The sequence below is a fragment of the Tachysurus fulvidraco genome, chromosome 7 (genome assembly GCF_022655615.1).
Source record: "Tachysurus fulvidraco isolate hzauxx_2018 chromosome 7, HZAU_PFXX_2.0, whole genome shotgun sequence".
Taxonomy (NCBI): Eukaryota; Metazoa; Chordata; class Actinopteri; order Siluriformes; family Bagridae; genus Tachysurus; species Tachysurus fulvidraco.
The window spans coordinates 15,832,799-15,904,887 of record NC_062524.1 but is presented as its reverse complement, the minus strand read 5'-3'; the positions used below and the strand labels follow the sequence as shown (position 1 = coordinate 15,904,887).

General features: G+C 40.5%; 2 long non-coding RNA genes across 2 annotated transcripts in view; both read left to right on the top strand.

Annotated features, from left to right (window-relative positions):
- Positions 1 to 4,626, top strand: part of LOC113635502 — a 30,230-nt gene extending 25,604 nt beyond the window's left edge. Inside the window, exon 3 of the long non-coding RNA XR_003438837.2 lies at positions 4,535 to 4,626. This is a non-coding gene — a long non-coding RNA (uncharacterized LOC113635502). The remainder of the gene's footprint in view (positions 1 to 4,534) is intronic.
- Positions 4,627 to 13,657: 9,031 nt separating this feature from the next.
- On the top strand, positions 13,658 to 42,594 carry LOC125138427. Its single transcript, XR_007143405.1, has 3 exons — positions 13,658 to 13,813; positions 30,627 to 30,713; positions 41,651 to 42,594. It is a non-coding gene; the product is annotated as an uncharacterized LOC125138427 (long non-coding RNA).
- Positions 42,595 to 72,089: the final 29,495 nt, after the last annotated feature.

The following is a 72,089-nucleotide window of genomic DNA, read 5'->3' as shown; positions in this document are numbered from 1 at the left end:
CTGAGGAGCGAGACGACACGACGTCACTACATCACGCTCGCTACGTCCTGACCGAGAAACCTCATGAAAAAAATCACTTCATCTTCAGCGTGAAGTGGCCTTCTCAGGGGATTCAATTTCTCTGTAAAGCTTGAAGACATGAACATTTTATCATTTTATTTAGTATAGTATACAAAAAGGTTCAATCTTTAGCCATGAAAGGCTTTTGGGTTCGTTCCTGAAATTATTAAACAAACAAATAAATAATGGGATTGAGTCATTTGGGAATTAATCATATTGGTGAGTTGATTCTTCAAGTGATTCATAAATAACAAAGCAGAATGCGAATAAGGAATTTGTTACGAGTATACTGTAAGTTTTTATGGAGATTATAAAAGAGTAAATGGCTAATGAGCCGCTTGTCTCGTTATCATCTACATGTAATATTGTCTTCTTTGGCCAGAAGCCGCTGTTTCGTTACGAAACCCGGGATCTCTTCGTCTTCATCTACGTCTTCGTCTCCATCTCGTCTGACTCCATCCCTCCATCTGAACGGCTGGATGAATACCGCGACTCTAATCGAAGAAATCAATTCTTATTTAATCACGCTGTGGACAATCTGCAAGGTCAGGCCGTCCCTCAGGACAAGACGGAAAAAGAGCGCTGATCGGAATGACAGATTACAGAAAGACATAAACATCTTTCTGTGCTTTTTCCATTAAGTCAACCTTTTTGTGCAGTAAAAAAGGGAGATGATCTAGACACACCTGGGATTCATTTCCATTTTCCAACACTATTGATTAGCCAGGGGAACGCTCGTGATTAAAAATCTGCATTTGTGATTCATCGACGTCCAGACGGAGCCCGAATCGACGTCTTTAATAAGCAAACGGTTGCGTAAGGAGTAAAAAAAGAGGTTATGGTAATGTATGAGGAGACATCTGGACCTGAGAAATGACCCACAAGCATAAAATATTAGATTTGGAACTGTTTGGTTGAGCTGTTAGAAAGAGTAATGAACAGGGTCCTGTTGTAGATCACTGGTTCAAGTTGGGACCCAAAGAGGAACCCAGGAACTTACTGGACTTTATATATGAAGTCTATCAGATACATCATTAATCACCAACTCTGAAATTTCTTCACCAGAGCTAAACTTTGACCCTGTACCATAATGTTCTTGCTGTTTCAAGTCTGCATGGTACAGATCAGAGGTAACTCATTATTTCTATAATATTTTCTATAATAATATATGCTACCTATCTTTAAAAAAAAAACAAACAAAAAAAAAACCTAAACTTCGGTTATAAATATAAACCATCTGAACAACAAAACCAGGAAGAAGTTTCACAACCCGAGGTTATACACATTTTTAATGCAGAAGATATAAAGTGTGCACCTGGTGGTCATTAGTCCTGGAATCAGATCAGTCATCCACACCAACGCTTTCCCGGGATGCGGCACAAACACACACACACACACAGTAATGAGTTTGTGAGCCGAGCCAAGACATTTAGAAATCCAAGCGTGTGGTGGACCACAACTTCACGACTAAGCAAGTTCTAGATGCTATTTTAATGAACATTAAGCAGTTAGCACTGTGAGTTAAAAAGGTCACAGCTGAGTATTAGCTTTGATCTGGATACTTGATGAAATAAAGGTAGTGGCGGAATCCATGAATATCTTGCAGGAAGCGGGTGGAGTAACAGTTATGTACACAGGGTCCTGTTTACATAGAATAGAATAGAACGGGGCATACAGTAGAAGCCTTTATTATCACCACATGTACATTACAGCACAGTGGAATACTTTTCTTCACATACCACAACTGAGGAGGTTGGAGTCAGAGTGCAGGGGCAGCTATGATACAGCGCCACAACTTGGCTGTGCTGGGCCTTGAACCCCCGATCCTCCGAGCAACAACCACTTAACCACTTGAGCCACCACTGCCACTAGAGGGCGTTCATATATCCCAGGCTATTATGAGCCTGGGGTCAGTGCACAGGGTCAGCCATCGTGCGGCGCCCCTGGAGCAGGTGAGGTTTAAGGGTCTTGCTCTAGGACCCAACATAGATGTCTCAGCAGCTTGGGGGCTTGAACCCCGACCTTCTGATTAGGAACCCAGCGCCTGGACCCCTGGACCATCACGTCCTTACATTGTAGCCTACATGTCCTATATAATGTATCCATGCATCTACCTACACAGGCCACTACATTCCCATGACCCTGTAGCCGTTACATGACATTTTAGGACTAAACACTATACATTGGACCCTATGTTTTAAGGGCCCTTAAATACCCAAGATAATATTTTCCCTGAAACCTTCATTCCAAGGGCCCAGTGTTTCCTTTGGTGTATTACCAGGACCAGATTAGGTCTGTGAATTTTTAAGGCTATAGTAGTATACATCCGTATGTTTTAAGAACCTTTCATTTACAGAGACCTCTGTTCCCTCAAACTTACTTTAAAAGGATCCAAAGATGTTTTCTTTGGTGTTTCCTTAAACATTATAGATGTTTCCTTAAACATTATACACAAGGTTCTACAGAGCCAAGTCACTACTTTATATCACCAAATTTCTTAGATCCAGGATCTTATGCTAGTGAAGTGAAGTGACGTGACATACAGCTATGTACTCAGAATTTGTTCTCTGCATTTAATCCATCCAAAGTGCACACACAGCAGTGAACACACACACCGTGAACACACACCCGGAGCAGTGGGCAGCCATTTTATGCTGCGGAGCCCGGGGAGCATATGGGGGCTTTCGGTGCCTTGCTCAAGGGCACCTCAGTCGTGGTATTGCCGGCCTGAGACTCGAACCCACAACCTTAGGGTTAGGAGTCAAACTCTCTAACCATTAGGCCATGATTTCCCCACGTTTCCCCATACTTTTATTCTAAGGGCTCAAAGTTTCCAGGTTTTTATATTTACACAAAGTTTTTTCCCATGTTCATTCTGTGATTTAGTAACATACAAGACAATATCTTTATTGTTCCCTGAGACCATCATTTCAAGGGTCCTATGTTTCCAGGTCCATACATACACAATGTCTGACAGTTCTAAGTCAACATATTCCCAAAATCCTCAGTGTCCAGGGTCGTATGTTCTCTCAGACCTTCATTTCTATGGTCCTATAGTTCCAGATCAGTTCTACTGTATAGTGGTAGAATAATAATCCTCATAATAATCATAATATTCCAAAAGTCCTATGATTCCATGATCCTATGTCCCCATGCTACTACTTCATTCCTAGAGCCCATTGTTAACTTGTTAAAATTTTCCAGGAAACAAACTTATCTTACTAGATCATTATGTTCTTTCACTGGCAGCTCTTAGAGTTTAACATTCCCAGGCCACCAAAGACTTCCTTTATTCTTATTCAAATTTTCTAGGAGGCACCTCTATTAGTTAACTTTTACAGTATATTCCCTCAAACATAAAAAGAAGATAAATGTCCAAACCTCCACAAACATATATATTCACCGATTATCCTTCCAGAAAACATCAGAAATTAGCCTCGTTAAATTAGTCGTAAACCTAAACGTGTTTAGAGACTTGACCTTCCTGAAGGAATCAGAGAAGGTCCAGGAAGATCTGCTCATGTTTGCGAGCTCTAAGCATAGTAAAAGCAATAACTTTTTTATTCATATAACACCCAGCATGCTTTGCAGTCAGCTATAAACTCAACCAATATACCGCCGTCTTCACCCTGTGCAAGCATCTAGCACACAAACAGCGATATTAAAGGCAGCATTAAAGGCACAGTGATAACGGCAAGATGGAGATGGAAAAGGAAAAGTGAATAATGAATGAGAAAAGCTGGATCAGGTCTGGAGTAATGAGCAGAGTTCACACTATTAGTGCTCTAATTCGCCCACTGATAGCTAAATGACACATTTTCATTTTCATCTCGCTCTAATGAATGGCCCCGAACGGAGCACTTGTTTTTCCTGTTTTTTTATTCATGGAGTGATGTAAGAGCGCTAATATACATTAAAATGAGATCGTGATCTTGAAGTGTGTTCTGGTATAATGTCTGACATCAGGCCGCGGTCTGCTACGTGCTAACACTTCATCACGATGGAAACCTGATGCATTTGCAATCGATGGTTATAACTCATCTGAGAGGTCGGTTTTATTCCAGCAGCTTACAGGTGATGCTCATTAACGCTAATATAATACTTGCTTTTGATTGGACAGAATGAGTAGACTCTTTTCCTCTAACTGCACAGCTTCACAACATGTTCTCCAGTAACAGAGACAAACACTGATGTGAAGTTTTTTCTACGGAGATGCTGATGGAAGGAATATCCAGTGTCACTCAATGTTAAAGCTCCTCTTCCCTCTCCTCTTCCTCTTCTTCCTTCTCTTCCTCCTCCTCTCTCTATCTATCTCTCTTTCTCTTCTTCCTCATCCTCTTTTCTCTTCTCTCTCCTCCTCTTCCTCACTTTCCTGCTCTTCTTCCTCATCTTTCTCATTCTCTCTCCTCCTCTGTCTTATCCCCTCTTCTTCCTCCTCTCTCCTCCTCCTCCTCCGCCTCCTCCTCCTCCTCAGTGCTAGGTACCGAGCCACTGATCTGACAGGTCGTGTGTTAAACTGCTATCAGCTACCTGGCGAGCTTACAAAGATGACCTTCAAAAACATAGGTAACACACACACACACACACACACACACACACACACACACACACACACACACACACACACACACACACACACACACACATGGAGCACCAAAGGCAACAGAGCAGATAAGCGTTTGACTGGAGGAAAATATAGAAGGTTAAAAGTGTAAGGTCAATAAGTTAGACACACACACACACACACACACACACACACACACACACACACACACACACACACACACACACACACACACACACACACACACACTATACTCAGACACAGTGGGACACCAGTAAAAAAGCAGAATGTTTATATATTAATATATTATAAATATTTGCTATATATTATAAATGTGTGTGTGAGTGTGTGTATCAGTGAGTGTGTGTGTGTGAGTGTGTATGTGTGTGTTGGTGTGTGAGAGAGAGAGTTTGAGTGTGTGTGAGTGAGTGAGTGAATGTCTGTGTGTAAGAGTGTGTGTTACTTTTTTCTTTCTTTCTTTCTTTCTTTCTTTCTTTCTTTCTTTCTTTCTTTCTTTCTTTCTTTCTTTCTTTCTTTCTTTCTTTCTTTTTCTTACTCCTGTTATATGCTTTTGTTTTATCCTCCTCTTACTAACATTCCTTTCCTGCACTAGCTGATGCTTCCTTATGATGTTTCTCTAATCACATACAGTAACTGTAACTTAACACCACTGTTTTTTATCTCCATCTCCCTTCCTGTCTCACTTTGACACTCTGAATCTTCATCTTTGATTAAATTTAGGTGATTAAACCAAATTTGAATACAATGAGGAAATGTTGGTGCAAACATACAGAAAACACACACACACACACACACACACACACACACACACACACACACACACACACACACACACACACACACACACACACACACACACTAACATACTATGCTGTGCTCTGTCCCTATTGACTTTGTTTATTTAATTCTAAAGTTCTGCTGCTCAAGTTGCTGAAACAATTCCTAAGATCCAGAAAAAATTCAGAGCAACATGAAGAGTTAGGTTCCTGAAATGCAGTAGAAACAGACTGTAACTGGATCCAACAAAGGTTCCTGTAAAGGTTCCTTCCTTTAAAAAAAACGTTATTTATCATGTTTGGTGTGAATAAGAGCTGAATAATGCTGTGTTTATGTCCTTAAGTTTTATATTGTCATTAATGCACCATTAATGTCATCTCTCTCTCTCTCTCTCTCTCTCTCTCTCTCTCTCTCTCTCTCTCTCTCTCTCTCTCTCTCTCTCTCTCATCTTTAATCTAAATCTGTAAAGTGACTTGTCCTTCTGTGCTTGCTGAACCAACGAGGTCATCCTCATGGACCATTACAGTCTCCCTCTCTCTAACTCTTTCTCCTTTGTCCTTCCCTTTCTTCTGCCTTATTTCTATCTTTTCATCACCCATAACTCTCTCTTTCGTCCTTTACCATTCTCTATTTCCTCGTCCTCACGCTGTCTCTCCTTATCACACTCCTCGTTTCCTTCTGAGCCACACTGTCCGGAAGACGTGTGAATGTAAACGTAAACGTCCTCACAGCCAATTTTAGATACGTTTCATAATTCCTGCACGGTGAGATAACGGCCACGAGCGACAGACGGGAGGAAGCGAACGCATTCGCAATAAAACAGATAGCACGTAGCTAGAACACGCTCATGTTTAATATCAGTGCCAATGGTCCATCTTTCTCTGTTCGTCCCACACAGCGTGAAAAAGACACGAATAAACATTTCGCTTTTCCTCTAAATATGTTATTATTTAGATATTATATATAAAATATATTATAGATATTAACAAAATAATTTACGTGACCAGTTCTATATCAAATCTGTAAGAACCATTTATTAATAAAATAGAGGTTTCTATATGTAGCTTAGGTTAGCTGTAACAGTTTGTTATTATGTGTCGAAAACTCAATCGGATTGGTCAAAAGACCTGGAAAACAAAAATAAGGTTTATGTGGACACAAAGGACACATTTTAAGGAAACATTTATAACATTTAACGAAGGAGTCTCCAGTGTCAGCCACTTGTTTGCGCAGTTCACGTGAGACATTTTGTGAGCGTTAGATATAGAACTATAAACTATAAACTATGATTATTGCCCTTGTTTCATCGTTCATCGTTCATCAAAAGTTTAAACGTTTTAACATAAAGCTTAAAAGTGTCAAAGTTCATACCAAAATGAATTCCAATCGCTTCTGCTTCTAGTTCTGTGTCAGATCATGTTTAATTAAACTTAGACTTCCTGCTCTGGCGTTCTCATTTTCACGCAATATATCGTTCCTTATTGTTTCTGTCCTGCCTCATTTGCATACTAACGATCTGAAGATATGCAATGTGTTGCTGTATTTAAATGAGGCGGCGTGTTTATTCATGAGATCCCGAGCAGAAGCAGAGCCGTAACCAAACGCCATCTGATCTCGCACGAGATGTACGGATTAGCTGCGGGGAAGGCGCCTTATTTAATAACGACGAACCCACTTGTCAGATTTAATTATGTTTCTAAGACTGATGATGAGGTTGAGCTTTTTACTTTTGCATAATAATAATAAAAAAAAAAATTTAATCCGGGTATAAACGTGTGAATTTGTTTCCGCTCAACGGCTTTTTATTGATTTCTGAAGTAAAATGAAGTAAAAACAAATTGAAATAATTTTTTTTTTACATTTCTACAAACATTAATGCATCAACTAAACACAGATTTGAAAATGAGGCTAATGGATTCCTACGAAGCATGCTAGGAAAGAAGGAAAAAGATCGAAAAAAGATCGAAAAAACTCTGAGAAACGCAACGCAAAATACTGAGGACCTGCATGAAAGTACCACATCATCATATTTACATTTACAGCATTTAGCAGACACTCTTATCCAGTGTGACTTACATTTTCATATCAGTTTATACACCTGAGCAATTGAGGGTTAAGGGCCTTGGTCAGAGGCCCTGTAGTGGAACTTGGTGGAACAGGGATTCAAACCAATGACTTTCCAATCAGTAGTCGAACACCTTAACCACTGAGCTACCACATCCCTCAGCCCCCGTCATCACCTAATTAAATGTGATCTGTCATCAGAGAGTCATCAGAAATGAACGTCACCTGTGACCTCATCAGCTAAGTCAAGACTAGCTGGATTAGCTAGAAGTGTTTTGTAAGCAAAATTGTCAGCGTTTGAGTTTAGCATAGTCATGTTTGTCGAGCTTGTCGAGCAGAACGGCTTTCATTTAAGATTTGAGTATGTTTGTGTAGAGATTACATAAACCACATCTGTGCTCGCTGACTGAGTTCAGGATGTCTGTCGTGTATACGCTCACGGTTTCAAGGGTGCGAGCCCACCTGCTGCTGTCTTTTCTTCTCCACCATAATTACACACCACACACCTGCAAAACAACACACTTTAACACACCACACCCTGACATTTTCTCCCACTGGAGATATCAAAAAAAAAAAAAGATGACAGCTTATACGACTCGTCTTTTCTGCTTTTTTTGGTTTTAACTTCGCCGCTGTTTCATGAGAAGAACGATAACAGTGCTGGGTGTTTCATTTACTGCTAATCTAGATCACTGTAGAAAAGAATAACGACACAAATTTTTTTGTTATTTTTTAGGTTATCTGGAACTTTACACATCTGGAAACATCTGACTGTGAAGTCCCTGTGAATAGGCCGTTACCATAGAAACGATGATACATTAATAGAAGCCTCCAGTTGCGCCTCTTCAGCATTTGAGAATGTGATATTTAATAACGCCTAAATTCTGAGCGGGAGTCCGTCTTGTCTTTACTGCTATGAAGCCGACATTAAAATGTCATTTCTGTTTATCTTTTTGGTGACCGAATCCTTTATAGTTTAATGTTTCTCCTTCAATAAACCTTATCACACGACTTGCCCGCAGCTTCCTCCAGACCATAATACTGCCTTTAAACAGGTTAAGCATTAAAACACACTGATCTGTCAACATTATCTCTGTCTCCCTCTCAGAGACAGGATTATCAGATTTAAAGGTGTGGACGGGCCAGTCATATAAGGAGAAATAAAGCTTCATCATCATCATCATCATCATCATCATCATCATCATCATCATCATCACTGTCACTGTGCTCCGTTCCCCTGCAATCCTTCTTCTGCTTTTCTTTCTTTTTTTCTTCATTGATTCGCACATATTTTTTGTTATCGCTCCATTTTTTTCTATCCATATCTGGAATTTGCCCTGAAGTGGGCATGGCCTAATGCTGAACTTGTACTTGGAACACAATGGAGCTATTATTCAACTCCAGACTCACAGCATTGTGCAACAGCACACAATAAAGACAGATTACAAAGTCAACGCACAGTCAACACACAGTTAACTCACAGTCAACACACAGTCAGCACAGAGTCAACACACAGTTAACTCACAGTCAACACACAGTCAACACAGAGTCAACACACAGTTAACTCACAGTCAACACACAGTCAGCAGAGTCAACTCACAGTCAGCACAGAGGCAACACACAGTCAACACACCGTCAGCTTTGAGTCAACACACAGTCAGTGCAGAGTCAACACACAGTTAACTCACAGTCAACTCACAGTCAGCACAGAGTCAACACACAGTCAGCACAGAGTCAACACACAGTCAACACAGAGTCAACACACAGTCAACACACAGTAAAGACAAAGTCAGCATAGAGTCAACCCAGACAACTCACAGTCAACACAGTGTCAGCACAGTCAACTCACTGTCAACACACAGTCAGCTCACAGTCAACACAATGTCAGCACAGTCAGCTCACAGTAAACACACAGTTAACACACAGTCAACACACAGTCAACACACAGTTAACACACAGTTAACACACGTTCAACACAGTCATTTTATATCATATATAATCATTTTAAAAAAAATATGGTGAATTTTTTTATTGACAGCTGATGGAAAGAAAACACTTCTTTCTATTGGACTCAAACTCGGATTTAGATCCTCTGCTTCTTTTCCATCTTTTTTAAGTGCCCTTTTCTTTGTCTCTTTTCTTTCCACTCGTTCCTGAAACGAGTCTCCCGTCTCACGAGTGCCGCCTCACATCCTCTTGGAACAAACCTTCAGAGACATGATCAAGCCGAGAGCTTTTATTTATTTATTTATTTATTTATTTATTTATTTATTTATTTATTTATTTATTTATTCTTTAATTCTCTCTATTGCATTCATGAAAAGCTTGAAGTTTGTTTGGAAGAACAAAAGAAAAGTAAAGGATTTCAGTGTCTCCATGGAGATTAGTGATGTAACACCGAACACTCGGTGCTCTCCTCTGAGCGTGTTGAGTCCAAACCACACAAATATCCAATCCAAACACACACAGATTTATTCCTGCTGTGTGATTAATGCTGTCGAAAAAGAGGGATTTAGGGGGGAAACACGTGTGACAGAAAAGAATAATAAAAAATAACATTTATTTTCATAATATTTGAATATTTTATTTATTTAAAATCCAATATGAATGTTACGCACATACAAGTATCAGAAATCTTTATCTAGTTTGGCTGAAGAGAGAAAGAGTCTTTCTAAAGAAAACTTTATGTTTCAAATACAGATTTTTAATCAAGAAAAGGAGACTGTGTGTGTGTGTGTGTGTGTGTGTGTGTGTGTGTGTGACAGAAAGAGAAAGGGAGATGGATGAAGGGAGACAGATGGAAGAATGGAGCAGAAGGAGTGAGAGAGTCGAGAGATAGATGGATGGAGAGAAAAATAAAAAGACAATGCAAAATTTTAATACACAGATATATTCTCTCACACTCTCTTTCTCTCTCTCTCTCTCTCTCTCTCTCTCTCTCTCTCTCTCTCTCAATCAATTACAGATCAAATCCTTAGAGGTCAGAGGTTAAAATGAAGAAAGGGGAAGTAGAACAGGGAGCATTAAGGACAATACTGGAACATATACTGGAATACTGTTTTTTTTTTTTTTTGGTTTTTTAAACTGGGAATAAATTAAAGACTTGTTGATAATCAGAGATCTATTAATAATGTAGCTGGGTTGTGTTAACACAGTCGGAGGGTTCGGGGAAAGCAGCCAAGTTTGTTTGAAAGCTATTAAAGCAGCGTTTGAGTGAGAGGCTTAGTGAAGCAGAGAGAGAGAGAGAGAGAGAGAGAGAGAGAGAGAGAGAGAGAGAGAGAGAGAGAATGATGGATGAATGTGTAGGGAACGAATAAGGTGCTGTGGTCGTCCATCTTGCTAAATGTGACATGCTGGCACAATGGGGTATAACTCACTTGCTCTACACACACACACACACACACACACACACACACACACACACACACACACACACACACACACACACACACACACACACACACACATACATACACACACACACACACAGCTTATCGACCAGGTGGAAAGGGACGGTTAGGGAATGATAGAAAGAGAAAAGAGCTCTGTGTGTGTGTGTGTGTGTGTGTGTGTGTGTGTGTTTTTCAGGAGTTTCAGTACTGTAGTCCTTCACACCGTACCGTCTCACACATATCCATTTTTTTTGTTCCATACTTTTTTCCTCCTGTCAGCCCGAGGACATTTCAACGTCTGTACAGTAAGGAATAGAAAATAGAGGTGTGAATTTCCAGCTTATTCCTACAAAAAAAAAAAAGACGTCACCTCAGACACTGCTTTGTGGAGCTTTGCAGTGAGAAAACGTATAGCTTACGTCTCAGTCTCAGGCAGGAGGTGCGGCTTTCCAAACTCAGATCAGAGCTCTAACAATGTGTACAAGTTAGACCCAAAAATACCATAAGGAACTATGAGGAACCTTCAACATGTTAAATAAAGCTGGATGATCCAGATTGTTCTTCTTGTGGTCACTGGGAGTTGAAAAAACCCAGCTGAACCTTAGATTGAGAATGTTGGTAATTTGCTGTCTTATATTAGCTCAGGAAAAAAACTAATTCTGTCTGAAAAAGGTCTTGAGCTAATGCTGAACTGAAGAGGTTTCTTCTGAGAAACATTTTATTGCCCTTAATCATCCAGTGAACCCTTAAAGACCAGCAAATTGGAAAAAGAGTGTGTATGAACTGGGTAACTGTGTAGATCTCAAATTATTGGTTGATTGTGAGCTGATAATGATTGTGATTGTAAATGAGTTCTCCAGGACCATTGGGATCCTGTGAACCAGAGAGAGAAGCTTCTCTCTCTTAGCTTTTGCAAGTTCTCCATGTTCTTAGACAGAACACTGTAGTAAACATTCTTCTTATTTTTCAGCACTAGACTTGCAAGTGAATGTGAAGAACCATCTCTGGAGGTTCAGCTCATCCACTTAAGATATCTAGACATCTCTACACGTTCCCACAGCAGCTTTAGACCTGATGATGACTCCAGTGTGTGTTATCGTATTATCCTTGTATCTCTTGTGAGAATCTCATGTAGCGTCTGGGGTTTTCCAACCTATCACAAGACATTGGATAAATGTTGCAAGCCTTGGTGCTAAAACAGACAGTTTTGTGAGACCCTGAGAAACTTTCATTATCCAATAAATAATTTATCTTATCCTTGAGGAACCCTTTTTTCCCCAGATGTATATGTATTAACTTTAAGAATCTGTAATTAATTCATCAGTCATGAATATGTAAATGAGTTTAATAATGTTTATCAGGTGGTGTTGAAGCAATGTGAAGCATATGTAAGCAATGTTATACCTATTCAAAGAAACACACACAAACGCGCGCACACACACACAAACACAGACCTACAGTACACATACTACAAGCTAACAACTTTAGCTTTTTTTTAATACAGTGCACAGCAGTTTAAACATTCCAGAAAATACATAATTTACATTATTTATTCTGTTTTAATTTATCTGCTGGTGTGTGTGTGTGTGTGTGTGTGTGTGTGTGTGTGTGTGTGTTGCCGAGGTTAGAGCTGCGGATGACAGACTGTACAATCAGCAGTAGCTCCACCATTAAGCAACATTAAAAAGGCATTGAAGCTTTGGGCAGAAAGTCTGCATGCAATAAATAGTGAGCTTTTATAATGAAGCTGGAAAATTCCAACATTCAAATGTTTCATTCTTTTCATTATAAACGTGTGAACGATGGAAATGAGAAAATTAAAGCCAGTGGGCGTTTCTCTAGTTCTCTCTCTCTCTCTCTCTCTCTCTCTCTCTCTCTCTCTCTCTCTCTTTCTTTCTATTATTGAGCTCAGGTCAGTGCCATAATTCACTGCCGTCACTCTCTTCTGTCCTGTTCAGAAACATGCCACATGCTAATGTTTTTTTTTTATAGACATTATTCTAGATTAGTTTATAGATTATGAGCTACTGCTAACAGCTAGCAAGACATCTGAGGTAAATTTTGAGCGTCCCCACAAATTCTCCCTTATTTCTTGTACTCTGTGCCTTTACTTTGTTTATATGAAAGATGTGCTAGCTATGCGCTAACCTGAAATCCTAATTTCACCGTAATTTTGACATTTCTGAGCTAAAATGTCAATGACATTCATATTTAGCTAGCTAAATCATAATTTGACTCGGAGTCGTTATTTTCGTTTTGTCTCATTTCCTCTGTCACAGAAACTTTGTCTCTCTATGATGTTTGCTTGATATAGGATTAGCCTTAGCCATTAACCTTAGCCATTAGCTACATATTTCATATCCATTTGAAGTGCTTTTGCTACTTTAAACTATTGAAAATCAAGTGTAACATGTTTATGTTTACATCAGCCATTTTCTGTGAAGCATAAACAACCAGATTAGCTTGCTAACCATCCAGATGGCATTATTATAAATATTGTACTGCTGCTATTTACATTTTAAAAGTCTGCGATCGCAATTTATTTTTCTAATGCCAAAAAGAATTTATTTCTTGAGCTAATAATATTAAACAACCCGTAAGACAGGAATATCTCTGTAGATATAAAAATATCGGAGTATTAGAGAAGATTTCTTGCATCTGTCACATAGTATTCTACTTTATCACTGCCACTTTGACTCATTATACATGTGCATACAGGTCATCAGTTTGCTTCATGGCCTAACGAGTTCTAATTGAATGTAATCTCCTGCAGCTAATCACCTCAGATTAATGTCATTAATCACAGAAAACTAGCGACATTTAGCTAAATGAGAGAAAGCTCTTATAATAGAGGATGCATCAGAAGACTTCAGAAAAGAAGATCCTGAAAGTGATCTACAAGAAGAGGACAGAATAATAGCTGCTGTAAACAAAGGTTAGTATGCTAATATGTGAAACAGTTACCATGTTGAAGCAAGCAAAGTGTTTGAAGCTAAAAAAAATAACAGAGAAGCTAAAATAAATATTTAGTTAACATACTGTAACATATATTTGTCAAATGTTTAACTTTAGCAAAACTGATATAGCATTTTACAAAACAGAAATAAAATGATCTGATTAAGGTGAACTAACATGCTATCATGCTTGAAAAATTTAGCCAAATAAATCTCAACACAAGTGTGTACACTTGGATGAGTAAGTTGATATCTATAAACCTGCCATTTCTAACACATAGCTAAGATCTAAAAAACTTAATCATAGAATCTCAAAGCTCATTTTGAAACTCTTTAAATCTGAATATTAGCATGGGGGGATAGAGATAGGGTAATGTGGCTGAATTATTCTGCACAAGGAGAAAGTTAAAAACGGTATCTTTAATTTGATTTGTGTCACATTTTTTAATTGTTTGAACAGGAGCCTTCGATTTGACTTTAGGGTTGTTTTTGGGATTTAAATCTGTTCTAACAGGAAGATAAAAGAAGCACCTGGTGACACGGGTCAATAACTTTCAAGACTGTGTGTGTGTGTGTGTGTGTGTGTGTGTGTGTGTGTGTGTGTGTGTGTGTGCAAAGACATCATAATCCTCCTGTGGCTTCAAAATGACCACTGATGGACCTGCAGTCCTGCTGAATAACTGATGACTTTGTCCCTGAGTGCGTTTCTCTGGTCAAATCGGTCAGCACAATAAACAGATCTCCAGAATTCCCTTTTTCCCCAGCGGCTATTTGGAAAAAGGTCGATCGTTAATCATTCACCATATAAATGTGAAAGCTAAGAGACTTTTACAGATACGGATGGAACATGAATTCTGAAAGCTAAAATAATAACTGAAATTTTTGTCCTTTGCATATTGCAGTTTAAGCCCCAAGACTCATGTTAATCTCTTATATTTGACACATGGCTCATTAAAATCTTTACACATTGTGAGGCTGTGAGTTAACCCTGAGCTGACGTTGCTTGAGCCACCTCTGATAGACTGAACAGAGGTAAACGTTCCTGTTTCCTGACAAAACAATACAAACTTCCCTTTTTTTCCAAACGTTTGAAAACAATGGTTGTTTCCAGTCTTGTTTCCTGTTGAGAAATTTGAGTGTTTTTGTGAAATTTTTAGCTACATTTACAACTTGTGAAATTGCAGGTACAGTAGCTAAATAGTATATACTGTACACTAAAATTGTCTTTTTATGAGTAATTTAGCAAGAATTGAAGTAAACACTGACGTGTAACAGTTTTGCACTGGTACAGATACTTTACTTTGTCTGTATATGTAACGTAACCGCTACATGCTAGCAAGATTAATCATAATTTCTGAGGTTAATGTTTGGTCATATGCACCATCACAGAAGCTTGGTTTGTCTGTACATATTATAGAACCTACATGCTAGTTGGCTAAATTAATAATGGAGTCCTTTATTAAAAATTAACGGTCACATCTGTTGTAAATATTCCTGCTAATTATTTCACTATCACCGTAACTTTTTAGTTATTTATTTTCCATTTCTCACTACCTACCCACTAAAGGAATTATTAAAAAAATAATAATTTGGGGTCGGATGTGCTAATGGAGTTAATATTGAGTGTTAATCAATGAAAAATGTATTTTGAATTGACTTACAAATGAGAAGTCGATTATTTAGGTTACAAAAATGATTACTGCTTCTACACTGTTGTTGTGATTAACCACATGATGAAATTCAGCACATCTGTGTGACCTCCCTGAAGATGTGGAAGGGGTCTTGGGCTATATCTATTCTAAAAGACTGAGATCGACTGAGATTTTGGGATTTTACAAGTCACGATATTCAGGATTTTAGCGCCTGGGTTAACCTTCACTGAGACAAAGTACAAAGTGTGAGAAAAGCTTAGCGTATCTCTAAAAGCTTTACCCGTAAAGATGTTTAGCATGAGAATTAGCCTGGCTCAGATGCTACAAATGACTTATGAGGATAAAAACTGAGAAAAATAAAGAGACATTCAGGCAGATTGAAAGCTGTATACACACACACACACACACACACACACACACACACACACACAGACGGATTTGTTGTTTGTCTGAGCTCGCCCGTTGTGCACTCATTTCCTGATATATAATCCTAGTCATTAAATCGTGTTGGGAAAAAAAAACTCTACTCCTGGTAATTTATCCCAATCAATCAGACATAAAATATTTAAGCAAGTTCAATTTTCATCCTGTGAACTCTTATGAATTTGTGATAGCAGCTTCTGGGAATATAAAATTTTTAATGGTGAATTAGAGCTAATCATGGTTAGCAAAGCTTACATACGTTACTACGTGATTTTGCTTCCAGGTTCTAATTAAACCAGTTTTTGTAATATGCTGAGAGAAGCTGTTTACTTTGTAAATCTTTTCATTAGTAACAGTATTCAGTTCAGCTCAATTCTATATTTTTTGTATTGCGACGTTAACAACGGACGTTTACTTTACATAAAGATAAAAATTCAGCATAAAATAAATTTTTTTCCAGACTCGCTATCTAGGACAACACATCCATATCTGTGCATTTGCAAATTTAAAATCCAAAATTACGTTTATTTGAAATGATCTTACTTGATTGACTAAAATCAAAACACCTGTTCGTATTTTCATCATTCAATAACGTGGAACCATCAATCAAACGCTAAAGGATGGGATTTATGAAAAGAACCTCACGTTTCAGATGAAGGTGTTTGAAGTAAAGAAGAAAAAAAGCAACAAAAAAAATATCATTCACTTTATATATCAAAGTATTCGCACCCATCTTTAAATGATTGTGTTCCTAATTAGCAGCGTAACATCGTTTTAGCGCGGGAATGTTATTTTAAATTGTGCTAGAATGATACTTTAACATTGTTACTTTAACATTGTGTTTTTTTTTCAATGTTTTTGTTTTCCTACACCTGTTTTTCCCACATTTGTATACCTTCTGTCTGAGAGGAAAAGTGGAAACGGGTGGTTTGTTAATTTGAGCAGAAACAAATTAGCGAATGTAAACATGGATAATTTTGGACAACGCGGTCGACAGAAGTGCCGCTGACTGACTTATTTGTTTTTTGGTGTCATCATTATTTTGGGACCAAATATGCACAGATAAGCTTGTGGAAACCATATGACTTAAACCGTGAACAGTAAACCTTTTGTGCAGTGTGCTTGTGTGTGTAAAGCTGAAACTCGGTCCATCTGTCCATCATTTTTTTGCTGACTGGCTGAAAATATCTCCGGGAGAGGAATAAAAGAGTTTGATTTTCCATCGATCTCTGCGGGAGAAGGGGAATGTGTATGTTAGTGTGTGTGTTAATGTGTGTTAGTTACTGTCTGACCTTCTTGTCTCCTCCTCATATGACTAATAGTTCCTATTGCGCTGAAAAGTTTTAAATCTTTAATAAAAAAACAAAGGATTTTTTTTAAATATTATGATGCCACGTTAGTAATAAAGTTGTGTAAAGTTAGTAATTAATTGTGGATAAAGCGGTAGAAAATGAGTGAGTGAGAGAGTGAGTAATTAATTGTTAATTAAATATCAAAGATGTAAAAATAATGGAATAATTAATTGAATGAAACTAACTTCCTTCATGTTTAGCAGTTTTCACAAAATGTTTTTTTTTTTTTTTTTTTTTAATATTAAATTCTTCACAGACTCCTCGTGTGTTTCGCCTCTCAAATTACATTAGTGTCTCTTTTTTTCTTATCCTTACTCTTCCTAACTGAAAGCTTGTACGAACTGGCCAGGATGAAACCACGACGTATTTTCTGTTTTCTGTTCGTCTGCGGTCATGAGATTAACGCCAGCAGCACTTTTCTGTCGCATTCATCTTTCCTTTTTTGCTTCTTTTTTAAAAAAAAAAAATCTCTTTCTTCGTGACAGCTGGAGTTACAGTCAGAAGCGGAAACTGAAATCTTTCATGACTTTTATTGTTACTGAAGTAAATTTTCTACCTGTTTATTGACTTTTTTTTAAAAATCCGTATATAAAATTGTACAGAACATTTGTATGGGAATATTTCATCATAAACACTGTTGACACCAAGAGCATCATGGGATTGAGGGTGAACATGAGAGCAGTGCACTATATTTATAAACTCTTCAGGAACTAGAGAGGAATATATATCTTTTTTTTGGATAAACTGAAATAAAATTCACTCAGATTTCAAAATTAAATTGAATATATTCAGTGGATGGATGAGGAACAAATAGGGGACGGATGGATGGATGGATAGATAGATTTATGGATGACCAAATTGGTGATGGATGAACAGGTGAATAAATAAGTTATAGTTTAATGCAGGGATGGAGGGATTGGTGCATGGATGGAGGGATCGATGGATGAAAGAATGAATAAATTGGAAAACGTTTGATGGATGAAAAAAATGAAATTAATAAGTGATGGATAAAATTAATAAAATTCACTTGTGTGAATGTTTGATACAAATCAATCAGAAATAATTTCACTTATATTCAGAACAATTTGAAGTGTGTGTGTGTGTGTGTGTGTGTGTGTGTGTGTGTGTGAGAGACAGAGGAGAAATTAATTAAGTGTATGAATTTCTGTATTTTTTTAAATAAATGTAGCCCTTGGAGTCTTTGCTTCTAAAATGTGCACTGAGGGAATTAAAAAGTGCTTAAAAACCCTAATTTGTCACCTCGGGGTGCTAAATTTTTGTAATTTTGTGTGTGTGTGTGCGCGCGCTGCTGCATTTATAGCTGCCCAGTGTGGTATTTCTGCCTCAAGTTAAATGCAGTCGACGATTAATTAAAGAATGTGAGAGGATTTCAGACTTCTCCAGTTTCCACACTGTAATCTCGAGAAACCTGAAACCTGTGTGTGTGTGTGTGTGTGTGTGTGTGTGTGTGTGTGTGTGTGTGTGTGTGTGTGTGTAAAATAAATTTTAAACAATGTTTCTTATATAAAAACTTTATTAAACTTCACTCATAATAAAGTGAATATTTCCATTCAGCTGAACATTAAATTGAATATATTCAGTGGATGGCTGAGGAACAAATAGGGGATGGATGGATGGATGGATGGATGGATGGATGGATGACCAAATTGGTGATGGATGAACAGGTGAATAAATAAGTGATAGCTTGATCGATGGATGAAAGGATGAATAAATTGGCAATAGTTTGATGAATGAATAAAATGAAATTAATAAGTGATGAAGGGATGGATGAATAAACAGATGATGGCTGTAAAGAATGGATGCATGGGGGAAAAGGATGAGGAGAAAACAAGGATGGGTAGAAACTTCAGGAGAAGAATGAATAGTGTGTGTTTGTGTGTGTGTTTGTGTGTGTGGTCGCACCTCACTGGTTGGCTCGATTGCTACTGGCACAGGAAAGCGCTTGGTACTGAACATACACTTGTTTTTTTTTCTGCTTTAATTTCCTCGTTTGATACAAAGCATCTGTTTGTGATTGGTTAGAAGGATGGACTCCAACACACGCACACACACACACACACGCACGCATGCACGCACGCACACACACACACACACACACAGGTTTGGGGCAAAGATCCTGGCAGGAGTATAGCTTGTCAGTCTAATAGATGAACGAGAGAGAGAGAGAGAGAGAGAGAGAGAGAGAGTTTCCTCATTAATGAACCGTACAATGCTCCATTTATTAATTTAGATAGGATAGATTCACTTGGTGAAAAACAGTCATCCTGCAATGTAGGTGCTTTCGGGATAAGATAGAGGGCTGAGTAGAAAGATGGATAGATAGAAGGATTGGAGAGTAAATAGGTGCTCCTTAGATGGATGGATGAATAAATAAGTGTTAAAGAGATGGATGGATAGAGTGAGTGGTGAATAAATAAGTAAGGGATGAATTAATGGGTGGAATGCTGGATAAATAAATAGATGTTGGCTACAGAGAGAAATGGATAGATTTGAAAAAATTGCTGAAAGGTAGATAGATGGATGAGTAAATAAATAGGTGATAAATAGAAAAATGTTAATAAATAATGAATGAGTGTTTGTTACATAGTGGAATTGTCAGATGGGTTGATAAATAAATGAAAGGATGGAGGGTATAGTGGATACATGGTTGATGCTAGGTGGGTTGATGGATGGATGGATGGATGGATGAGCAAAACACAGGGATTGTTGGATGAATAAAACGAAATGGATGAATAGACTGATGGATAGATTGATAAAAACTAGTAGACAGATGGATAGAAAAAAAGGACAATGAATTGATGGATATAAAAATTGAGAGATAAACGGATGGATGGTGAAGACACACACACACTTTAAAATTTAATTATCAAATCAATCAGTGAATTCAGCTATATCTGGTGTGTAATGTGATCAGGACACCTATGAAGCGTTTCTAAAGAGAAGACGTGTGTGTGTGTTGTGATGAATTGCTCTTGTACATAGGAGCGACTCATTGTGTACCAGGTCCAACAATAACACACAGAACACAGTCGGAAGCAGGACTTAGGGGAGGTGCCATCTGTTAAGTGTGTGTGTGTGTGTGTGTGTGTGTGTGTGTGTGTGTGTGTGTGTGTGTGACTGTTTATGGTCTCATGTGCTCAAAATTGACAGACTACATTACTGGGGACTGTGTGTGTGCTGAGATTCCATCCCCTGTTTTGGCAGTTGTACAGTTGAGTCCTAAGTATAAAACTCAAACTATAGACATTGTGTTCGTTTTGAACCGTGATGTAAGAACACACTGCCTGAGGACATCTTCAAGGACAAATCTTAAACCCACTCTGAAGACACTGAGTAATTAGCTGCTAATGGAGGACATTCTCCAAGGACACAATGAGTACAAGTGCTTCCTGAGGACATCCTGGAAAAAAAAACACACTCTAAGAAACACTCTCCATTAGAACACACTCTGAGGACTCTTTCCATTAGAACACACTCTGAGGACACTCTCCTTTAAAAGATACTCTGAGGACACTCTCCTTTAATAGATACTCTGAGGACACTCTCCTTTAATAGATACTATGAGGACACTCTCCTTTAAAAGATACTTTGTGGATGTTCTCCATTAGAACACACTATGAGGACACACTAAGGATGACTTATCTGAGGTGAAAATATTTAGGATGTTTGAGTTTTCTGATAAAAATCAAATGTCAAAAACAAAGAAACCGAATGGTTTTTGAATGGACAAGATGCCAGATGTCCAAACAAATAATGACTCATGAGTTCCGTTATAGAGGCAATTTCACGGGGGAAATTGCACAGAATTTCATATCTGTGCATTTGCCCAGTTTAAACCCAGTGTAGTTCTAACCCTAACACTAGGTCGAGTTCCAATAACATTAAACTTTCCCTTCTTGAATTTAATTTTTAAGCCATTAAAAAAATCTGTGTTTAATAATAAATGTATTCATGTATATATTTTTTACTAGTAAATTAGCCCTAGAATATTTATAAAACCATAAAAATACATAATTTAGTGAATTATGTTCATTAACATGCAAATATCACTCCTACCATTTGACCTCAGCAAATCAGTGTAATTTTAAGGATAAGTTTCAAGGTAATTACCGAACAATTACAGCTATTCAAGAAGCTAACCTGTTAGCATTCTAGCCGATTAGCAGGCCGATATGACGCCCACATGGTGTTCAACATGGATAGTGTCAATGCGACGCTCTTGCTGCGACTTCCCGATGAAAAATCTGTTCCCTGCTGTTTCCCTCCAGCACTGTTGTATGACAGTTTACACACACTCTTGAATCAATAGGGGAAGTCCATGAGGGTGTGTTAAAAACAGTACTGGAATGTAGCCCGAGGGTGTAATTTAAGAAATAAAAGACTAGAGACATTACTCACATACTGGACTCAATCGCTGCAGGTCAAATCGATAGCAGAGGTGCAGAAACATGGCCAAACACTGGCTCTCTTATCAGCTAGTGGGAAAAGTATTAATGGGTAAACGCTGAACTCTTAAAAGCCTCTGCATCTAACCCATTGCCATCCTGAACCTCCTAGGTCAAAAAGTCACGTTCAGGGGTTAAAGGTCACAAGATAAAAATCCCCTGCTAAGATTTTGCACTAAGTCTTGAGATTAATAAATGACTGTCAAGAAATCTTGGTTCAGGTTTGGGTTCTAGTTACTTTCTCTCTTTCGGTCTTCATTGTGTTTGGTTTTCTGTGGGAGATCATACAAGTAAAGAGGGAGTGCTTCATGGAGCACCGTCATACTGTAGGAAAGCAAAAAAGTACTCTTTTCCCCGCAGGATATACCGCACCGCTAATGTTGCATGCTAATTTAGCTATAGCACACACTCAAGAGCAAGAGAAAAAACGAGCTTCACCTGAAATATAGTAACCGTTTTTCTGAAGAATCTGACTTCTGTGGTCTCGCAGATATTGCATCAGTTATAGAGAAATGTGGATCAATACTGACAATGAAGTAGCGCTTTCCAGCCAACACACACACACACACACACACACACACACACACACACACACACACCTGCCAACAACCTCTTAACAAAACAGCCTCTACACACCCCGTCTCTCTGTGGGCCTTTCTTCACCCTCACATTTACATATCGTCAGTGTTGTAATGTAACGAAGTGCAAAATGTCACGTATCTGTACTTTACTTCGCTATTTAAATTTATGTCAACTTTCACTTTTACTCCACTACATTTCCTAGACAAAATGTATACTTTTACTCCGTTATATTTCCACTATGCATCTTTGTTACTCGTTACTACAAAATAAAATCAGAAGAAATGTGTGCGACTGTAATAAGGGAGGTTTGGCGAATCACTGCTCCTAGAGTGTCACTGCACGTCCGCACGAATCACTGCACGTCCTCCGCACGCTCTACGGAGAAGCAGCGTGCACGCGCAGCCAGAGCTGGAGGCGTTTATCTATAATGGCGGCAACCAAAAGCAGTGAAATGTCACTATTCTTATTACCAGAGTTGATAGCACAAACAAAATATTAATGCAATATCAATACTAAATAAAAATAACATTTATTGATTTGGTCTTTGTCTTGTGAATATTTGTTTATTAGTGACTGCATTCATTGGACACACTGTTTGTAGAGAATGCACACATACATGAACTGATTTGATTCAAGACTGGCATCATTACATCATGCATAAAATTTTGGTGTCCACTTTTGCCATTTAATAATACCATAACTTTTGGCTTACTATGTAGTCATATAATATATAATATAAAACTCTTCTTGTTTTAAATTCTCACTGAGGGCTAAAACCTCTTATGCCTACCGAAAATCACTGAAATATTACTTTTTACTTTTACTTCAAATACTTAAGTACATTAAATATCAGAAAATTACTTTTGATACTTAAGTACAGTAAATATCAGATACTTTAAGACTTTTACTTGAGTAATATTCTAAAAGGTGACTTTCACTTCTACCAAAGTCTTTTTCTAGTACGATACTTGTACTTTTACTCAAGAATTGCATTCTAATACTTTATACAACACTGCACGTCATCATGTAATGTACTTATGAGGACCGAGTACATTAAACAGGCATGTGAGGACTTTTCACTGCATTTCAAAACAAACCTACATGTTAAATCCGTTTTATTTATACAGAACCCACAGTATTTAATCTCTCACAGGACAGGAAGTGCTTGTGAACATACAGGAAGGTTTGTTGTAAAGGTTACAGGATCTGAAAATATCGTTAATGTTCAGAAAGTTTTTAATAGCAATATAACAATATTTAATAGATATATAAAGCTCTGAATAAATTTGAACACCAAGCTGAAAATTGCACCCATGAGATAATCCTATTGATATATACAATATAATGTAGGGACCTCTACATTAGATCAGATAATGTCCTCATTAGATTTTACTATGTAACTGGTTTAGCTTCAATGCTACGTGAACTGATCACGCTCATTTTCGTCATTCAATCTAGATATTAGAAATCACAATTACTTGAAAAATTTTATATTTTTATATCAAATGCACAAATTTTTTCTTAAATCTGGCTTTTTTTGTATTGATTTTAATCATTTTACTGTTTTTTGAGTTTTGTTTTTTAATCTGAGGCATAGCAAACTTTTGTTTTAAAAGTAAAAAAAAATACTTCAGAAAAACTTCAGAATAAATGTAACATATTTCATCAGTTTCTTTTACCTGGTTTAACACACACACACACACACACACACACACACACACACACACACACACACACACACAGTTACTCTGGGGGTTTCTTGGTGTATATCCAGGTCAGAAACCATATGCTGCTATGATTTACGTGTGTGTGTGTGTGTGTGTGTGTGTGTGTGTGTTGCCCATCATTTCCTTGGTCGGCTCCGGCAGTCTGTCTGCCTGCTCTTAAAATAGACCTGACCTCAACACACACCCAAGAACCCAAATTGAGTTTCTGCTTCTACCAGGAACTCAACTCTCTCTCTCTCTCTCTCTCTCTCTCTCTCTCTCTCTCTCTCTCTCTCTCTCTCTCTCTCTCTCTCTCTCTCTCTCTCTCTGTGTGTGTGTGTGTGTGTGTGTGTGTGTGTGTGTGTGTGTGTGTGTGTACAAGATAAAGAGAGATGAACTGTGCACTAATTGCATCTTTGTTAGACAGAATTGTGTGTGTAAATTAGTATTTCCTTTGAATAGTTAGTCCCTTTCTTGTAAATTTAGGTTCTACACAGAACCCTTGGTTCTATGGTTTTTCTCTGAACTCAAAAGAACTCGTTTTTTTTTTTTTTTTTTTTTTTTTTACAGGTCTAACAGACAGTTTTCTACAGGTCTAACAGACAGAACTTGATGATACTGATGTTGTGTGAATCCACATACACAAGGTTTATCCAATCCAAATCCAGATATCTGAGCTGAATCAGTTCAAGGTCAAACACAACATGATCCCAAACATCAAAAACTAAATCCAAAGAGAAGCAGAAAGTTCAAAGCGACCTTCCGAATAATGGAGCAAAGAGGTAGTGGGCCCTCTGCAGGTGTACAGGTGTACTGCCCCTGATGGACGTGACAGTTCTCGAATTATCGTTTATCGTACCTGAGTTATTACAAACCTTTGTTGTAGGGTTCAAGTTCCATCATTTTGAGATTAGCTGATTAAAGTACACGTTTATTCAAAGTACAGGTTTAATAAACAACACCCCCCCACCCCACCGTCAATCAGTGTGACACTAGCCAATCATTACTCTCTGTGCGCTCATGTAGGGCGGAACTTGCTTTCTCAGGCGTGTCTTGTGATGCTGTATGAATTTTAAAAGCTACTCTTGCTCTTTCCTGTGCTTCTGATAGAGAAAGAATATTTCATTATTGTTTTCCATTAAGGGTTCATAATGAGGTCCTCATTAATTGCTGTCACTTATAAAAGCTTCTGATACTCTGTTATGGAGAATTCACAGAATTCTTATGTTTATTTTTTTTCCTCATACATATAAAGTTTCTTCTTATAGCAGTTTGGCTTATATTTGGAAAAATCCCAGATGGACAAACAACCCAAACAAACTAACCCTTAGGGCAGGTTGTAAACCTTACTGAAGATGAGGTCCATACTCCTTGTCCTGGAACAGGTCACGTCTGGTGTCAGGACAGAATTGTTTAAATTTTTCATGCTGTTTTATGTCAGATGTGCAGCGTGATTGTAGACTGTGTATTCTGCACTGTGTTAAAACAGTGGCTGTCTATATACACACCAAAACCTGTGTGTGTGTGTGTGTGTGTGTGTGTGTGTGTGCGTGCGTGTGTGTGTGTCAGTGTACACTGCACTCTGGCAGCTTTGATTGCTCTTGTACAGAAACTGATCCCGGGTCAGCATGACTCTGTGGGCTGATGTGCTGTGAATACCAAACCTGTAGTAGACAGGTGCATTAGGAACAGGAAGAGAACCCATATGTTACACAGTCACTCGCTCAATATGTGGTATAAATGTACATATGGGGGAGATGTAGTTATGCCCCATATGAGAGAGACAGAGAGAGAGAGAGAGAGAGAGAGAGAGAGAGAGAGAGAGAGAGAGAGAGAGAGTAGTATACAGGGAGTATAATTAGAGATCTACTTGTATTTCTGCCAGACATTTGGCTTTCACATTTCTCTTTACCCAGAAGCAGCTCTGACACACTTTCACTCACACTGCTGCTGTTCGTACCTTACACTCCGCCTCACAAGCTGTTCACACGAACTACTCTTACTGCATCCCAAAGGGTCTCGAACCAAAGCAAACACAGATTCAAGAGCAATGCTGGAATTGTTTTCCATTTATTGTTGCGTTTAGTAACTCACCATTTTCGCAGCTTCTCCTGTTACCAAAAATCCCTGACACCGGAGACTACTTCCATAAATGTTACGTCTCCTTACAGAAACCTAAAGATTTTCGGAGTTGATTTAAATTTAGATCTTTGAGCACACAGTTGAACTACATCGTCACTATGTACTTAGGCAAAATTTCATTCGTCAAGGATGTATATAGGAAGTGGGAGAAAACTGGAGAAGGCGACTGTAACTCAAAGTTAAACTAGATTTGTAAAGTTCGTCATGACAAACTTTGATGTTGGCTTTGATGATGCAAGTATTCGCAAAGGCCAGTGCTTTTTGGAGGTGAGTGGACATAAGGGTCAGTGTTACTTTTGGAAGCAAGTAGACAGAAAGCTTGGGTGCCAAAACATTTGGAGGTAAGCGGAGACGAGCATGTGACGTCATCCAAATACTCTTGAGGAAGTTCTCCTCATTGTGCTGAGTGTTTTTCACATGTCACATGTCCATGTTGTAAAAAGTTTTTTGATTTTGCATATTTTGGGGCGGGGCTGCGGCACAACCGAAAGGCCAGTCGGTACACCAATTTAAAACTTTGTTCAGGGTATCACCCTAAAGGAGCTGGCCGGGTTTGGTGTATATATTTTGAAAGGTTGCCGAGTTATAAACCTCCAAAGTTTATAATGGGAGTCAATGGGGAAAAAAGGGCATTTTGAGACCCGGTACCAGAAGTACTGGTACTTGGATCGCTTAGAAAAGTAAGAGCAACAAACTTCAGACCAGGTTCTACAATATATCTGAATTTGGTGTATGTGGCTCGAAAGCCATAGGACAGGGGTCGGCAACCTTAAACACTCAAAGAGCCATTTGGACCCGTTTCCCACAGAAAAAAAAACACACAGGGAGCCACAAAACCCATTTGACACCTAATATGAAGATAACACGCTGCATATACCATTTTTACCTTCATGGAAAGTGTAGAAAAAACTGTAGTGTGTTGCATTTATGAAATCAATGAACTGCTACCGAGTAAACGAAATTTTATTTCTGCAAGCAAACACGTTCAAATAAAATGTTCAATGTCTAATTGAGTCCTCTTCGTATTCATGACATCAAATTTTTAACTTGCCGGCTGCAACAAACCAAAAATGCGCCTGCTTCTGTGTATCGGATCTTGCAAGTCGACAGTTATGACGCATATTTTGAGAGACAAATTAAACACGGTTTATTTTAATGTTACAAGAGCATCATGATCTTAGAATTTAGAATTACTTTTTTAAAAACAGTTTTAAAAAAAACTAACTAATTAAAATAAATTTAAATTAAATATTTATTTTCCAAATCTACAGGGAGCCGCAGCAGAGGGATGAAAGAGCCACTTGTGGCTCCGGAGCCGCGGGTTGCCGACCCCTGTACTAGGAGAAGTTACTCTAGATAAATTTTTGACTAAGCTTAAATAGGAAAACAGAAAGTTGGCTTCTACAGTACAAAGCCAACATAATTAATACCTGCTAAAATTAAGACTCTTAAATAATAAACAATAAATGTCTCAAAGATAAAAAAAACTAATTGTCTCATTCTTTCTCATCCTCACAGATTTTTTTTTTATATATATAAAAGCCAGTGTACGTTTTATTCCTGAGGTTCAACATTCCTGTAATGACGAAAGGTCCTCAAAAGGTCACAAGCTGAAATGAGTTAAAACAAATGGCAGTGTCTGTAACCTCACTGTTAGATTCTTTCTCTTACATTCTGAGATTTTAGATTTGATTTGCGCCAGAATAAAGGACTGTATGGACGGACTTGTAGACGGACAGAGGAAATATCGAGCATGACCACGAGTGACTTTGTTCAGTCTTGATTCCTGCTTATTCATTCATAAACATCAAGAAATGAAAACCGAAATCCTCTGACCTTGCTCTGGCCGTAGAGGCTTACTATGAATTATGCAGTGAGCCATCTGCTTTGGAACGATGTCACACACGCACGCACACACACACACACACACACACACACACACACGCACACACACACGCACACACACACGCACGCACACACACACGCACGCACGCACACACACACACACACACACACACACACACACACACACACACACACACACACACACACACACACACACACACACACAAGGTGAAATAATGATAAAGGTAAAATCTGCCAGTCTCTCAAGCTGGAAATTGTTTTCAGTGCTCAGAACTTACATACATGAACACACACACATACACTCCTTACCTCTGAATCACATCAATGACCTGCTGTTTTGGACACCATGTCTTTGATCTTAGTCCTTCCTTCCTTCCTTCCTTCCTTCCTTCCTTTCTTTCTTTCTTTCTTTCTTTCTTTCTTTCTTTCTTTCTTTCTTTCTTTCTTTCTTTCTTTCTTTCTTTCTTTCTTTCTTTTCTTTTATTCTTTTCTTTCTTTTCTTTCTTGTTCCAGATGTGTCTTTTGGGGTAAATCTTATTTTATCTGCTTGATAAAAAGGAAAAAAAAACAAGTGCTAGTCACTTTTATGGATAATAAATTGAGTGACTAAGTTACTCTCTATCTATTTATTTATTGTTTATTATGTTCATGAGTCAGTGATTCTTTTTTTATGTCTATTATTCGTTCCTTTTTAAAAGTGAACCAGCATTTGAATCAGTGAATCGTTTGGTTATGATGATTCATACCTATCTTTTGGCAAATCAGCGATTGAATCTTTAGGTTATGATGATGATTTCATTACTCTATTTTAGCGACTCAGCATCAGTGAATCTTGGGTTATGAAAATGATTCATTCTTCTCTTCTCTTTCGGTGAATCAGTGATTGAGTCAGTGATTGATTATGACCATGATTCATTCCTCTCTCAGAGGAATCTTCCAAACCCTGACATACAAGCAGATTACAAACTGAAAAAGAACCAGTTATATCTCCCAGACAGGATGCCGTCTGGTTTAGATGGTGACATGATCAGTATTCACACAAATCACTGAACCGAACGAACTGACACTTGGAAAAAAAAGAGAAAAGAAAAAAATATTATTTATGAACGTGTAGTCTGGTCTTACACTGCCACTGACCTAATCAAGGTCAAGCATAATCTGATAGCTCTGTTTGTGTGAAAAAACTGCCGAAAGAGTGATAGAGGTGGATAGAAAGATGAGTGGAGAGGCGAGTGTAAGTGTGTAAAGGTGACGGCCAGCTGTCTAAGACAAATTTCTGCTAAAGTAGCAGTGACATGCTTTAATGGAAGGAAGCTTGCAGTGAGAATAAAAAGCAGAGAGAGAGAGAGAGAGAGAGAGAGAGAGAGGTTTTACATAGATACACAGAGGTCCAGACAGTGACGGTGAATACACACACCACACCAACTGAGATTGAGAGAAAAAGAATGCAGTCCTTTCAGATCAAGGACCAGTCATGAAATTTCTGACTCCAAACACTTCAGACTAAGGACCAATTCTGTCTGAAAACATAGACTAAAGAGGAAGAGTCCACTTGATCCCAACACTACAGACACTACAGAGACTGGACCAATCAGTGACCGTCTGACACCAAATGTCCAAAAAAAAGACCAGTTCCAACCCATGTGACCTCTATACTGCAGAGGTCTAGATACTCTAGAACCCAAACACAAGCCAGAAGAAGGACCAATCAGGTGGCATCTCATTCTGAGCACTCCTGAGACACCTGATGCCTCGCACTTAACGGGAAAGACGAATCATCTTAACACTTCAGTGAAAAGGCCAGTTACAACTCATCTGAGTTGAACAATCCAGACAAAGGGCCAATCAGCTACATCTATCATCTTACCCAAAACACTGGAGATTGGCACCAATCAGGGACCTTCTCTCTAAGGACACTTCAGAGCAGGACCCGTCAAGTGCTACCTCAACTCAGAACCAATCAGGTTCTTAACCAAGCTATCCAATGACCAATCAGGGACCATCTGATCCAGGACCAATCAGACACCATCTATCTAATAAAACACCAGAGAAGAACCAATCAGGAGCCATCTTACCCAAAAAAATGTCCTAGAGAAGGTCCAATCTGAGGCCCAGATCTTTCCACAGAAAGCACCAATCAGGTGCCATGTTATTAAAAACACTCCACAGAAAGGAGCCTTTAGAACTACAAGAACTTTGGATTGCTTTTATTTTTAATCCTCCACTTTCAGACGTCTATCTCTAATGGGCTCTGTGTGTTCATTGTTTCAACAGCAAAGGAGAGAATTAGTCAGTGCTGCTAACGAAGACACACACACACACACACACACACACACACACACACACACACACACACACACCAGATTAATTACTCTCATCAGTTTCAGTTCAGCTTTGTAATGAAACCATGAATAATGTGCTCATAACGCATGGCTTCACACTGATACAAGACACACACACACACACACACACACACACACACACACACACACACACACACACACACACACACACAGAGAGATGAATACGTTTGTTTCTATACGTAAGTGTTTTGAGCTTCTGATTTATGAAAGCAGCTCCTTATCTGTGTTTTTGTCCTCTGCAGTCAAGAGGAGTGCTGAAAACACAGAGGAGGGGAGAAGAAAAGCGAGGAGAGAATATTTGATCTGGATTGCTTGTTTACGGAGATATGGTAAGAAAAAAAGCCCTGTTTCTGCTTTTGATGAGTTTAAAATATGTGTGTGGGTTTTTTTTTTTTGAGGAATTTAGACCTCATTCATGGGTTATAGCAACAGGATTTCACAGATTTGGCTATTCACTGCCTGTCGGATGCTTATCAAACACACACACACACACACACACACACACACACACACACACACACACACACACACACACACACACTCAAATTTATTTGTATAGTGCTTTTCTCAAAGCAGCTTTACAGAACATAAGAAACACACTATAAAAAGTTTAATATTATACAAAGATTAATACAATACAAAAACTCAAGATTAATGTTAAACTTTTTTATTTTTATTTGTATTTATCCCCAATGAGCAAGCCTGAGGTGACTGTGGTGACTGTGGTGAGGAAAAACTCCCTTAGTTGAAAGAAGAACCTTAAGAGGAACCATACTCAAAGTGGAACCTCATCCTCATTTGGGTAACACTGGAGGGTGTGATTATAAATATATAGTTTGATAAATGTGTATTGATGAGGAGGTTGTTGTCCTCAAAGACCACATCTAGCCTGACTAATCTCTGTGTGTAATCTACATTTAAACTGGGAAAGTGTGTCTGAGCCCCGAATACTATCAGGAAGACTATACCCAAGTTTGGGAGCTAAATAAGAAAACGCTCTACCACCTTTAGTAGACTTAGATATTCTGGGAACTACCAGAAGTCCTGAGTTTTGTGATCTCAGAGAGCGTGAAGGATTGTAACGTGTTAGAAGACTAGTTAGATACATGGGAGCTAAACCATTAAGAGCCTTGTATGTAAGTAGCAGCAGTTTGTAATCAGTTCTAAACCTAACAGGTAGCCAGTGTAGAGAAGATAATATTGGGGTTCTTTTTCTAACTTCGCTCGGTGTTTCACTATGGGAATCGCTTTGGACCAACTATGGAAGCTCTTATGACACCACGTCTGTCTTTGACAGACAGGTCGACCTGCGACCAGACTCCGCCCTGTCTTTATAAGCCAGGTCGACCCCTGTCTACGTCATTCGCGCTTTCTTCCCGTGGGAGACTGCAGCAAGCTCTCTCAGCGCATCCTGACTTGCTGATCTCGCTTAACTGTTCATTAGACGGGCCGTTATTGGACTCCGTCGCCGAACGTGACATCAGTAGAGGGATTGCGGTGAGTGACAACCCTACATCTGGAATAGCATCCGCGTCGTGGCGAGCTTTTCTTACCTCCTGCTGCGTGTTTAGTTACAGCGGTAGGGAGCATCTAATTTGCTTCGGTCTACGCGTCAAGGCGGACCTGCTGGAGATTTTAATCCAAAGTCTAATAGGCTAACGTGTTGTGACGAGTCTTTGGACTGCGCTATGTCGACGGCAATTACCCCCGCCAAAGGGCATGATTCGAAGACTACGGAGGCTGTATCCCGTCCGTGTCCATCATCATGTGGAGCTACCATCTCGGGCAGGGACCCTCATCCTATGTGCATTGTGTGTATGGGCCCGAAGCACGCTCAGACGTCGCTAGCGGACCCGCAGACATGCCCTCATTGTGCGTCATTGCCGGTGAAAATCTTGGAAAGGAGGCTGAAAGTGTCGGTGGCTAACCAGCAGGACCCTTGCCTGTCTGAAGCTGCCTCGACAGATATGGCCCATCCGCCGCGAGCTAGCAAGAGCTGGGCGGACATGATGGAAGCTGAGTCCCCGGACATGCCTCCGCGGTTAGATGGCCTGCTCATGCAGGTGGATGACAAACTGGGGGACGAGGACGCAGATGGTGATGCTAACTCTGACCTCCTCGATCTAGGCATGGACGACGAAGAGGAGGAAAACAATTCCCCTTTCCCAGTTCAACAGTCTAGACCACCTAGCACGACCGATTCGGCCCCCCTGCTGACAGCAGCCTGCACGAAGTGTGCAAACGGGCCGCGACGAAGCTGGGCCTGGCCTGGCCAGCCGCCAAAGCTGCTGAGGGTGCCGTGAGAGACCTCTACGATGGGAAAAGGCTGCCGCCGACCCACTCGGCAGTGAGACAGCTCTTGCCTGCCGTGCCTGCGTGCATGAAAGAGATGTCTCGGTATTGGTCTAGCCCCTTTAAGCTCCCCACCAAGGGACACTCGATGTTGGAGATTCAGGGGATGGAGGAGCTGGGGTTGGCAGGACCCCCAGCGGTGGAGCCTACGGTGGCGTATCACCTCCACCCGAATCGACCATCTGTTTCCTCCTCATCTCAGTTTTCACTGCCGAGCAAGACGGACCGTTTGACCGCCGTGACTTTTCAGAGGATGTACAAGTATGCGGGGCAGTCCGTATGTTCACTGAATGCTGTGACTTTACTGTCAGCATATCAAGCGGAGATTTTGGAGGAGATGGGGCGTCAATTGGACTCAGGTGTACTGAACCCGGCACTCTGGGACGAAATCTGTGTTGTGAACGACCTGATTTTGCGCTCCTCACGCGGTGCGGTTAAGGGTTGCGGCCACGTCATGGGCCTGGCCGTGTCTGGTGAGAGAGCGCTGTGGTTAAACCTGTCATGCCTGGGCGACGCTCAGAAGGCGGAGGTGATGGATGCCCCTTACGACCCGACTAAGGGCTTATTCGGGCCCGCTCTCGAGAAAATGAGAGAAACCAGCACCCTCAGGAAACAGGAAGATGAGGCTTTTCACCTCTTTTTGTCACGCAAGCAGGTGGCACGACCACCCTCTCAGCCTACGCGGCAGGACTTCACAGCAGCCGCAGCATCGAGAGGGAGGCCGATGGCCACGAGAGCTGTGAGACCTGCTCACAGCGGACAGGTCGGTCAGCGACTGCGTCCGGATGGCTCCGGACCTTGGGGAAAGCATTATTTTGCGGCCGCGGTGGCTAGGAGCCATCCGCCCCACCCCGAGGAAAGGAAGAAGAAGCGTGCGACCTGACGCACAGTTTTTCCCCGGTCCTTCTCTCTCCGCCAGCGAAGAGAAGAAGGCGGGAGTTCAGCCCTTCTGTTCTGAGTTTGTGACCTTCTTCTGTCTCAGGCGGGAGGGGAGATTTACCATCCTCATCCGGACATGTTAGCCCTCTGGGCTTGGCCCATGAGAGGTGGAGTAAATGGCGTGTGTTTGAAGAATGGTGTGGGCGGAGAGTGATTATCCCTTTTCAGTGCTCTGTTATGGATATATTATGCTTCCTCCAAGATCTGCTTGATAAAAGGAAGGCTTTCTCCACCATTAAGGTGTACCTGGCAGCTATTTCAGCCTGCCATGTAGGTTTTGGTGACAAGTCGGCAGGCCAGCACCCTTTAATAAGTCGTTTTATGAAGGGGGCGCGCTGCTTACGGCCGGTGTCTAGGCGGTTGGTTCCTTTGTGGGTTTTCCCCATCGTCTTAGAAGCCTTGTCTCGACATCCTTTCGAGCCAATAGAGGCAGTGAGTCTTAAGTATCTCTCTCTTAAGACGGCACTGCTCCTGGCTTTGGTGACAGCCAAGCGTGTGAGTGATTTACATGCTTTGTCGGTTAGCCCGTCTTGCTTACAATTCGCTCCGGGGCTCACTAAAGTCAATTTTCGTCCTAACCCTGCTTTTGTGCCCAAGGTTTTGGAGTCGACATATAGGTGTCCGTCTACCGAACTGGCGGCTTTTCAGCCTCCACCGTTTTCTTCTCCGGAGGAGCTGAGACTTCATACATTATGCCCGGTGCAGGCTCTTCATGCATATGTGGACAGGACAGCTGGTTTCAGAACTGGTTTCAGAACAGCTGTTTGTGTCCTGGGCTACTCCTCACACAGGGAAGCCGTTATCTCGACAGCGGCTATCCCACTGGATTGTGGAGGCGATATCTGTGGCTTATGGTTGCAGGGGTCTTCAGCCCCCTGAGGGGTTGAGAGCCCACTCCACTAGGGGTATGGCCACATTGTGGGCTTTACTCAGAGGGGTTTCCATTCTGGACATTTGCTCGGCGGCGAGTTGGGCAATGCCGCATACGTTTGTGTGATTCTATAGGCTAGACGTTGCGGAACCGTCCTTAGCACACGCAATGCTGGGTGCCGGGACTACTGTACCCGTTTGGAAACAGTAATGTGGGTACAGTGAAACACCGAGCGAAGTTAGAAAAAGAACGTTGTGTTACTTAACGTAATCCCCAGTTCTTTGATAACAGAGTGAGGTGTTTCACCAGCACTTCCCTCCTTGCACTTGGACGGGAAGAAATCTCGTTAATGACGTAGACAGGGGTCGACCTGGCTGATAAAGACAGGGCGGAGTCTGGTCGCAGGTCGACCTGTCTGTCAAAGACAGACGTGGTGTCATAAGAGCTTCCGTAGTTGGTCACGCCCAAAGCGATTCCCATAGTGAAACACCTCACTCTGTTATCAAAGAACCGGGGATTATGTTAAGTAACCCAACGTTATATGGTCATACTTTCTTGTCCTAGTGAGAACTCTGGCAGATGCAGGACAACCACCTAGTAATGCATTACAATAGTCCAGTCTAGAGGTCATGAATGCATGAACTAGCTTCTCAGCATCAGATACAGACAGGATGTTTCTCAGCTTGGCAATGTTTCTAAGGTGGAAGAAGGCTGTGTTTGTAATATGGTGATATGATTTTAAAGACAAGTTACTGCATAATAAACACCAGGTCTTTCACTGTCTAGCTACTTGTAACGGAACATCCCTCTAAATGGAAGTGTGAGAGCTTCTGTGTACTGTGTTTTTGAACTGATAAATAGTATTTCTGTTTTTCTGTATTTTAATCTTTTATCTCTTTAACACACAGTTAAATTGGACAATTTAGCTATTTCATCTGGTTTTGATGATATATATAACTGGGTTTCATCAGCATGATTAGTTTATAATGATGTTCCCTAAGGGAAGCATGTACTGTACAGTATATTGAGAAAAGCAGAGGTCCTAGAACTGACCCTTGAGGGACCCCATAATTAACTGGTAATAAACTAGAGGATTCACCAATTAATTCTACAAAATGGTATCGCTCAGACAGGTAGGAGTTAAACCAACTTAAAGCCTGTCCCTGAATACCTGTGTAATTGTGTAAGTGATCTAGGAGAATGCTGTGATCTACAGTATAGTGACATGCAGTCTTGGTCTGAAGATAAGAACAAGTCATTTTTAACTTTAACAAGTGCAACTCTGAAACTCTTCAAACATATTGTTCTCCTGTAAGAAGGATCTCAGTTGAACAGACACACACACTAAGTTTGAGCTCTGGATGATGCAGTATGTGTCATGGAGTGTGTTTTGATCCTTGTGTATCCTCTAACATCTCCAATTTAACCAAGTTGGTTGTGTTAATGAGCTAAATCACAGGCAGAAACAACAGATTGACAAAACGTTCTTTAAATGTTCAATTAAAAGGGTTTAGAAATTCAGAGGTTTTATTTTTCGTAGTCCATGCTGTAATCATTGCGACTTCATTAGTTATTTGTTGCTTCCAGATGAAACTTCTTGTTAGTCTCTGCTTTTTTTTGGTCCGTCTACCTTTCTGTTTTACTTCCTCTGTACAAACCGATGACTTCCTTTTCAGCTCCGGGCTTTTCACACACTGCTCTTAATCCGGGTTTATTGTCGCTCTAAGCCACGCTTTTGACCTAAAGGGAAGAAATTTACCCCTGTAATATACATTGGAAGTGTTGATGAAACTCCTGCAGTGTTCACCAGAGCCTCTAAACACTAAGCAACAGCTTCACTGACATGCGAAATCACGAGACAAGCCATTAAACACATCCAATCATGAACGTATCCAATATGCTCACGTGTCAGCCAGCAAAATAAAAAAGTCCACGTTTGGCTTCACGTTGCAGTTTCCTTACTGTCCTCTTCTCAGAGTGCAGTTTGTTTTTGTTGTCACAGTGGCCAAGTGCTTTCTATCCAGGACTCCTGTTTTGAAATTCAGATAAGAGCGGCTCATGACCCATGAGCTGGATGGCCCTCAAAACGTAACCTGAATGGCGGAACGCGTGACATCTCTAAAGCTGAGTTGGTGTTGTTTGGAGGCTCGAGAGATCCTCAGCATTCTGCTTCAATCCTTTCATTTTCATTTTCGTGTAAACATTGTAGCCGTGATGAAACGGGACTCGAGGACATGGACAGTAAGAGCGAGTGAGCACGTTCTCGAAAATACACACAAACAGAAGAAAACAACAAACAAACATAAAAATGTAGGATTAAACATATTCGACCACGGTGGGGATGGTGGTTATCATTTTGTCTGATCTGATTTTGTCTGCCATGCTGCGAACAAACGTGGCCTGGAGATTAAAGTGAAAGATAGAAAGGAAACACTTTTAATTTAATTTATAGAAATAGATTAGAAAGCTATACAACTGAAAATATACAATTTTTATATGCAACAGTTGCAATAAAAGACATGTGAAATAACCTGACAGACTAAGCTCACTTCTCCTAGCTTCACAATTCAAATTCACTCCATTCCATTTCTTTTCACAGTTCCATCAACTGATACTATTGTGGACTCTCTCTCTCTCTCTCTCTTTCTCTCTCTCTCTCTCTCTCTCTCTCTCTCTCTCTCTCTCTCTCTCTATTACTCCGTTTTCCTGCACTGCTTTTATTCCTGACCTCCTGCACACCTGCAGTTTTCAAGCCATCAGAGTGCAGAAGAACATTTGATAAGGCTTCCTTTAACCTGGCGACACTTCGAGCCCTAATTTCACCCTTGATGATGCTGCTTGTTTTTCCTATTTGTGGGAACAGAATCAAGAGAAAGGGAATCTGTGACAGGATTGGAGTTAAAGCTAATCTAATGCTGGAATGGGAATTTTAGGACTCGATTGATTTTGAAGCCAAATACGGTGTGAGGGATAAACTGCCCTAGCACACATCTGCTGTGTTTACAGACTCTTTAAGCTCAGCTATGCCTTCAGATGTGTGTTTGACTCAAAAGGGATGGTACTAAAGATATGGAGATGATGTTTTATGACACATCTGCACCATGATTCAGATTCGGTGATCTACTTTACAAAGCCGGCACACACATTTTGTAGCATTTTGATAACGGCCTGTCACGGCATGACAACATGACAAGGAAAACACTGTTCTTCACCCTGTGTACGTGAGCTCTCAAGGCTCTCTCATCAGATGGAAGTTGAGGGACAGGGACATGCCTTAAGCAGAATTTTTTTTAGCTCTCAGCTCCTCTCAGCAGATCTACAGTACACTGCATGAATATTCAGGAGCTAGCACATTTCCTTCAGTTCCATTGTACAGGAATGAAGACCCTTTACCTTGAATGTCCTTGTGGATATGTTGAGTATATTTATTGTGTAGATTGTTCAGAACTGCAGGACCTCTTCGTTTCATTGTTGTCTTGATCAGTGTCTGAGGATAGGGAATTGATTATAGTTCCTCGTTTCTGAGCAATGTTGATCTGACTTAAATGTTAAATGATTTCAGCCACTGCTGCTGTCTCTTTCCAGGGGAAATGCTTAAACAAAAAGTTAGAAGGCACCACATAAAATAATAGTGATTGATCACTGGGACTCTGCTGATCAGTGACTAGGAACAGTGGTGATCAGTGATTGGTTGATGGGAACAGTGGTGATCAGTGATTGGTTGTTGGGAACAGTGGTGATTGGTGATTGGTTGATGGGAACAGTGGTGATCAGTGATTGGTTGATGGGAACAGTGGTGCTCAGTGATTGGTTGATTGGAACAATAGTGATCAGTGATTGGTTATTGGGTGCTGTGGTGATCAGTGATTTGTTGCGAACAATGGAGATTAGTGATTAGTTGTTGGGAAAAGTACTGATCAGTGATTGGTTGATAGGAACATAATTTTTACACAACCAAAAAAAATCACTAAATGTCAGTAAGCTCTTTGTTTGTTTTTTAAGATGTTAAAGGGTCTAAAATCACCATATATGAAAAAAGTTCCTTATTCAGCAGCACTGAGTTTAATCCTTAAGGTTTAGGGCTATAGATTATAACTTAGAATTATAACAGAAATACTGTATGTTTTTGGTCACAGCAGTACAGACTATTTAAATAGTTCCTATATACAATCCTTTTTTCTTCAGTTGTTGTGATCGGATTGTTGTGAAAATGACATGCATATGGATGTGCCTTCTTTCAATGAAGGAGTTAAAAATAAATGAAAAAGTTTTTGAGTTAACAAGATCATTTTAACATGAATAGAAAAAAAACACACCCAACTATTTAGTATGTAGCGCTGATGAGAAACAGCAGAGAAATAATTTTTAAAGCTTTTTAAGGCTTTCGCAGGTTAAAGCACCGGTAATGTGCTTTTAATGTGTGTACAGGAAGTGTGTGTGCTCTGAACAGAACCTGTGTAAAACCACTTAACACTCCTGATACGATGCACTACAGAGTGTTAAGCTATTACTGAATGCAGCATGATGAATTCATGCACGTGTACGGTGTTTGCGTGGCTAACCACATTTCATTTCATTTGTAAGATCACACGGTAAAATAACAGCACAGACGCACAGAATCCATTTCGCCTGCCAAAAGATGGATGTGTTTATATATAAAGTCTAAAATGTGCTGTGTTGTGCTGATGATTTATATCCAATGATCAAACTGTTGAGAATATTTAAGACAACATGCATGCTAAAGTGTGTGTGGAGGAGTGTGTTTAATGTGGATAAAAAAAAAACTCATTGCGTTTAAAATCATTGGTCATTGCGATTAAAATTTGAATTTTGTAAACAAACAATTTTTTTTCTGATTCATTTCTCAACATATCTGATGGAAATGTCGATGTTCTCAACAATTCTGTTTCATTTCCACTTTTGCAGTTCTTTTACAACGCAGCAATATCGATGCTAAGCGTAGTTTAGGTGTAATTTTAGTCATATTAAGTCATTTTTAAGTAATTCACCAACACTTCTGAAGTAAATATTGATGATGTGTTACATTCACTTTATCACTTTGGCTTTACACTGAACCTAAATGTAATTAAGGTGTAATTATAGCCACATAGAGTCTTTTATTAGCAATTTATGAAGACATTTCAGAGATTTTGTGTCATTTTCACAATCACCGTACCTTTAGATTGGTTAGTGGTCAAGTTTAAATGTACTATAACTGTAATGTTAGTAATTTGAAATCATTTCTTAGTAATTTGAGGTAAATGTTGCTGTTTTCAAGAATTTTGTCTCTTTTCCTCTGTCGCAGTTCCTTTACAATGCAGCTTTATCGATGCTAAACGTAGTTTCTATGACATTTTAGTCGTATGAAGTCATTTTTAAGTAATTCACCAACATTTCTGAAGTAAATATTGATGCTGTTACATTCACTTTATCACTTTGGCTTTACACTGAATCTAAATGTAATTAAGGTTTAATTATATCCACATTTATGAAGACATTTCAGAGATTTTGTCATTTCCACCATCACTGTACCTTTAGATTGGTTAGCGGTCACAGTAAAATGTACTTAAAATGTTTGTTGTATTGACAATCGTGTTTAATTTCCTTAATCATTGTGGTTTAACACTGATGCTAAGTATAATTATAGCCACATGGAGTCATTTTTAGATATGTTGATGTTCTTGACAATTTTGTGTCATTTCCACCATCACTGTATGTTTTAGATTGGTTAGTGGTGAAGATTAAATGTACTATAACTGTAATGTTAGTAATTTGAAGTAATTTCTTAGTAATTTTTCAACACTTTTGAGGTAAATGTTGCAGTTCTCTACAATTTTGTCTTGTTTCCTCTGTTGCAGTTCCTTTACAATGCAGCTATATCGATGCTAAACGTAGTTTCTATGACATTTTAGTCGTATGAAGTATTTTTTAAGTAATTCACCAACATTTTTGAAGTAAATATTGAAGTTGTGTTACATTTCCTTTGTCACTGTGGCTTTACATTGATGCTAAGTTCAATTAAAGTGTGATTATAGCCACTTTTACTATAATATAAGCAATGCATAAAGACATTTCAGAGTTTTTGTGTCATTTCCACCATCACTGTACCTTTAGATTGGTTAGCGGTCAAGGTGAAATGTACTTAAACTGTAATTTTAGTCATTCAGAAATTATTTCTTTGTAAAATTTTCAAAGCATTTTTACAAATAATTCTAAAAATTTGTTTTTGAACAACTCCTAAAAAGAACTCTTAATTATTACGTACATTTCTTAATGATGTTCAGTTAGCATCTTGTGGTAAAAAGTACAAAACCTTTCATTATGAGTCATATTCATCTTTTCTATATTTAAATCAGTGCTGTTAAAAATGACAGATGCCGGGGCAGCTGGGGAAATCGTTCTTCTGGCGTTTGCGTGCCCGAGACAGAAAGGGTGCGTTCTCTAAATAAATAATCAGGCTGATTGATTATCTCATTCCCAGGCCACATGTTGACACATCCATCATGGAGGATCTGTTTTTTTTTCACTTATTTTTTATATTCAGTTTCAACACAGAGCTGTGATAGAGCATGTGTATGTGCTCAGGAGAAACATGAGGCCTCAGATATAGTGACTACAGAGAAACATTAAAGACGTCGCTGATGGTACTTGTGTGTGTGTGTGTGTGTGTGTGTGTGTGTGTGTGTGTGTGTGTGTGTGTGTGTGTTAGTTTGGGGCCTAGCTCTTTCATACAGCTGAATTGTTTTTAAGTTTTTGTGCCAAAACCTTTGTAACCTTTAGCTGTAAAAATAAAGAGAGAAATAAAACTTGAATACGAAGCCATATAAACATTTAAATCAGTTTAGGTATTAAGGAGCTCCTTTATTAAATACAATTTATAAAGTAAGTAAAGATTTGACAGTAAACTGAAGATGAAGGAGGTTGAATGTGACAACAGGCTCTCCGATGGTGCTGAATTATCTATAACAAGGCATTAATACAGAAAAAGCTTGCAGCACACACACACACACACACACACACACACACACACACACACACACACACACACACACACACTTCCTCTCTCTTTTTCTCTCTGACTCAGCCGTGTCATGTGTTTCACAGGTTCCCCAGCGGGAAACGGCAAGTCGTGCCAAAGATTACAGCGAGTATTATGTGATCGAGGCACAATCACTCTTACTCGGCTATGAATTATTCAAACGTGCAAACGGATGTGGCTGAAGCACTCTCGTGGCATTTGTAGATATGAGTTTCATCACTCTTCATCTGTCTGCATACAGTAACACTGCAGCAGGGCACGGCGATTTATGAAACTGACCCCGGGGATGGAGGAGATGAGTCCGTATGCTGTAGGAAAGTCTGAAAGGTGCATTCTACAACCAAATCCACCATTACTTAACTGTCATGCTTCCTGCTGTGCTCACAGTAACGAAGCCCATTTCTCAGCAAGGCTTTCTGAGACTGAATAGAAATAAAATGCCCTAGCTAACAGGACAGAATGTAAAACCTGCCGCTACATTTCAAAAAGCAACTTTCGGATGTCTTTTCTGAGGTGAAGCTAAATTTCCAAAGCAAACACATCGGGATGTCTTGTAATAGGAAAATAATCAACTCTCAATGATGACAAAAACAGTCCAAGTGTACTTTGTAGACTGTACATTTACAATAAAAGTTGTGAAAACTTATGTTCCAGCGACTCTATATACAGCCGTTCCCTCACTCATCCATCTATCTTACTCAAGACGAGTGAATGATTAGCATTTTTTTTTATAAAATAGCTACACGGTTTTAATATTAGCTTAATATTATGTACAATGCACAAGTCTTCATATGAGATGACACAGGGATAAAACAGACCCAAATGCAGATCCAAATGATTGCATAAATAAAAAAGAACAGGGTTTATTAACTAAAAAACATGAAAAAGGGACAAGGATGAAAACTAAACCAGACATGACATCAGACAACAACAGAAGACAACAACAGGGGACACAACGCGGCTCGACTAAATACTAATCACAGTTAGACTCATGAGGAACAGGTGTGCAGAGGCAGGGAGGAAGAGACAAGGATGGGGCAGACACGTGACACAAAACATAAACAAAAGCACGTTTTCATGACTAAACATTTACAACTTCAGACTAGCGACTAGCAAGCAGGATACGCAAATAGTGCTTTTCGACCCACGGACTCTTTCCTCATAAATGGTCACAAAGCAAAAAATATATAGAATATATTGAGTATGTGCTAAACCTGAGATGACGTGCTAACAGTAATGCCTGGCCGATTGTCTTTTAAAGACACACACACAAAAAAAATATTGGTATCTGTTGGCTGGAAAAAGAAAGTAAGAAGCCTTAGAACTTTGTCTAATAATAGCAAATATATTACATATTTAATCTATATGAAATTAATGTAGCATTCTGTGAGGTAAATGTTAGCATCATGATTGTGTAGATAACATTTGGTGTGTGTGGTTGTGTGTGAGAGAGAGATGCCTGTCAAATCCGCTCTCTATCTTCTATAGACACCTTGGGCAGTTTGATGAGTAGATAAAACCATTACTGTGTGTGTGTGTGTGTGTGTGTGTGTGTGTGTGTGCGTGTTGTCAAGATAAACTGTTATCAGCACATCGCCAGGCTAATGTGTGCTATTGATTCGTATCACCTCTGAATGGAGCATGAGTGTCTAATTGGCTAATCAACAAAGTCTCCATGCAGGCTTTCAATTAGAGTGGCGATTGTTGTGCTTTAATCCTATCAGGGAGATCTACGTCTGTTTGTCTGAGAGCTTCATTAAGCCTGGAAGTCAAGTGCTAGCGTCAGATTGGACACACGCGTCGTATCGTTTAGTGAACCAAATCTTAGTCTTTTTTTTTTTTTTTTGGACTATAGTAGCTTTGGGATCAACTGATTCCGGAGCTAGCGGATTAATAGTTACAGTAGCTAGTTAGCATGACTCAAGAAGGAAATGCTAACAGCTCCAGACAATCTAGACTTCCTAAATTAACTTTGTTTTACTTTACATTTTGCCATAGTGTATTATGGGTGATATACTGTAGCTTCATCCCTTTATAAGTTTACATGCGGTAAACAATCTTCTGACCGATCAGAATCCAGAATTCAACAGCGTACACTATATAGAGAGAAGAAAACGGTTTGAGACGCATCCTCAAGTACTGTCCTCATAAGATGTTCAGTTGGACTGAACTTTCAGTCGTGAAAAGTTGGAAAATGTTGGTGGCTTTTCTCTTTTGGAAGTCTGTAATTATCTTTCTTGTCTACAGCATGGGTAATTCTGGGTTTTCCAGCTTCAGGGATCTGTAAGGCTGCAGGTCAGAGAAGCTCGGGTTACGGCTCAACTCAAACTCCATTCTTTCTTATGCCCATTCTTATCTCCATTCTTAGCTTCTCGCTAATTTGAAATCAAATGAGCTTCCATTCAGAGACGGTGTAATTGAATATTAATGAGAACTGCAACGTGAATGATGTTAGGTTAAATACAGGAGCTTTCTGTTTCTTCTTGTTTGGATTTGGACATGAAAGCATTCACTATTGTGAAGGGTAAAAGAAAAAAGGAATAAAAGACTACCGATTAGCACGCTACTGTAGGTAGAAAAGAATTCTGGAGGATTTTTAGCAAAGGGATGTGCCAAGATCAGCATCCAGCACACACTTAGGTAGAAAAGAATTCTGGAGGATTTTTAGCAAAGGGATGTGCCAAGATCAGCATCCAGCACACACTTGGAGCTAAAATGGATTTCCAGTGCATAATCAAGCTCAGCATTTTATGATACTGTAATTTAGACATGACCCAGAGCTTTATCTGGGTCTGGGAAAGCAGCCCAAAGTCCTCTGTGGTGATGGGAAATGACTGCATCTCTGACTTTTTGGGTTTCTATGAATTATGGCTTGATTACTATGCTCATGACTGGTGGTGTGTGTGTGTATGTGTGTGTGTGGTTGTTGTCATATATAGTATGATTTAACTCCACTTAATATACAGGGCTGGATGCTAACGCTTGGAGTGAAAGTACATTGCTGGGTTTATAAATTGTTTGTAGGTTGCTATGGAAATCCAATGTAAAACCTTTATGGCTTTCTCTCCTTATGCTGTAAGGGGAAATTCTGATTATACACACACACATGCAAAGGCAACCAAATACATATATGAGTTCCAGCTTAGCCTGAAACCCCAGAATGTCACGTAAAATCCTAATAATCCTTACAAACAATTATACATTTTACTTCTACAAACTTATAATAAACAGGATATTTTTTATTGCAAATCGAATTCATAAAGTAGAAACATAAAGCAGAAACAGAAAACCGGATAAAACCAGCAGCGATCAAAAACTGGGAATAACCACCCATGCAAAATGACTTAATATCAGCATGGCAGTATACCTGGAGATGAACAAAAACACACACAAAGCGAGTGATGAACAAACACAACTTACAACACAAACGTCTGGTGACTGAGAGCATGACACTGCTGGTGGCTGCTGGAAATTTGAGTCTGTGGCGGCCATGTTGGATTTCCATGAAGTAACAGGAGTCGTGAGTATTCGCATTGTGATCATTAACTATCCCTTATTTTCTTTCCTTCCATATTTCTGGATCCTCTGATGGTTTCTCTAGTTTACAAACAACAGCCATATTAAATCACTTTTACTTGATATTTCATCATTTTCCTCTCACAGTTTCGCTCTCTCTGTGAGAAATATCATTTAATACAGAAGCAAATCTCTGGCCAAATTGTGTTTTTTTTTTCTCCAATAACACTAACAAAACAATCAGACACATTTCAGAAAAAAAGCCTCTCGACATCTCCAGTCTTCTGTACGGCTGTTTCTATGGTAACGGTTTTCTCGTCAGGCCGGAATTTCTCTTCTCTTTTCTTTCACTTCCTACAATAAGCGTGAGGTCAAAACGCTGTCTTCTCAATGGCTCATTTTTTTTGTTCTCATGAAATATGTAAAAGAGTGACAGAAGGTTACAGTTAGCGTCGGAGGCGGAGTTAAGATTAGCATACAGCTTCCTGACTGAATTTCAACCTCGTAGCAGATCGTTTAAATCTCCCGAGGAGGCGTGGAAACAATTTATTTGAAAAAAATCAAGTAAATCAAGTCCCATTTGTTGGAGGATTAGTGATTTAGTACGATTGGTGCAGCGAGTTCATCGTGTTCTTCGTCTGTTCACTTGTTAATGAGAGTAAACTGCAGCTCATCACAGGCAACACGCCGAGCCGAGCTACTCGCTGAAGTCCGAGCCACAAAATTTCAGCAAAAAACGTCAACAACCAACAATTAACATGATTTCGAGGCTGTACGACTTATTTGACTAATTAACTGTCAAGTGAGGGAGTGTGGAGAGGGAAAAAAACACAGCTAATGAGAGTCAGGATGAGGAGCAGAAATTTCGCTTTATTGAACTGTGTGTGTGTGTGTTTGGTGTAGGTCACCTCTCATGTGGCTTATGATATAAATACAATATCTCTCATATTAATTAAATAATGTACAGAGGTGAGAAAAATCAACTGAAAATAGCTTATGGAGCCAAAGGGGGGCGGGGCTACACGGGTGGATGACTAGTGACTTGTTCAGTAGTTTTTTCTTTTTTATTGGATATTGTTAAAGAAACAGATCAATAAGATGATGTTTGGAATGAAAAAAGTGACCAAATTCATTATGATATGAACAAAAGAGTTAAGATCTCATGGTGGTTCAGCCTGGCATTTGAGTGTGTGTGTGTGTGTGTGTGTGTGTGTGTGTGTGTGTGTGTGTGTGTGTGTGTGTGTGATGACTCACATTCCCAAATGCCACATCATCACCGAGAGGGTCGACATGTGTGAGGTCGGCGGTAAACAAAGATCAGCTGTGAGGCAGTAAACAAAGAGCTGTGTGTGTGTGTGTCCATGGTGAGATTCAGCATATTTATTCCACACTTGAAAGCCCAAAGCCAGATGGAGAACTGCAGGACTCAACACACACGCGCACACGCGCGCACACACACACAAACACACACACAGTTAGCATTGTAACACGCACTAGAATATTTCAGACCTTATATATAAGCACAGCAGACAACAGACATCATGTTTATGTGATGCATTAGTTTATAAAAGATCTGTAAAAAAGCCTGATCTCCTTCATCCTGAGGATTTTTTCTGACACCGAGCAGGTTGTGTTGATTTGGTTTTACAATCTCTGTGTTTCACCTCGACATTTACGCAGTTTAAACCTCAGCCACTGTGTAAACACAGATTCATCACCTGACACATTTCTTTCTTACTTCTTTCTTTCTTTTTTTCACACATGAACACATCAGACAGCAGAAAGTGACGGTTCAGTAAAATGAGTGTAGGTTTTCACATCGTCTCTCTCACGCTCCAGGTACACAATGGCTAGCGTCCTGAAGCTTAGTGACAGAAGGAGGTGCCCTTTCTTTCTTTCTTTCTTTCTTTCTTTCTTTCTCCCACCTTGATGCTGTAAAAAAGAAAAAAAGAAAATGTTTCTCAGGAAAATATGTACTGCCTAAAGTCACATTAGCAAAACAGCTAAACTCTGTGTTAAAAAGACTCAATGTGGAGTTTAAATACTCAAATCAGGAAGAAGTGCATTGCTAATTTCTCAGCTTTACTGCATCCATGTAGTAATGTCAATGAAATGGGAAAAGTTAGTGGCTAGCTAACTAGCTAAACTAACTAGCTAGCATTCAATATTGAATCTTTGTCTATCTAATTTAACTAGCTATCTAGCATCTAGTTTATATTTATTATTTAACAATAATAACAATAACAATAATAATAATAATAATAATAATAATAATAATAATAATAATAATAATAATAATAATAGGGGAGTAAGGATCACTGACCGCAATTTAACCAAATACAGTATATGTTTAGTTTCCATTTTTTAACTTGCGTGTGTGTGTGTGTGTGTGTGTGTGTGTGTGTGTGTGTGAGAGAGAGAGAGAGAGAGAGAGAGAGAGAGAGAGAGAGAGATTATGACTGGTGTTTATTGTAAGTGTTTGTTGCCTTTTTGGACCCCTTTATCATGTGCAATGTTGCTCCCATTTAAAACAGTTCAGTAAAACAGTAGTCAAAAAGTTTTTCTGCGTGAGAAATACAATGTGTGGTGGGAGAGCGTGACAAAAGAACCAAATGCGTGACTGTCACTCTCAGTGTGTGACACTTGACAGCCCTGTGTCTTGTACTACTGTTTATATTTATCTAGCTAGATAGCATCTAGTGTCTTGTTCAGTTTATTTCATCTTATTGCATTTTATTAGCTTGTATTTTTTTTTTTTTTTTGGTTGCTTGCTGTTAGCAGGGTAAAGGACTGTTATGGTCTGTGGTGGAGATGGAAAGTTTTATAGATATATAAAAGCAGACCTGAGTAATAAAAATCAAAGTTCCTAGTCATTTTTCAGTGCCATCGTAATATCACTTTACCCCTCTTCAGCAAGGAGTATTACATACCAGGCAACCGAGCTGCAGCTAATAAAAATAATATCCCACTTTCCCAGACATTTCAGATTTCCATGACAAAGGGTTCCCTCGTCAGCGTAACTTCTCCAGGCATTTTTCTTATTAATACGAGTGTGAGCCTGTAGGACTTTATTCCATGATTCAAGGGCTCTTCCTCCTGCCAGGAGAATAGAGCCAAATGAATATTTATAGTACGTGACGTTTCTTTTTGTGTTAATAAGTAAGCGAGGATCATCCATCTGGAGCGGCCGTTTCATCTATCCGACTCTGTGGGCTGAGCATCAGGCTGATACACCTGTGATAACTTCATAATGAAAAGGCACGAGTGAGAAAAGAGTGAATGTTAATTAGGGAGAACATACGGAGGAGAGCTGAACGTAGAAGAATGCCAGGTCAGATATCAGCTGCAGGATTTAACGCTATTAGAAGAAGAGCGAAGGATTTAATGCATCCTGGTATATTCCCTTCATCCAGATGAATACATGATGTCATTTCCGACACCTTTTCAGCTCAGACCTCAGTAGCAGAGATTGTGATGGATAAAGTCATCTCATTAATAGCTTTAATTCACCATCTTATTAGCTAGCTAATTTGATACAAATCTCAAAGCTAGCTGTTATTAATTCTGCTAAACCTTACTCACAGGTACTGTAACCTTTCTTTAACGCTTCATAACGAAAAAAAGGTAAAAAAAAAAAAGGTATTTTCAGCTAGAATTTCAGCTCTTAGCTTTGGTGATTTTCTCGCTGCATGTAAAAACATCACTCATGTCTGATTAGCCGCCATTCTTGTTTAACGGCGGATTGAAATGTTTTCTGTCATCGTATTTTTTGCATTTTGTCACCGTTTGACATTAATGTCTGAGTCATGTAGCTGTAGGCGGGACTTGGAAAAATATTAGCATAGTGTAACACAAGATTTATTTTCTTTAACTTATTTATCTCTTTTCTATTTTAAACCTTCTTTTGGTCATTTTATTTTGTTTCATTGTTTTGTCATTTTATACATTTTTATGCATACATTTTAGTTTTTATTTGTTTGTATCGTTTTTGTTTTATTCTGTGTTGTCCTTTTATTCTATTTTATTTAAAAAAATATTTGGTTTTATAACATTGTTTAACTTTTATTCTTTTGCTTTGTTGTTTATTTTATTATGATTTTGTAATTAGATTTGTTTTTGTTACTTTACTTTGTCTTTTAATATTTTCTTTTGCCTGTAATTTTTTTAATTATTTTTGTTTTATTCTTTGTTTGTTTGTTTGTTTGTTTGTTTATTCCTGGTTTTGTTATTCCTAGTTTTCTAATTTTGTGACATGACATCATGACATCAACACGAGGAAACATGCATACGAACACGAACACATGAACACAAACGGTCCTAGCATACGGCCTTGCTGAACTTCATAGAGAATCGGTGCATGTAGCAAGCTAGTCATGATGCTTTGATTATTTTTTACACCTCGGTGTGAAATATTTTCCCCTGCCTCAGCACTGAGGCAGATTTTTTGTCTCTCTGCTCTCTGAAGAACTACATACCCAGCAATCCAACATCCTGAAATTGTATTACAAGATATTTTGTTACGCCGTTTTTCAGCTATAATGCTAAAATATCAAAGTAAAATTCCCCTGAAGGCTTCAGACGTGAGCACCATGAATGCACAATGATGTTTCTATGATTCTCAATCTCAGAAGCTCTCAGGCGAAATAAGGCACAACATTACTCTTGTGTTCACTGCATAGCTTGAGATAAACAATGCGCTTTCGATCTCGGTGACTGCTGACATTCAGATGCTTTGTGTTTATTGCCTCAAGCCCGCTGTATGAAAATTGTCACGCTCTAAAATAATCGTCTGCTCGGGAACTAGAAACAGCGTCAGAGGAACCACTTGAATACTAAAGACACGGATCAGAGTGAAGATTACTGCTCCTCACTGTATGGCTGAGAGATCTCTCTCTCTTTCACTCTCTCTCTCTCTCTCTTACATCTTCTTTTTTGTAATCTTGTTTTGTTTCCAGATTTTGTTTGTGTTTTAGTACTATTTGTTTTTTCCTGTAATGTTTTTACTGTTTTTTTCCTTTACTATTTTAAATTGTTTTTTTTGTTTTGTTTTGTTTAAGATTATATGGTTTGTTTTTTGTTTTTGTTTCTTGGCCCCATTTTTGACGTTAATGTCGAGTCACCTGAAGAAGGCCTTCCAGACCCGTGAGGTGAACTGAGGACCTCGGTCCGAGACGTTGTCTTCTGGAAGGCCATAAAAGCGGAAAACTTGGTTACATAGCATTACATAGCAAGGCGGTGGGAAGTTTGCTTAGTGGGATTAACCGGCAGGCTTTTGAGAATCGGTCGATAAAAGTCAGAATGGTGGTGTAGTTGTTGGATCGAGGCAGATCTGTGATAAAGTCCAACGCTATGTGTGACCAGGGACGCTGTGGGATAGGCAGAGGTTGCAGCAAGCCCGCGGGTAGTTGATGAGAAGCCTTGGAGGCGTGGCACGCCGTGCAGCCGTGAACATACTTGCATGTGTCCGTGGTCAGCGACGGCCAACAGAACTCATTCTGGACCAGGTGGGTTGTTGCGGTTATGCCGGGGTGGCCGGAGGCCGGACTCGTGTGCAGTAGGGTCAGGAGCGAAGTGCGCAGGTGCTCCGGCACGTACGTTTTGCCGGCTGGGCACTCGATCGGTGGTTGCGTTTGGGTGTTGGCGTTGGTGATCTCGGTCATAATGTCCCACTGAATAGGTGCTAGGATTCGAGTCTCGGGCAGGATCGGCTCGGTGGGGTTGTGTTGGACCGACTCTCGGTGCATGCGTGATAGGGCGTCGGCTTTGATGTTCTTACTCCCCGGTCGGTACGTTACGGTGAACTGGAACTGGGTGAAGAACATAGCCCCCTGGGCCTGGTGTGTATTCATGCATTTGGCAGAACGCAGGTACTCCAGGTTACGGTGATCCGTGAGGACAGTGAATGGGTGTTGTGCGCCTTCCAACCAATGCCGCCACTCCTTAAACGCTGCTTTCATTGCCAGAAGTTCTCGCGATCTCCCACGTCGTAGTTCCGTTCTGCAGGGGTCAATTTACGGGAAAAGTAGGCGCATGGAACATTTTGTCAGCGGGTCCCTGACGCTGGGAACGGATGGCGCCGATTCCCGTGTTGGAGGCGTCCACCTCGACGGTGAACGGCCGGTTCGGATCAGGGTGGTGGAGGATCGGGGCTGAGGTGAAGCTCTCCTTTAGCTGGTTGAATACCAAGTGCGCCTCCGGCGACCAGGTGAGCTGAGCGGATACTTGTCGTGTCATCGAGGTGAGGGGTGCCGCGATGGTACTGAAGCCACGGATAAAGCGGCGGTAGAAATTAGCGAACCCTAGGAAACGTTGTAGCTCTTTGATCGTCCGTGGTTTGGGCCACCACAGCACTGCTTGCACATTTGTGTCATCCATGGCGACCCCCTCTGCCGAGATGATGTACCCCAGGAAGGACGTTGCGGTCTGATGAAACTCGCATTTCTCCGCCTTTGCGTACAAATGGTGCTGGATGAGACGCTGCAATACTGCCCTCACGTGTTTGATGTGTTCCTCTTTGCTTTCCGAGTAGATGAGAATGTCGTCGATGTAAACGATTACCCAACGGTTGAGCATGTCCCGGAACACATCGTTAATGAATGATTGGAAGACCGCTGGACTGTTCGATAGGCCGAACGGCATGACCAAATATCCGTAGTGGCCTGATTGGGTCGAGAAGGCAGTTTTCCACTCGTCTCCCTGTCTGATGCGGATTATGTGTGCAGCGGAGGTCGAGCTTGGTTAAATACCGCGCGTGGCGCAGTTGTTCCAGAGCTGACGGCACGAGCGGCAGAGGGTTCCGAAACTTCACGGTTATGTCGTTGATGGCTCTGTAGTCAATGCAGGGCCGGAGCCCCCCGTCTTTTTTCTTGACGAAGAAGAACCCCGATGATGCCGGGGACACGGAAGCACGAATGAACCCCTTCTTTAGTTCTTCCTGGATATATTCGTTCATGGCTGCAGACTCCGTTTGTGAGAGGGAAAAAATTCTCCCTCTGGGTGGTGTAGCTCCTGGCAGTAGGTCGATGGCGCAGTCACAGGCGCGATGTGGAGGTAGCTCCGTGGCCTTGACTTTACTAAATGCCTTCGCAAGGTCTAGGTACTCGTCGGGGAGATTGGGGATGATAGAGGTGATTGGCGCGGTGCTGGTGGTGTTAAGCTGGCATGGCTCCATTTGGTCCCGGCGGAGTGTGGCACAAGCGCTCCCCCAGCCGGTGATGCGCAGATCGATCCAGGAGATGCCATGGTAGGCCGAGAATGAGGGCGTGCTGGGGGGAGTGGATAATGTGGAAAAAGAGACGCTCCTGATGCTGGTCCCCCACCTGCAGGATGAGATTTTTGGTGAGATGTGTGATGCGTCCTTCTTTTAGCGGTCGTCTGTCTATCGCGTCCACTGCTAAGGGAAACACAGAAGGGATCACCGTAACGTTATGAGCGTGAACAAATTCCCAAGACATGAAATTACCGGCTGCACCCGAGTCAATAAGTGCACGGACTTCCACACTCTCCCCGTGAATCTTGAGCTGCACACCGACTTGGGCGCAGCTCGGCGATCGGGGGGTGACGGAGCGTTGACTCACCGGGTTATCTCGTCGTCGAGGTGGTCGGGTTGGGCAGGTTGGCAGTCGGTGTCCCGGTTCTCCGCAGTAGAGGCAGAGGCGGAAGCGGCGCTCTCGTTCCTCCGGCGTGAGGTGTGTGTAGTTGACCTGCATGGGCTCAGGGTATTCGGCGCGTGCGGGGCGTGTGACGGTGCGCGGAAGGGTTTGGGCTCGCCGGGATTATCCATTTGGATGGAGAGATCCACAAACTCGGATAGGCTCTGTCCCTCATCCCGACAGGCCAGTTCAGATTGGAGGTTTGGATTTAAACCCTTGCGGTAGAGCAGTCGCAGTGGGCGTTCCTCCCAGCCTGCTTCGGCGGCGAGAGTGCGAAACGCTAGAGCATACTCTGCCGCGGTGCGATCGCCCTGCGACAAGGCCAGCAGGCGCTCCTCCGCGCTCTCCCCAGAGGCGGAGTGGTCAAAGACCGTACGAAACTGGGTGAGGAATGCCGCGAACGAGGGGAGGCGTTCTCTCTCCACACCGTGGTGGCCCAATCCAATGCCTTACCCGTGAGCAGGGAGCAGACGAAGGCTATACGGCTGTCTTCTGTAGCGTACAGGGTTGGTTGCTGCGCAACGAACAGCGAGCACTGCATAAGAAAGCCCAGGCACCCTCCCTCCGGGTTCACCGCTAAACTTTTCCGGGAAGGCGAGACGGGGTCCGGTGGCAGCAGGAGCGGGATACGGCGCGGCCTGGGGATCCAATGCTGGTGTTGGGGGAGTCGGTGCGGCGGCGGCTCCTTGTAGCCCTTGTAGAGCCACGGCAAGCTCCTGTGTGAGCTGAGTGAGGTGTGTCAGCTGCTGGTGATGACCGGCGAGCTGCTGGGCCTGGCCGATGATCTGAGTGGCGAGCTGAGCGACGGCTGCTGGATCCTCGATTGGCGAGGTCTCCTGTAATGACGAGGAGGCATACGGCTGGGGATCCATTTGCAGCAGAGTTTATTAAATATAAGCACAGGTCGGAGTCAAACAGGCAGGGGTCAGAACCGGCAAAACACGATATCAGACAGTGAGCAGAATCAGAATCGGGGACAGGCAAAAGGTCGGGGCAGGCGGCAAACAATCAGAAAGTCAGGAAGAGAGAGCAGAAGTAATAACAGGAAAACAGAACACAGGAAACGCTCAGAATGACTGAAGAAATACAAGTCGAGACCTTGCACAGGTATGGAGTAGAAGCGTGGTATTTATGTGAATGGGAAATGAGAAACAGGTGGTGGTGTAATCACGAGGCGAGGTGGCTGATGGGAAGTGTAGTGCTGAAGCGTGCTAGTACTCCGGAGACGCGTCTCTAGGGTGACGCTCCCGCTGTGATTCGTTGCTCATGACAGTCCTTATGTAACCAGTGTGTGTTCAAAGAGTCAAACACCAAGAACAAGAAAAAAATTTTTTTTATGTCTTTTTAAAGTTAAGAGCAATTAGAGAGAGTTAAACAATAAAAAAAAAGGAATTACATCATCACCAACAGCTATTTAAATCTGTTATTTTATTCCAGTTATAAAAAATTTAGAACAGTTTTAGGTAATGAGAATATAAAATATTAAATCTGATAATTAAATTGTGTATTTTTCAGGCATTTATTAGAAAAGCGCAGCATTCAGAAACGTTTTCATTATTGTTTTATTCCACAAAAATTATAATGAGCTGTTAATATGAAAATAAAATATATATCACAATAAACAAATGAATAAATATAAAATATAAATAAATTTAGCAGCATCTGCATTTCAGGCAAGTAATTTAAAAGTTTTAGTTTCTCATTTTTTTATTTTAATTCATAACATGAATAATTAAAATATTATAATCAAATCAAATTTATTATTCATTTCTTTTAAAAATATATGTGCAATATTAACATATTGATGTTTTAATTCTACAGGTGATCATTGCTGGGAAAACATCATAGCATCACCTAGTTGTTGCTGTGCACAAAGTATTGGCACCCCCTCAAACCCACATGTCTGAGGTGGATATTATCTGGAAAAAATAAATAAAAATATTCAGTTTATCAGGACAGAGACATAACAGTGATCCACAATGCATCATGGGTAATTATGCAGCTAACTTTTTTTTAGAGGACATGCAAGATAGAGATGGTCTGCTGAGGCAGCTGAGCAATCCTTTATTCCAGTTAACTCCATGTGCTAGTGGTGTATTTGTGTCTGGTGGAATAAACGCTCGATACAACAAAACATTACTGTGTAAACACGATTAATGATAAGTAAATGAATATCACTGAAACGTCTCACTTCCTGTTTTCAATTATTCATTTCCTGGGTAAACTATCATCCATTATGAGGATTCTGAGTGCTGAAGTCGGGCTTGAACACTCATTCTGTTCATATCGAGCGCACGGCTCCGCTCACATCTTTACACCCATTAGCACACCAGTCTCAGGCCAACGCCAGTCCATAGAAAGTAATGAAAACAGATTGAAGGACTCCGTTAAACCCTGAAATGGTGGCTATGGATGAAGAGGAAGAGTAATTACGGCGCTTTAGTACTGCGGGGCCGAGAGGCCGATAAGGCCGCTGTCTTTAAAAAGCTCTCCGCTTCCTGCAAATTGAATTTTAGTTAAGCGGATTACGGCACTGAGGGCTCCATCAGGTTTTACTCGGAGCGAATGATCATCAAAAACAAACTGCTAAAGAGCAGAGAGAGAGAGAGAGAGAAACAGAGAGAGAGAAAAGTGTTAGCATGAGTGTTACTATAAAAAATAGACAATGGGGCTGATTGCTCCTCTACAATGAAGTGGCGTATCGATTGAACCTAATATGGACATTTTAGATCGAGTCCTCATTATAAGGTAACAAAAAACAGGTCCCACTGAATATTTCATCAGAGACTTAAAATATGTCAGTCTTCTTGTTTATATTTCAAAATATTCTCCCGATTTCATCACTCTTCGAGCGAGGTACAAGATTTCTACCAATTTTCTTGCCATCTCCTTTGAGCCACAAATTAGAGTGTGAAGACCAAACCTGCTTTTCCACGAGCAAGCAACTGACCACTCATCGTCTCTGTAAGTGTGCGAGTGGCAAGGGGGCCAAGCACCAGTTAAATTTCTTATTTCTATGCAAATGATTAGCATCACAAAAAGCTTCATGACCTCAGGAGTCCTCTGGTATCACAGCATTATACCTGTGGGATTGCAATGATGTACGTATTAGAGAACAACAAATCATACAAGTGATCAGTTTGTTGTTACGTTTGATAATGCGGAGCGTCTTGAAGTCATGAAAAAATGTAGCCTGGCATTTTAATGAGAAATAGCAAATTCCTCTGTCCAGAAGACGTCTGGAAGCTTATAGATTCCTCAGGATCCTGTTCATTGCTGAAAGTTGTGGAAGCCATAGTGTGGTCTGATGTTCCGACTCAAGGTCCCACCGGTCGTGTATTATAAGATGCTCAGAGTAGTTATCTGAGGCAATATATAGTTTCCATGAGGATCCATAGTTTCTCCAATGTGAGCATTAACGAAACCTCTTGACCTCAATCTGTACAATACTACAGTGTGCACTGCACTTCCTCTGCCAACTTTTTGGTTGATAAGATTACTCCAGGAATGAGCAGGTCTTGCAGGTGTTCCTAATAAAACCTTCTGTACATTGTTATTGGTTAGTGAGTTCTTAAATTAATTGAGATTAAGGGATAAAACTGATAAAGTCAAGCGCTCTCATGTGAGACATTTATCAGCAGTCCTCCTGGAGCCATATCTGAGAGTTATGTGCTCTGGAGAAGCAGGGACTGTAAGGATGAGATGGCATGGCCTGGGGTAGAGGACATTCATGACAGCTTTCTGATTTCATGGACACTCCTTTAACTGTGTCACACCATCAGTTAGCAATGATAGTACGGTTTCCCGGAAAGATTTCATACACACACACATTTTTAAGATGCTGCGAGTGAGAACAGAGACTAAATGATTCACGGATGTTAAATGTAACTGTAAAAGAACAGGGTTAGGAGCAGGGATGGGGCTGGATTAGGGGGGTATTAGAAGTGGGATTGGGGTACAGGCAGGATTGAGGCAGAATTAGGAGTGCTGAACGGAATGGGGTAAGTAGATGTTGAGGTAGGACAGAGGCATTCACTAAATTCCAGGGGTTTTGTTACCACAACGTAAAGTGGGCGTGTTTCTGGAGGTCTTGGAAAAACACCCTCTTTAAAAAAAAAGAGCATACCTATGAAGATAATGAAGGACAAATCAGTCATACAGGTAGATTTTATATTTTATATCTATTATGCTTTATTATCTTACAGTTAAGCTATTTTTGAAAACAAATAAACAACCAAAAACTAGGGTTAGGGTTAGATTATGAAATAAGCCATGCCTACCCAATAGCTGTTATGCTGTTCTGAAATCCCTGGAAATAAGTGCATCCCATAGGCCAGATGTGAAGATGTTAGGGGACTTAGGAGCTGTTTTGGGGCAAGGTTGGTTTGTGGGGGGGTTTAGGGCTGAGTAATGGGTACAAATAGTGTGGGTTTAAGATGGAGTTAGGGGCAGATGTTTGGGGAGGAGATGGGGTTGGGGATTAGAGATAGTTGAGGGCAGGTTTGAGGCAGGGTTATGGGTGGTGGTAGACTGGGTTATGGGTGTGACTTGAGGTGGGGTTACCGGAAAGGTTTATAGGTGGGACTGGGGCTGAGTTAACTAGATGAATGGGTCAGAACTGAGTTATGGTTTTGGATGGGGTTAGGATAAGATTATGGGTCAGATTGGGGTGGAGTCGAAGAGGTGTTGTGGGCAGGAATGAGGCGTGGTTGGGGTGGGGTTAAGGAAAGAGTTAGAGATATAATCAATGTTAGTTAAGGAGGTGTTAGGGGCAGGATTCAGGTGGGTTTGGCATGGCTTTATTGAAAGGTTATGGGTGTGATCAAGACTGTTGGGGGATGTTAGGGCAGGAATGATGTGAGGTTAGGGGTTGTTTTAGTGGTTGGGGAATTGGTGGGTTTGGGCAGGGGTAAAGGAAGTGTTAGGGCAGGATTACTTTGGAGAGTGGTTGGGGTTGGGTTATATAGCATTGAGGCACAAATGTGGCGAGGCTAGGGGTGGGGCTAGAGGCGGGGCTGTGTGTGGGATCAGAACAAAATGTAACCACATCACACATTCTTACTCTTCAGACACTCCCATCATTTTTTTTTTATTCAGTAAGTAATAGTGCACTGAGAATTGATCTGGACAACAGTGAGTAATTCAGCTTGACACTTAAAAAGAAATTAAAAGTAAAAAGCACTGTTGATTTTACCAGCTGAGGTTTAGTGAGCACTTTGCAGCACTTTCACATCAAAGCCTCATCTTTTGTTAAAGCACTAAAGGTTGAATGATATGAAAATTACACTTGGCACACGAGTGCACTCTCGACTCTTTTGTTGCCTTTCTTTGTTCCTTCTACTTTTTTTAAGAATAATGATAAATGTTGGTGGAGTTCCTCTGAGTGGCAGTAAGGGGAACAGGCGAGAGGCTCTAATGGGCTCTGATGGTGTCGCCATGAAAGCAGAACATGCTTAAAATCAAGCTTTCCCACAATGCACCATGCTCCGGTGTCCGCCGCTGGAGAGATGATAAGTGCTTCATCGCTGTCAGGAAAAATGCAGCTGTGTCGAGCCACTCTGAGCTTCACAAAGGTTTTCACGCAGAGCTAAAGTAGTTCTCTCGCTTTCACAGTGTCTTGCACTCCTTTTATCTGCATCCGTCACTCTTTTGGAAGCCGAACACCTTGAATTTTTGTTTCTTCCTCCTCCTGAATTCGGGACAGAACACGAGCCACTTTGCCTTACGTTCACTTGAAAGACATAAAATAGTCAAAATTTCAATGTCGCACAAGCATTAATATAGAATATATTTGGTTGTTATATTAATTCATAATGAGTAAAAAATTGTGTGATTTATGTTTGCAATAATGCAGAAGTAAAAAAAAAACAGTGGGTGAACCATTGGCATATATCCTGAAATGGAAAACAAGAATAAAATTAATGTAAAAAATAAGTAAATAAATAAATAGAACAATGCAAAATCAATTGTCTGTCAAATTAATTTGTGTAGTCCTGATGTAGAATTTAAAAAGTAAATTAAATGAATGAAATTCATTCATTCATTCATTTTCTACTGCTTATCTGAACTTCTCGGGTCACAGGGAGCCTGTGCCTATCTCTGGCGTCATCAGGCATCAAGGCAGGATACACCCTGGACGGAGTGCCAACCCATCGCAGGGCACACACACACTCTCATTCACTCCCACACTCACACACTACGGACAATTTTCCAGAGATGCCAATCAACCTACCATGCATGTCTTTGGACCGGGGGATGAAAACAGAGTACCCGGAGGAAACCCCCGAGGCACGAGGAGAACATGCAAACTCCACACACACAAGGTGGAGGCGGGAATCAAACCCCCAACCCTGGAGGTGTGAGGCGAACGTGCTAACCACTAAGCCACCGTGCCCCCTAATTAATGAAATTATTAATTAATAATAAATAGTTTAATAAAAATGTATTTAATTAATTACTATATTAATCTTTTTAATGTGTTATATCCTAGATTTAGACTAGTATAAAATAAAATGTGTGAAATTTATACCTTTATTTTACTTTATTAATTTGAACTAAATTTACACAAAATATTTGACATATTTTTAAAAAAAATACGTCTGTTTGTTCCAGTAAACTTATAAAAGAGGCTAAATTGTCTCTCGATATGCTGAATGTCTCAGGAATGACAAAAATACTAACAGAGATAACAAAAATCATAACTCACCTCAATCTGGACCAAAGCTATGACTAGCATACAAGAATATGATATCAGACTAAATTTAATTTGTTATCTATAAAAAATAAAAAGTCTGGACATTTCTGCCCCCAGAGCTAAACGCTCTGTATGTTTGCTAAACTTTTATTGTATTGTTCTCCTTTCATTTAAAGCCCCCAGTTGCAGCCATTGAAGTCTTTTAACTAAGGTTCAATTATGCAGAAGAGATCAAGCGTTCAGTCATGACTAATCCATTTACAGCCTTCGCTGTATCTCCATCCGCCATTCGTACCTCGCACTTTAATTCATTTATTTATGTGGCGGGAGAGAAGGCTTCGTAATAGAGCCGCTCCAACACTTGCACCGACGTCCACTTAAATGTGTCTCCTTCAATAATTGATCAGATGCCTGCGTTGAGATTTTAACATTACTTCCAATTTCGCCATTGTCATGTGGAAAGAAATAAAACAGTGTTAATAATAGATGAGTTTATAAATATTTACGTCCTCTTTTGCCCGATTCAGATGAGTGTGAGATCCTGATTGAATTAAATCAAAACAAAAGTTCCTTACAGACAGACGGAAAAACAAGCAACGTGACACGTGAATCATGGACGGATGTGGGCGGAGCTTAGGTTGTGCCTCATTAGCCAATCACAATCCTGATCAAGTGACATCACATGACTGTTTTTTGTTTTTCTACAAAGTTTAGCAGTGAAACAGGAAACAGGCTTCAGGTTCTATCGGTGCTACTTAAAGGCTAGGTTTATTCACTGGAATGTGTGAAGGTGTGTGGATTGGGACACACCCACAATGGATAATAAGCTGTTTATGAATGTTATAATAAGTTGTGTTGTCAGTATTTCATGTGATCATGTGATTTTGGATGGTAAGATGTGAGAAAGGTGTGTGGATTGGGACACAGCCACAATGGATGGTGTGATGTTTTGTGATCGTTATAAGGAGGTCTATGTAGTGAGAAGTGTGTGTGATTTGGGACAAGCCCACAGTTGATGGAGATATGTGTGTACATTGGATTAGGACACACCCACAGTGTGATTTTTCTAAAGACTTGAGACACATCTATGGTGATGAGACCACTGTGTTCGTTGTGTGCACTACATAGGGAGTAAGAGCAATAGGTTTAGAGGGCGTGTCCAAATTTGACTGAAGTTTTTAATGGTGAGTGAGTGGCCCAGATATTCAGAAAGGCTTGTGATTCGGGACACTTTCTCATTATCATCAGGCCATGCTGAAGGTCCCAAACGTGTCGTAGACGGATGATGGCTGGACACGTGTAAGAAGTCTGACCCACATAGTGGTTTGGGACACGTACACAGTGGATTGATGATAATAATAAGATGTGTAATCTGTTTATATGACTGATGGCATGTGGATTGGAAAATACATAAAGTGGACCGATGATGATGAAGGTGATGATGATGACAGGACATTCCTGATGGTGTTTATTTATGGACTGAATAATGTGAAGTGTGGGTGAATTGGTGGATGTGTTCAAATTGATGAGAGAGACCGATGAAGGATGAGCCATTTTTTTTATTTTATTTAGTTGTTTAGTACGTAGAGAGTGGAACGTAGAGAGTGGAACTTGTGGTTTGGGGCACATCCACTGATGATTGGGAAAGATGCACAACATATGTGACCCATATATACTGTATATAGTGGTTTGGGACATGTCCATTTTTAATCAGATCCACTGTTTAAAAAAAACAACATTGTGTTCTATGTGGTGTGTATACACACACACACACACACACACACACACACACACACACACACACACACACACACACACACACACACACACACAAATAATCTATTATCAGTGTTATTTAGCCAATAGTCTGAGTGCCTGATGGCTGTTATTCTCTATTAAAGGTTATTTGGTGGGTGAGCAATGTAATTACACAAGTGAGAGTTCAGGGTTAGTTATGGAGGAGTGTCTCACTCCCACACACATGCACACACATACACACACACACACTGAGAGCAGCTGTGGTGGGAGGAGGAGGTCCTGCCTGAGAGGTTCTTTTAGCGTACTAATAATTTTGCTTGGTGTGTGTGTGTGTGTGTGTGAGTGTAAAAACAGCATGTATAGAGATGAGGTTTTCGCTCGAATAAAGACACACAACCAATTAATCTAAATGCAAATCACAACCGACCCACCTTCATTTACCTCAGAAGATGAGGTCAGAACTCTGCAGATAATCAAATTACACACACACTTTGTTTCAGCAGCCACTTCTGTATCTGCCAGAGAGATCGAAGCTCTAGGACTCAGGTTGTAAAAATAAATAAAGGACACCGGATCAGGGTCGGGAAAGCTGAGGATGTTTCTGTCCTGGAGTTGGTTTCAGCACTCTCTAAAATCTCTGCATGGAATATATACAAACCAGACAGATTTCTGTTTATTCGGTTAAAACCAGCAGTTTGACCTTTTCACAAGTGGATTTTATACCAAAAATGCAATAGCGGCTTGAAATATTTGTCTTTTTGAAAACTACACTTAAATATCATATATCGCAAATATATAAAACTGTTTTTTCCAGTTAAAGTTATTATATTCATTGTTTGTTATTATGTCAGGAATAAGATGAATGTTGAGGTAACAGAAATGACAGGAATAACACAAAATACAGGAATAAACAGAATGACAGGAATAACACAAAATACAAGAATAAACAGAATGACAGGAATAACACAAAATAAAGGAATAAACAGAATGACAGGAATAAACAGAAATGACAGGAATAACACAAAATACAGGAATAAATAACAGGAACGATAGAAATGACAGGAATTGCGTGAATGACGAGAAAAAACTGAATGAAATGAACAACAAGAAAAAAACAGAATAACGGGAATAACACTACAGACAAGATTAAAGGAATAACAAGAATAAACAAAAAGACAGAATTAACATGAATGACATTAGAAGGAATGTAGAGAATAACAAAAACTACGGGGATTCCAAGATTAATGGGAACGACAAGAATGACAAGAATAAACGGAATGACAGGAACAACAGAAAAGAAAAGAATATCAGGAATGACATCAATGACACTACATAAAGGAGGAAAAGTAACATGAATGACAAAGAAAATAAAAAATATCAGGAATGACACTAAAGACGGGATCGAAAGGAATACCAGGAATAGCAGAAAAGACAGGAACAACAAGGATAATGAGAAGGACATAAATGACAGGAATTCTGGAAAAGAATAATAACGGGAATGGTATGAATGAAAAGGAAATAAACAAGAATGACAGAATCAATGAAAAAAGACAAGGATAAAGTGAAGGACAAGAATAACAAGAAGGACAGAAATAAAAAGATAAAATAACACTTATCAGAATGACAAAAGTAACAGAAATCACAAAAAAGAACAGAATAAAAGGAATGAGAGGAATAATAGGGATGGTGTGAATATCAAGGATAAAACAACAATAAGAGGAACAGCATGAATAACAGAAAGAAGGGAAGAATGACATGGATGACAGGAACAGCATGAAAGACAGAAGGAGCTGAACTCATTATGGAGTGGTTGCAAGACCTCAGTGGGTTTGTCCATGAGCTGTGAGTGATAATCAGCAGATTATTGATCAGATCCAGAGCTGTTACATGTTGTAGGTTTACAACAGTTTATACAGCAGTCGCCCAGATGAAAGCAGACGGTGCAGGAGACTCGCAGGTCCTTCAGCTGAACCTCGTTGTAGAACGGGGTTTGTTTCATCACATGAACTTGTGGAGAAACACATACTGTAGCGAGAGCAGCATGAGGAACGGACGAGGAACAGCATGAGGAATTGGATCTTATTGTTAGAGCTCACACATCTTTCTGGCCTTTTCTTGACCTCCAGAAGCTTACAGAAGTTTCCTATCTAGTGAACTAACGTGGAGCATCAGAACATAATGAGAGAATCACACAAACCGAGCTGGGAATCATGTTGTTTAGTGGAACAGCATATGTTCTGCTCTTAGACAGATGCCGCACATGAAATATGTAGAATAATAAGAATCTAAAAATGTTAGCGCCTTCTCGGAATAAATGAAGCTGAAGATGGCGTTTTGTCATGTTGCCTCCAGAATCATTTCCATCATCTGCGGCTCGGGTTATTCTCCGTTCAGAAGAAATGCAGGAAGACATATTCACACAAAGCAGACAGCAGACCAGAAGAAAAATCTGGCCAGAGGGAAAAAAGGAGACTTTCATTCTTTTTATTCTCTCTCTCTCTCTCTCTCTCTCTCTCTCTCTCTCTCTCTCTCTCTCTCTCTCTCTCTCTCTTTCTCTCTCTCTCTCTCTCTTTCCTTCTAGAAATAATAAACTTGAGACAGGAAGTGTTCAGGCAGACAGTGTGAACAGTGAAATTCCTAAGTCGAGAAGTCTCTCTCTCTCTCTCTCTCTCTCTCTCTCTCTCTCTCTCTCTCTCACACACACACACACACATACTCACACATACTCACACACACACACACACACACACACACACACACACACACACACACACACACACACACACATACTCACACACACACACACACACACACACACACACACACACACACACACACACACACACACACACACACACACACACACAACCAACTTTTTATTAAAACGCACAATCCGTGCAGTTAAAATGGCAGATGTGTGGAAAAACCCAGACAGATGGCTTGGTCCGCAGCATCTTCGGCTCACCTCCTTACCTGCACTGTGTGGAAAAAAAAAGACTTTTTCTAGATTTAACACGCACACACATACACACGCACACACACACACATACACAATCTGAAGCATGAACTGCAATGTGTTTATCTGACAGTAGGAGTCTCCAGTCTGCAGTGAGGTCTCACTGCTGTCTCACTGACCTGCAGTAAGAACCTTCCTGAGACACAGATCAGTGTTACAGTTGCTTTCTGTCAAATCTCACCTGAAATGCATGACATGGTCAGTTCAAGGCTAATCTGCAGTAGCAGACCTCTTACGACACGCTATGTAGTTTCATGTCTGTCACGTTTCCCCTCTGGACACGTCTTCTGGATGACTGACGTTCCCAGGAATGCTTAGTGTCAGTCGAGGACGACGAGAAAATGACACTCAGATTTAAGAAAGGGAAAAAACACAGCAAATAATTTTCAGGGTTTCTTCCATTCACAAGTTTTATTTAGTGTGATTTAGACATATGCGAAGAAAATGTGACGATGACGTCTGATCTTGTTCTCTCGGGTTCCTCAATCGAGTCCAAAATGGCTGTCAAAGACTCCTTCACTGCCTTCATTAGAATAATGTGGCGCAGTCTGTCGTATGGCTCAGGATGATGTGGATAGTTAGCCGGGGTGAGAGTTTCAATTGAAGCGTAACTCGATTTTCTGTCAGTGGAAGAAAAATAAAAATGGCTTCTCTGGAAACAAATTAAGATGGCCATGATATTGGTTATTAAGCAACACACAGCTTAGGCTTTGAGTAATGCCGTCCCTCGGCTCGCCCTCAGACACGGCCGATATAAATATGCAAATGCACACGGCTGTATGAAAAATGTCATTTAGCAAGTGTATCTATTTATTTGTTTATTTATTTGTTTAGTATATTTTACCTAAATAAAACTTTGAAAGGTTGGGTTTCAAATCTCCTTTAATTTCAGGGCCACGCTGCCTGACAGTTAATTAGCCGTCGAGAAGGAACTCAAACGAATTCGTCTAACGAGACAAGAAATTATCGAAAATACGTTTCTTTCTACACCGTTTGCCTACTGTACAGATCGTCTACATAAGTCGAAGCCACTTCCTGTAGACAAGTCACCCGGTTCTGGGCTGTATTTCATGCCTGATTAGCTAACACTCATGTCTCCTGGTCCAGAAACCAGACATCGCAAACGTCCTGTTAGATCTTTAGAAGCCGTCATTTATTTATGTTATTTAATCAGAAACAATAAGAACAAAAGTTTAAGAGGCAAGAGCAAAATTTCAGAACAAGCCTGTTTACATCAGTGTGACATCACAACATCATTTGCATATTACATCACAAGATTCACCTAGAACCCTGAACCACCTTCCTTGAGTGGCAAACCATTGAAAATTCCATTGCATATAGAGAACTATTAGAAGGTTTCAGGTGCATCGCTTTTGCAGTGTTCTCCTGAGAACCCCGAAGTCTCTATTTTAGTCACAATTTTTGAGCTTGAGTCAAAAAAGAGGTTTCTCATGGGTTCTTGAAAATAGGCTCCTAATGGGTTCTCAAAAAACAGGTTCCTCATGGGTTCTCAAAAAGAGGTTCCTCGTGTGCTCTCAAAAACAGGTTCCTGATGGGTTCTTTGGCATCTTTAACAGTTTTCATTTAGGAATTTGTGAAGGTTCTATGAAACTACCAATGGAAACCAAATTGTAAGGTTTAGGAACCTTTTTTTAGAACATATTTTGAGCCCATTAGCTTCTTTAAAGGTTCTTTTGGATAGTTAACGTTTCTCAAATGTTCCAATACGCTTTGTTTTGGAACATATCTAAAAATAAAAACATCTCCTCTATAGAGGGAACCAAAGAATCCTACAAGGTTCTCAACTGAACCGGCGTTCTGACTGCATGGATCCAGGATTCGGTCCAATAATTGCACAGTCTGATTTGTTTATACTGTAGTCTCCACTGGTTGGTTTGTTCTGGTTCCAGCTCCATCTGACTGGTTCCTGAGTGTGATCTGGTCCATCCGTGTGGACTTGGAGCAGAACCAATACAGCCTTTTGCATGTCACACACACCTCCTACATGGCAAGGCATCTGTTCCTATCCTCTAAGGACACCGAGCTCCGAGACTCTCTCAGAGTACCCGCTGTTTACTGCTGTGTAAAAATCTGCTGCTTTTCTTCCCTTCGCACTCAGCGTGCCTTGTAGCCATGCGTGTTAATATTAGCGGGGATGAGACCAGCGAGCAGCATGACGTCGCAAAATCCCAGCACAGTTTAATGAAGCTAAAAATAATTTACAAGATGTTTTGCAGCTCTTGAGCATGTCACATGCTGCCTGGACTTCAGGAGATGGGAGGAAGAAGATCAACAAAATGATAGAATTAAAGAAGAAATAGCGCTGATTAAATTACTACAGATTCAGAACTGAAAATTCTATATTTGATCTTCTCTGTTCTGCTCTGACAAACCCGAAAATTTTTCTTTTTTTAACCTGACTAGACCCGAAAGTTGCATAACTCTACACTAAAGTAACTGCTATAGCGTGGAATCAAAATTGATTGACCCGAGACCCGATGCCGCTATTATTATACCCGACCCCTGTCCGAGGTACACGTGAAACTTTTAGACCCGAACCCGCTCAGGTCTCGGCTCGGACCTCGGGTTTTCGGATCTACGCGGACCCATGAAGACCTCTAGTGACTATGTCCGGTGAGTATGCTGGCCACGCAAGAACTGGGATGTTTTAGCTTCCAGGAATTGTTTACAGATCCTTGCAACATGGGACTGTGCATTATCATGCTGCAAGATGAGGTGATGGTCGTGGATGAACAGCACAACAATGGGCCTCAGGATCTCATCACGTTATCTCTGTGCATTCAATATGCCATCAATAAAATGCACCTGTGTTCGTTTTCCGAAACATACGCCTGCTCATACCAATACCTGCTCAAGGCCACCTCCACCATGGGCAACTCGATCCACAACATTGACATCAGCAAACCGCTCACCCACATGATGCTGTCTGCCATCTGCCCTGTATAGTGAAACCCGGGATTCATCCGTGAAGAGAACACCTCACCAAAGTGCTAGACGCCATCGAATGTGAGCATTCTGAGTTCTGAATGTGAGCCCACTCAAGTTGGTTACATCGACGAGCATGAGGATGAGCTTCCCTGGAACCGTTTCTGACAGTTTGTGCAGAGATTCTTTGGTTATGCAAACCGATTGTTGCAGCAGTTGTCCGGGTGGCTGGTCTCAGGCGATCTTGGAGGTGAAGGTCCTGGCCTGGTGTGGTTACACGTGGTCTGCGGTTGTGAGGCGGTTTGATGTACTGCCAAATTCTCTGAAATGCCTTTGGGGATGGCTTATGGTAGAGAAATGAACATTCAACAGCTTTGGTGGACATTCTGAATTGCATGCTCCCTCAAAACGTCCGACATCTGTGGCATTGTGCTATGTGATAAAAACACCTGTGCAAAAATCATACTGTATAATCAGCATCTTGATATGTCGATTTAGACCGATTTGTGAATAATATTTGAGAGAAATGGGCCTTTTGTGTACATAGAAATAGTCTTAGATCTTTGAGTTCAGCTTATGATAAATGGGGCAAAAACAAAAGTGTTGCATTTATCATTTTGTTCAGTATTTTAGCCTTTTAACGCTAGCTGTTCTGTTCATTCTACATGATTTGTTTACTGTTTTTATCCTTTCGATGCTAACTTGTGTGCTTACAGTAAGTTGTTATTAAAAATATTACTGTTTTTATCCTGAACAACGCTACTGTAGCTGTTCTGTTGGTCATTTGTGAAAATTTTACTGCTTTTTGCCAGAGACGACGAGGACCAGGAGGTTACGGTGATAATGTTCTCAACACAAAATGTTGAGAACGACAAAATAGAAACACTACACAGACGTTCCACACACTCCACCATTACCTTGCCTTCCATACACAATTAAATAAGCTGCTGGAGACACACACACATTTCTAGCCTTTGGTGATGAGTCATTAACTCAGTGAGATGTAAAACTCTACAGGAAAGACACATGCACACTGTGTGCTTCATTTAACACCAAATCCAAAACTAGCATTTCAAACTCTTGAGTATAAAATACATCACACACACACACACACACACACACACACGCACACACGCACGCACGCACGCACGCACGCACGCACGCACACACGCACACGAACGCACACACACACACGCACGCACGCACACACACACACACACACGCACACACACACACTGCTGGTTAGGAGAATTAGCATCCATTCTGTTACAGTGGGTGGTAAGACCTTGGTGGTTAAAACGCTAGCACAGAATTTAGCCATTCAGCTAAGAACCAAAATGGGCACACAGGAAGAGAGCCAGGCCACTTCTTACCCACACAATAAATCTAAAACAAAAAGCTCTGTGATCATCACTTAACATCACATGATAGTGTTTAAAAGACTGTTTACCTTTTTACACTATTGGTCTCTTCTTAGCTTGCTTTTGTGTTCTAGTTAAAAGTTCTTAGTTATTTTATGCTAACTGATATGTTTCTTGTCATAAATGTTCAAGAAATAAAAGTTTTAAAATGAACTTAAATTTTTTTTTTTATAGAATCAATTTCCACTTTCCATTCATGCAGCTTTCTGTTTGCTGCTGATTTATTTATTTATTTATTGCTGCTTTGTTTTTGTGTTTTTGTTTTTGCTGTCTTGTGTTTTTTCCTTTCTAATCATCAGTGCGATTAAGAGAACCGTCTTCCCTCAGCAGCGGCTTTCCTCTGGGACTTTCCTCTCTGGTGAAAATTCTGATATATCGACACGTGTAAGCAAAAGTCGAGAGGCTCCGTCGGAGGAATGTATTTGTTTTCTCTCATCCACCCGGAACGTTTCCCTCTGTCGAGCATGAATAATAAACGTCTCGCCAATACAAATGGTTGCGTCAGATGATGGAACGATCTGCTGGTTAGTCGACCTCGTCCACGTTTGTGCGACTCAACCGCTGTGAGATATCCGAGACACGGTTTCCTCCGAGGGCCTGCGTGAACATGCTAACATGGCAGAATTAGCTGGCTGGATGGTGTCTTTGTTTAATTTAGGAAGCTCCGGAAATAGATGGGAAGAAAGGAAGGAAAAGACTGTAGCATAGAACTGAGAGTTTTTTGCTAACAAAGCTGTAAAGAATCTCTCACACCATAAGCGTCAGTTGTATTTGGAATCAAAGTTCGACTTATAAAAAGACGTTACATTTAACATTTGATGTTGTGGAACAATCTGAAAACACCTACTTCCTGTTTTCCTCTTTTACTCTTGTCATGTTAGTGATGAACCACAAAACTCCTCTGACAATGGAGACTCTTGCCATACGGGACACCTGATCAACACACGATACCCCCTTAAAACCCCACCCCAGTGACTCTGCCTCCGTGGGACGTCGTTGATTCGTTTCCACCAGTAAACACACCTCCAGTCACACTTGGCTTTCGGATCTTGGCATCATGCCAGCTGTAAATTTCTCCCCTCTTTTTTCTTTCCAAGACACTGAATCATTCTTCTGGCACTTGTTTGAAGAACGGAAAGAAAGCCAGAGGAAGGAGTGTGTGATTTCGAGGCAGAATGTGTGCTTGGTCATGGCTGACTTCCTCTGCTTGCTGACTGTGTTTGTGATTAATGTGGAACATTCTGGAATTTTTTTATTATTTTTTTTTAACTCGGCTTTAAGTGAGAGCTAGTCATGATACGGTAAAGTTTGTTTGATCCGAATAATTGACGTTTTCAATCTTGTCCTCCTGCCAAATAGAGGCAACACACACACACACACACACGCACACACACACACACACACACACACACACACACACACACACACACACACACACACACACACACACACACACACACACACACCTTGTTTTGCTACAAATTGTCCTCCTTTGAAATTGACTCTTGGAAAATTGCCATAATAGAATAGTGGGAACAACACACACACACACACACACACACACACACACACACACACACACACACACACACACACACACACACACACACACACACACACACACACACACACACACACACACACACACGCGCACGCACACACACACACCTCATCATTATAACTAATTCTCCTGGCTTCGTTTCTCATGTAACACACTGTCAATGGCTGTAATATTAACTGACTCACACACCTCACTTTGCTGCCACTGCACCTTCTTCAATGCTTACTGACTGCATCCAAAGTAAATAGAAAAAATAAAAATAAATAAATAAATACATATAAAGCTACACAACAGAACCAGAAATGGGCTCGAGAACTCTCGGCTGGGAACCTCGTTTACTGAACTTTCTAACAATTGGACTTATCATCAACCGAAAGGATTGTATTTACACTTACAGCTTTGATGATTATGAGATTTGACTCTGAATCGACTCGTCTGTTCTGAATCGACTCGTCTGCAGAATCAAACACCCAAATATGTGTTTAGGGAAATCTTTTTCCTTTATTTATTCTTTTTTTTTTTGAAGTGAACGAAAGGAAAGGACAGAGCCATACAGCTGCTCTGGAAATTTGCAGATTTCTTTTTAATAATTAACTTCTTTTTTAAGCTAGATCTTGAATTAATTAGTTTATTTTAAAGCTAGATCTCAAGTTCTGATTTCTTTCACACTTCACTATATTTCTGACCAGTGAATGAAAATGTTTTTTCCCCATCACATGACCCTTAGATGATGTTTTTTACTTTTTATGTATGAAGGTTCAAAAGTATCCAAATAAGTCTCTGGCAAACTGACTCATGGGTGTGAAAACTTAATGAGCTCATCGGTGACTTTATCATCAGTGACCTTATCATCAGTGACTTCCCTTATAATCTGCTCTCTTCTTATACACATGTACATTAGATCTGAGCTATGGAGAATTTAGAAATTTAGGGTTTTTTTTTTTTTTTTTACATCGTATTTAAAAAAAAAGGAATTAAAGTGGCAGGTTTGTGTGACACACTGAATCTCTAAGGAGTCACCAGGGAGAGAAGAGAACATGTTCAACACGAGAAAACTTTTAGAAGACTTCAGCAGCCGTCTGTTCATCCATACACTGTTACACTATGATGTTTGTGTGTGTGTCTATAGTAACGTCACATCCCGATGTACAGTATGTCATGCTTTGTGTCTTTAATGTGGAATTTGCTCGAGGTTTGTTGCAGTAGATTTAGTAGGAAGGTGTGGATGCTACAGGTGTGACAGAGAAAGACAGAAAAACATCTGTGAGTCGGTCAGAGATGAGACGAGGCCGAGGTGTGATGTAGCCTCTGTGTGTGTGTGTGTGTGTGTGTGTGTGTGTGTGTGTGTGTGTGTGTGTGTGTGTGTGTGTGTGTGTGTGTGTGTGTGTGAGGAAGTCTGAGTGTGTGTTTATGTGTGTGCAGTAGCCTAAAGGCCGCGTGTGTGTGTTTGTGTGTGTTGTCTGATGTAACCTGTGTGTGTGTGTCTGAGGTGGCCTCTCTGTGTGTGCGTGTGTGTGAGGTAGTCTGTGTGCAGTAGCCTCTAGTTGTGTGTGTGTGTGTGTGTGTGTGTGTGTGTGTGTGTGTGTGTGTGTGTGTGTGTGTGTGTGTGCGGGTGTGTGTGTGTGTGTGTGTGCAGTAGCCACTTGCACGGTATGTGTGTGTGTGTGTGTGTGTGTGTGTGTGTGTGTGCATGTGTGTGTGCAGTAGCCTCTAGCCGTGTGTATGTGTGTGGGTGTGTGTGTGCAGTAGCCTCTAGCACGGTGTGTATGTGTGTGGGTGTGTGTGTGTGTGCAGTGGCCTCTAGCCGTGTGTATGTGTGTGTGCAGTAGCCTCTAGCCGTGTGTATGTGTGTGGGTGTGGGTGCAGTAGCCTCTAGCCATGTGTATGTGCGTGGGTGTGGGTGTGTGTGTGTGTGTGTGTGTGTGTGTGCAGTGGCCTCT